The sequence below is a fragment of the Ixodes scapularis genome, unplaced genomic scaffold (assembly GCF_016920785.2).
Source record: "Ixodes scapularis isolate PalLabHiFi unplaced genomic scaffold, ASM1692078v2 PGA_scaffold2__306_contigs__length_199485367, whole genome shotgun sequence".
In the NCBI taxonomy this organism is placed as follows: domain Eukaryota; kingdom Metazoa; phylum Arthropoda; class Arachnida; order Ixodida; family Ixodidae; genus Ixodes; species Ixodes scapularis.
Window position 1 is genome coordinate 88244820 of NW_024609857.1, and position 72089 is coordinate 88316908.

A 72089-nucleotide genomic window follows, 5' to 3' on the forward strand; every position below is an offset into this window, starting at 1 on the left:
AACGCTTCACTTCATCGACCAAGAGGAGCTGTCCCGTTATCGGGAGCTTGAAAGGAAGGGGTGGGAGAAGGTAACCCCATCGAAAGGCATCCAATCTTCTCATGTGTGGAGCAAAGCAATGGGGGAAGGGGGAGGTGATGTGGTCCTAGAAAGAGTTTACCAAACCCCAGAATAGACGGAGCTAAATGGTGAATCCGTGAAAAGGCCGGACCGTTTCAAGAGTGCGTTCGTCCTTGTCCCCCTGTGAGTGCGCGCTGCGTGATCAGACGACGCGCCATAGACTTTGACACTGAACTGACTGCAATTTGGACAAAGCGAAAACTGGCTCAGAATCGCATCAACCTATTGTGTCGAAATATGCTACGTCCAAATATGACTATCCCTATCCCAGGCGTTTATCACTGTTTTTGTGTGAGCAGCGCCGTGTGGTATTGAAAAGGTACTGCGTCGTCTATCCGTAAACCAGACGGAATTTGGCGGTGTTCAATTCGTTTTAAAGTTTATATTTGTATTAACTTTGAGTGTATTTTATGTTAATTAAGAGTATATGAGACATTTGGTCAACACAATTTGATATATTTTATGAAATTAACATGCTTAGGCTACAACATGAAATATTCCCTTCTCTGATTACGTGCCGCATCTTAAGTTTAAAACTCCGAACTTTATATGTAATTGTCATATTTTCTTATGTCAAACAGATCTGCAGTGCTTATACCCAAGCAGCACATTACGACCGGCTCAAGCTTGAGCCAGACTGGGTAGCCAGGGAAGTTTCAGTGGGCATAGATTGTTTTGCACCATGGCGCTAGGCAGCCCCATCCTGGTATGCCAGTCTGGCGACCACCGGCAGTTCCCTGTGTAGCCATGGACTGGCTCACCGCTGGAATTACGGCCTGGGCCAGGCGGGAAGCTCAGTGGCACCCCAAGCTTGGCTCTTTATTGTACATACAGCATGGGCCAGGTTATTGACCGGGTGGTCAGTCAAGCTTGGCTAGACAATAGAAATTCACCATGCAGTTAAACCAGTTTAACTGGTCATATTGACAACACACGTCGGAAATTAATAAAATTCAATTTATTTCCACAAAAAATACATACGGCAGGCTGCAAAAATAAACATAAAAGATATGTACAATGCAAAAAAATTGGCATGATATTATTCATGTGTCCCAGGCGGTTGGCGAGAATCTCCACATCTTCTGGAGTGTGGGGGTTCCGGTGGTGGCTAACATAGTACCGCAAGGCATCCGAAAAAAAAAAATAAACATCAGTAATTAGACCATGGCAGATTTATTTGCACCCGTCTGTTCTAAAACGGTATGTAACTAATGCCACTAATAAAAAATATGCACTATCATAAACAGTATGAGAGGGACTATGGAAGCGTGTGCCAATCGTACATGTGGTGCCAGTCTCGCGGCAATTACGTAGAAACCGCATGTAAGAGATTTGACAAGCCACGAGACAAGCGACGACGATCCGCTTCACTGTCGTTCGGTCACTCGCGCGACGCGGCAAACCGCATGAAAGCGACGGGAGCAAGCGACCAAGGCGATGAGCGACGATTTCTAGAAATCCCAAAACCGAGCGATGCGACAAGCGACCGTGGGAAATCAACGCCGCTCGTCACTGACTCTCGTCGCTCGCTTAATCGCTTACATGTGATTCAGCCTTTAAGTTGCATAGCGGACGACAGACTAGGAAGGCAGGAAGGGCAACAACAGCAGGATCCTCTACCACAGTGGTTAACCACCACGGTAGAGGATCTCTAAAGCTGAATGTATACACTGGCGGTTGTACTACTAGCATGGCTGCACCGAATGGGGTTGCGAAAAGGTTCGGTTTTACATGACCCTGATTATGAAAATGAATCCAAATGGTCGAGCCTGCTTACCTGGTTCGTTGGCGCCGAGACAGAGACAGCCAGCGCTCGCGCTGCAATGAGGACGGAGCGAATTCCGAACACGATGTTCTGGGATGCAGCCATTTCGCCCACGAGCGAGTGGAACTCAGGCGGAGGACGTCATCAGCCACAGGAACCATCGGCAGAGGCAGCACTCAAGGCACCGGCAAACAGGGTTGCCAGGTGTCTGAACTGCAACCCGCCAAACTTCTACGAGACATAGCCCAAAAATAGCCAAATGTCAATCCAGAAAAATAGCCCAAAAATAGCAAAAAAAAATTGTTTATTTGAAACGTTTATTTTGAACACGAAAGACACATAATGCATTTTTATCCTTCAAATAGAAATATTCACACACCACTATTTCGCAGAGCCAATGGCAGAGCATGGGTACATTACTGAAGTATTGAAACGTGTGCGAAAAACCTCTGAGGGAACAAAGTCCTTACAGCACTGCTCTTGGCCCCACAGTCCGAATTTAACATACAAAATATTCTCGAGGGTTTCCTTAGACATCCTGTTTCGCAAGTCCGTCTTTGTGAGGGTGACTTGGCTGAACACACGTTCTACTGCAGCGTTGGACAGTTGCAACGTAAGCAGAAATACAGCCAGTTTCGATAGCAATGGAAACATGCACGATCCAGCACTCTTTGTGGCTTCTTTCACATTCTTCCAGAATTTCGTGACAGAGTCGTCACGAAAGACACGAAGCCTACATTGTAGAAGGATATACTCTGACTCTATAGCGGAAATAATGAACACCGTGTTGTGAGATCTACAATGGTGCCGAAATGCCCAAGAAATGGCGTCCCTTGCACGTTCGGCGAACTTCCTGAAACGCTCGTACAAGCGCATGGCATCATACCTTCCACTGTATTAATGGGACGCTTACTATCGGGGCATGGTGACCAGAATGACGTCACGGGAAAACTACGCAGAATTAAACACAAAGTATAGGTGCACGCCAATAAAAAGACAACCTAAAGAATGCGCAGAACAGGTGGTGTTAAGGCCGCAAGGAATCGCGCCGTCACTTGTTGAGATGGAGGAATAACAGCACACGCTTGCATTCGGACAAGATTCGGAGGTAAACAATTGCACAAGGCGCGAAAAAAGCAGACGAATTTGTTTGCTGTCACATACTTATCAGGGTTAAGAGAAGCGCCAAATGTTTACGCAACTTACTCTAACAAATACATTTGAACCTAAAAACCCAAGTGCTTTCAGGCATTTTAGTTCCAGCACCGGTCAGAAATTGCCCAATGCACAGGTCAGAAATAGCCCAATACACAGGTTAGAAATAGCCCAATGCACAGGTCAGAAATAGCCCAGTACTAGCCAAATAGCCAAGTACCATTTTTTCCCGCCAACTGCAAATAAAACTAGCCCAATTTGGCTATTTATAGCCCAACCTGGCAACCCTGCCGGCAAACTATCTTATTCAAACACAGCAACTTGTAACCTCCCCAAGCAGAACAGCAGCCCGAACAAAGACCAGTTCGCGCCACTAACGCCAAATCCGGTTTTCTTTCCTTTTTTTTTTTTTTTTTTTTGGTTTTCGGAACTGCGCCGCCGCCGTCTCAAAACTGGCGCTTCGAGCGAACGCGAGGGCCGCGCTGATTGGCCCGCGCGCTCCCTGTCCTTGCACGTGAGCAGCTCCCCTCTTTCAAGGCATCCGCGCTGTGCGCGGGGAGACTGCATCATCCCCGGTCCCGGGGCACTGGCGCATTTCAGGCGCGTGATTCATCTGGTGGGTGCGAGATCTTTCGCGCGCTTTTCCAGGCACTCCGCCTCGGACAGTTGCGCTTGAGGCGTCTTCTCCGTGCAGGTAGATAAAGGCCGCGGTAAAAAGCGGAAAAATTATAAAGTTCGAGTGCGACCAATTTCGATAGTTTTATTTCCAATTTGTCCAGTACAATTCCACTACAACCAGTTCATTTCGGGTTTGGCCTGTTCATATCCAAACTGTTTTCAGATAGTTTTTTTTTTTTTTCAATGTGGAAAACGTTATTTTTTTTTTTATGTCTCAAGCTAAAACAGATTTCTTGCACTCAAACTTCACTTTCTAGTGCGAAGGCTCTTGCCACAAAGCACCAAAAATATGTTAAGAGAACGCTCATACGAATTAATAAAAAATGGAAAAAGTTAAATGAACTATAGAGTAGCTGTGGCTTTCAGCGGGCATTCTGGGTCCGATAAAATACGAGCTTGAGCCACGGAACATGGCATAGCGACAGTTCCCTGACATTCTTGGCTCACCCTATCTTCGATCCGGCAACATGCCCGAATATTGGCTGTTGCTTGTGTTGAGCGAACCAGGGAATTCCTGCGAACTACCATGGAACCCCAAAGCTTGGCAGAGGCATTGCTACCCTGGCCATCTCTGACCGAGGAAAATCAATAGAGAGCCAGGGTACATCAAAAACTGGCAGCGGCCTGTTTACACTGGCCATCAATGACCAAGGAAATTGATTGGTCCCAGGCAGTTCCGTGGCTTTCTGGAGCAAGGAAAAACCGTGAAACGCCAGGCTGGCATACAGACGTAAATGGCTGGGCAGTCGTGGCCAAGCTATCACAACTAAGTGCCAACCCTGGCCCCAGCTAAACCAAGCAAGTGTGCTACCTGGGTACAAATGTGCGATTTAGTATCTGACGCTTAGGAAGTACGGTCTATTTTGTGCACATACGGGCTCTTTCGTAAAATAACGAGCACTTCGTGGAGTGTAAGGACGAGCATTTCGTGGCGTGCAAGGCTTCAGATGCGTTAGTCATGTGTTTAGGTTTCATTTCTATTTGCAGTGATTCATGCAAGGTTACTTAGACATTTCCCTCGTGACTTAAGTTTGTCTGTGAGTTTAGATGTTACGTACTTCTCCATCAATAAATAAGGCGAAGCTCACACACCTTTCAAATCACCCTAGTGCCAAGTAAATAAATATTGTAAGGATAAATATTGTTACTTCACTTGCTTTTACGCTCAGATATTGTGGTAAGTAGTAACATTAAATAGAAAACTTTACATTGGCCAAAATTCTGTTCAGCAAAGCGCCTGTGCGAATTCCCGTTCAAAACGCTCATAGCACGAGATTCGAGTCTTAATAGCGGCCATACAAACAATATATTACAATTTCTGTTGGTAGTGAATAAAAAATAAGAAAAAATAAAAAGTGGGTTTTTTTAGAAAATCGACTCCAAACTTGCTAGTTTTTCGAAATATTCGTTTTTCAGGCACATGTAGCGCATTATATACTTGTGGCAAAATATTGAAATTATACTAAAAAAAGAGCATAATTGGTGCTTTACGGTGATATAAAGATCGTAAAAATATGTTGACTAGGTCACACAGCACAGCTTGCTGAACTTCGTCAAATATCATCACAGAGAGGCGGTTTGACAAATAAAAAAAAATCATCAAGAATGTTATGACCTGGACGCTTAATTAGCATGAAAAAGCCTCTGTCTAGAGTGTTCCCAAAAAGTTATATTGATGTGGCGTAAAAAGTAGAGAAAAGGGATGGAGTGAAATATGGCACCTCCGATAGGCTGGAAAAACATCAATTTCCACCTCGACCGCTTCAACGGTCCATAACTTGAGAACAAAAAATCCACCGAAGTAGCCGTTTGCGTCTTCTTTTATTATAGGAATTGCCCCCAAAACATATATTTTTTTCGTCAAAATTGAAAATTCGACCCTAAATCCGTGCCTGAGTTGAGATGAAATCACCCATATCTATATATATATATATATATATATATATATATATATATATATGTATATATATATACAGAGAAGAAAAAACCCTTAGTGAAAAACAGCAACAACGGACAATTTAATCTTCGACGTTTCGGCCGGAGTCCGGCCTTCGTCAGGAAGCTTCCTGACGAAGGCCGGACTCCGGCCGAAACGTCGAAGATTAAATTGTCCGTTGTTGCTGTTTTTCACTAAGGGTTTTTTCTTCTCAGTTTTATACCCACGCCTTCGGCCTCCCGCCACCATGCCCGTTATATATATATACATATATATTTTGCTTTCAATTAGTAAGTTCAGTGTACGTTGATATCATTAATAAACAATTTATGCGCACTACGATGACAACACATGATGGGTATAAGGGCTCGATAACGCTGCACCGTCGTTAATATAAAGAATAAAAAAATAAGAGTCACTTGTTTATTTGTTGAATCCTTACAGTAGAGCGCTAATAGGGCGTCTCTCAGGTAACACGCACCTTACGATAAAGTAATTAAATATCTTTTTCTGGTGTTAAAAGCTGTTTGCAGTGTATATTTTGTCGTTCTCGAAGCGAGCGTCGACGGACATTACACCGTTGCTTACGCACATCGCGAGATGAGTACTACTGTTGCCACCTTGTTACGAGTGTCTTTCACGCCATAAACTTGGCTATTTGACCCAAATTGAGTCTTGAGAGAGATGTTTGGAATATCAGTAGCCATGTTATCAGCGTAGGTCGAGTAACGACGTAGCAATCGCTACGCGAGAGCCTAAGGGCCGACCGCGCTCGCATTGATCAGATGTGAGCGTGTGTCTCTCGATCACCGTTAACTTGCTCATGATGCACACTCTAAAAAAAATGACTACCCTGGGTAGTCAAATGGCGCTTTGGAGGTTTTGACTACCCCAAAAGGCGAGTTACTTTGGGCAAAGTGACGACCACAAACCGCTGTGGAATGATCACATTACTGCATGTGACGACAGGAGGGTGGTCCCTTCCGAATTCGATATTCACGTGCAGGCAGTCGTAATGATAATAGTAACTTAGATAACTACAGAAAAACTATAAATTATATTCTTCCTTAGCTTTCGTGATACTTTAAGATCCGCCAAGATCGCATCTGTTGTGCAATTTGAGTAAATTGGTGGAATAAACATTTTGTCAGCGCGAGCAACAACACTGGTCTCGACAGCCGTGGACCGTGGTAGGGTGTAGCTGTGGCATCAAAACAGCAACAAACGACGTGGGTGTTTGCCGAACTGAGGTGAGGATATCTTTTTGCTGTATTTTATTCCAAAGAATATTAAAAAAAAAGATTAGTTGTATATCTAATAGTGTTGAACCATTGAACACTGAGACCGAGGATCGGCAGGGTAAACATGCTCAGAGGTATGTGACTGTGCCGCCCGTACTGTTTTCATCAATGTCGGACTGGTTCAATTTCTGAACTGCACCCGTTGTGGTTGTGATCTCCTGGCTGTACGTACGAAGTGCGCGAACTTTCCAATTCAGTAGCAGGTTGAAATTCCGTGGCACCGTAGTAATTGGCTTTTACTATCGGGTGATTCAAGGAGCGGCCAGGCGCTTTAAATTGACCTCGAAATTCGGTTCCTTAACCTATCGCGTTCCGATTTTGTACAAAGTTGGCCACAGCTGGTGCCTTTTTTCTATAAAATTCGAAAAAAGCGAGCTTACCTGAAGAAAACGTAAAAAAAGAAAAAAAAAAAAAAGGAAAAGGCTTAACTCCTATGGAAACGCAGCGAAGCCACCGGTCTTCAAACCATACGGCGCCCTGTGGTCTGAAGACCGGCGTCTTCGCTGCGTTTCCCTAGAAGCTAAGCCTTCCTCTTTTTTTTACTTTTTCCTCAGGTAAGCTCGCTTTCTGCGAATTTTATGGAAAAAATGCACCACCTGTGGCCAACGCTATACAAAATCGGAATGCGATAGGTTAAGAAACCGAATTTTGCGGTCGATTTAAAGAGCCTGCCCGCTCCTTGATATCACCCAGCAGATTGTTGCGCCGTCACGGGCGGAATTGGTGCTTTCACAAGCGCCAGCGCGAGCCCGAACTTGCGCCTTTTTCGCCGTTTGCGTTCTTCAGTTTTGATGTTCTGCTTTATGATTTATTAAACCTAAAAGTCAATCACTTCTGCCTCGTCACCCGTCAGGGCACCCCATAGCGCTGCCGCTCTTCCGGCCCTTCCTGGATGTCTCCTGCTGCCAATCAGCAGCCGGATCGTCGAACCACCACCATCGTCGCCTTTGCACCAGAGGATCACTACGTTTTGGTGCGTCAGCTACCTCTATATTTCGGCGCGTCAGCTACCGCTATATTTTGGTGCGTCGGCCGAGCCTGTCGGCCCTTCTTGTTTTTTTCGACTGTTTAACTCTTTTCTGGGCACAAAAAGAACCCCTGCGGTTTTTCACAACGTTCTTGTGGTCGTGCTCGTTCAGTTTTTTTTTAGGGCAGTATATAAGCTTCTGAGGTTCTTTGCAGTGTTCCAACACTTGTGTCCCTTCCGTTTTTTCAGTACAGTGAATAAGCCCCTGATGTTCTTCGCAGTGTTCCAACGTTCGTGATCGTTCAGTTTACCAGTCTGCCCTGCAAGACGTGCCCTTTCAAACCTTCTGATCTTTTCCCTTTGGCCGGTCACTCTGCTGTACCCGGTTTTGGACTTTACAAAATTTCATTGCATTGAGACATGCTGCCCTATACTCCGTTCACCCCTAAGCTGAGACAGAGCCATATATGTGGAAAGTTTGGCCATTCGTTGGGAAGTATATATATATATATATATATATATATATATATATATATATATATATATATATATATATATATATATATGAGACAAATGAGGAGGCGCAATTCGCGGAAAGCGGGCTGGGCGTGTTCCAGGCGTCTTCACAAATTCGAATGTGGCCAATCAGAAGCTGGAAATGATACCCTGGCGTTGATTGTGAGAAACAAACTTAATAAGTGCGTCGGAGTAACTCTCGGTTACTGAAAATGTGGTGCACGTGATGTTTCAATCACGGTCATCCAAAATTATGTTTCAAGAGTGGGACTGGCGGAACGATCGACATAATCCGTGTGCCGAGGGCTAGGAATCTACCGTCCGAGCGGTCACACTCTCCCCGAGCAGAACAGAGTTGAGCAGGCACATTTGTTTCTTACATCTTTCTGCATGATCATGATCGTAACATCACATGCACCCTATTTTCGGTCATGAAGGGTTACTACACTTCACACTTGCGTGCTTATTAAAACGATATGCCAACATATACCTATGATTTAAACAGTTTCTTGCTACTACCGCAAGGGATTCTTTTGGGCTTGTAGTTGGCCAAGGGAGAATGTCAAGCCCACTTTCTGCTTCTGGTGCACGTCCAGGCTCTGCCCGCGCCTCCCATTGACCAAACTCTCTATACACGGCTCTGGGCTGAGACTGCAGTGGGAACTACGTGCACGCCGAACCAATCAGCCGCCTCGCTTTCATCACCTGACCCAGTTCTCGGTGTGTGGGAATGAGCGGGAGCGTGATCACGTGGCGAAAGAGGGATGTATGACTGGTCCATTGAGGACGTAGCTTTCACCGCAGTCTCAGCTTAGGGATGAATGGAATATAGTCAGCGCGCAAGATGGCCACCCAGCTCTGGCTTCCCAAGAAGTTGGTGTTTACAAGACGGCCGCTGTCTTCATTGGCCTCCTTGCTCGAAACCCTATATCGAAGAACCAGCGTGCACGAGCACGCGACACGAAGCTTCATCGACGGCTGCCCGTTCGCGGGGGAGCTAGCATCTCCTCCGTTCAAGACGGGTGCTTTCGGTGAATCGCAGTGCTGTGAAATTAATTGTTTCTCTTTCGGTTTTTCTTCTAAGAAAATATTTTTATCATAAATGCCTGTGAACTCAACCGCAGCCGTTAAACCGACGTTTTCCTCTGACTGCAACTATCTCGAATATGACTAACTTTCCTCTGATATGAAGTTTTTCCAATATCATTTGCCATTGACTACTTGTGTGTATTGGAAGATAGGTGGTGTCGTGTTCTGGGTATTTTTATTATTGTAGTCTCTCTATAGCTATTCATGCGAGAAGGGTCCACTTCGAAGAAAAGGTCGGGGGCATCCTGTTCTGAGTCAGCAAGGCGCGCCTAGCTGGGCTTTGCTTGTGGGCGAAGTCGAGGAAATCACATATTAAGAATGGGAGAGTAGTAGTTTTTCGTTCTTTTTTAATGGGGTACGGAAGAAAATTTTTGCGCCTATTTGTTTGTGTAGACATGGTCTGCTTCATGACAGCAGCTCACAAACAGATGTCTTTTGTCTGTAAATGCAAGAAAAGCAATTTTAAAACAAATAAAACAATTTCCTAATACCACCTGGTAGTTGAGGTCTGAGCTCTCTTGGAATGTCTCACGTCACGGGCCCATCAGGAGCTACGCCACGGTGTGGCGTGTCCGATGGAGGCGTGCAGGAGCTAGCGGCGCTTGGCGCACCTCTCAGGTCTAGTCACTGATCTCTATGTCTATTTGCTGGATCGCGTTTGCCCGCTCCGCGAAAGCGGCCACCGGCGGCCATTGTTTTGGTAGAGTTATATTACCTCTAGCCAATGTACAGCTGTGCAGCCACTACCATCCATCCATGGCGGACAGCGTTGTGGCAAAACATAGTGGTGGTTTATATTTCATTCTTGATTGAAATTGTTTGACGAAACATATTGTTGAAACCCGGCGTGAACGGTAGCTCGATCTTTGAGGACCCGGTGAAACTTTCACCAAATCGCAGCACCGGGGAAAAGCAGCACAGCACGCATCGAAAGTCGGATTGACAGAAGCATCGAGAGCAGACGACGGTACGGCGTTTGCTTTCGATGCGAGCTGCGCTGCTTTCCCTCGGTGCTGCGCTTTCGTAGAACTTTCGCCGGGTCCTCAAAGATGGGGCTACCGTTCACTCCGGGTTTCAAGAATCTGCTTCGTCGAGCAACTTCAATCAAGCACGAAATATCACCCACGGTACAGTGTACTATATCCACGGCTATTTTATGGCAGCCTGCCGCCATAGCGCTGTCCGCCATATTACTATGATGGCTAGAGATAATAAAACTCTAACAAAAAGATGGCCGACCATGGCCGCATTCCCGTCCATAGGCGGAGCTGATCAAACGCGATCGAGCAAATAGACACAGAGATGAGTAGGCCTAGTACACCGTACCTCGGACATTCCCACTTGGCAGAATTGTGACGCGCTGACGAAAAAGCTGGTGCCATCTAGTGACGACGATCGTAATTACTAGACCCTTGGCCTCGTATGGGCCCGTGACGTTGCGAGCGTGACGTTACGGGCAAATATCTCAAGATGCGTCGTGCCGACTCGATGGCTAATTTTGAAGCGCTCGCAAGAATCTGTCGGTTGGAACAAAAAATATAGCCATCTGCTGAAAATACAAGTGTGTGATTATCATTTACGAATATCATGGATCATATTTCACTCATTTTGAAGTGTTCCGGGGATGTTCCAAGTTTTGACTCTGCACCCCCTTAATGTCTTTCTTGGGGATTTGTTTAAAAAAAAAAATATCAGGAAAGGAGAATCTAATAATTGACTTTTACTAGTTCGTTACGTCGTTACAGACACTATTTGTACTATTATGAGTGCAAGTTCGAGCCCGAGCGTGCGCCTCTTTTGCCATTCTTGTTCTTCAGTACTGATGTTTTGCTCTATAATTAATTAAACCTAAACCTAAAAGTCAATCACCTCTGCTTTGTCGCCGGCAGGGTTCGCGCTGACTGTGAACCCCAGCCACTATTCGTCTCCCATCAGGCTACCCCATCGCCTGGCCGTCCTACCAGCCCCTTTTGGATGTTTCCTGCTGCCAAGGAGCAGCCTGATCATTGAACCACCGAACCTCCAATATTGTCGCCTCTCCGTCAAAAAATTACTACAGGCAGCACGGTCCGCTTGCAAGGAAGCTGTGTCCAGAGCTGATACGCCTGCTGTTGGTGCTGTCCTCTTGAAGTGCCTACTGTTGTCATTCAAATACCATCAAGTGACCAGACGATTTCAGGAATCCACCATAGGCCTAAACTGCGCGCCCACATAGTCTGTCTCACACCAAAAGGATGATTGCCTCCCATGTGCGGGGACGAGTCCAAATGCATATAGACAAAAATCAATCTGGGATCTGATGTGGTAGCCAAATAACAGTTAAGAAGAATACTTCCTATCTTGTGCTGAGGGTCTGCAGGAGTTGAACTTTCACAACAGTGGAGAAGTGCTTGCAAGCCAGGTTCCAAGACTGTGAGGTTGAACCTCATAAATGCCCCCATGTCTCCACATATCGCATGCTTGGATAACCCGATGAACTACGGGTGATACAAAGTGGTGGTGGGGTGATGTACATGACCGTTGTAAAAACTATTTGAAAACCGTACTATTAATCTGGGTTCGTTGTCAAACACAAGTGTCCTTGGCTGTCCAAATCAATCAAAGATGTCGCACTGGGCTTCCACAGTGGTCTCGGCCGATGCTTCTATCTGCTTAGTGTCCGAGTGGACCACGATCAGTATTACGTAACTCTCCAGCAGTACTGCATAATATAAGCCATGTTCAGCGTTGCTTGGTATCCAATCAGCTGACCCGAACCTGCACCAGGGGCATTTAACAGGACTGGGCACATGTTTCTCACATTCTCACATGGTCTTAAATCTCTTTGTCAACACCGGGGTACCAGAAGATAGTGCGTGCCAAGCTTTTCACGACTGACCTGTCTGGAAAGGTGTCATGGAGCATAAGTATGATTAAGATTTTAATGGTCATGGAGCATAGCCCCCTGTACACTGATAATGCCTGCTCAGTTGCCAGTTGCGAGCTATCACCACAAGGGTGCGTCGCTTTCCTATACAAGGCAGAAATTGTGAATGAAAATAAGCCTCACTCGGTACGTTCTTGTATTCTAGGTGCTGTTTTTGGCATTTGTCGTGGTAATTGTGAGCAAGAACTTGCCAAGGCTGTCATTTCACGCGACCCCAAGCAACATCCGGGATCATAGAAAGTGACTAAAGCTTATTTTGAGGAAAGACTGCGTCCCAAATTGGACCTCCTGTATACTTAATATTGTGTGGTAGGGACCTTTTTGTGACGTACATAAAGGAAGTCCTCTCTGGTCCGCCTTCGTGCATTCTGCTTAGGCTCCACTCCAAGCCCAGCTTGGCTGAGGCCTCTATATATATAGTGTCAAGGCTGGATGAGCCCATGTACCCTTCGAGGTCCTCTTTTGGTGCTGCTTGATTGGCTCTCACTGTTTACCTACACACACCTTTCTCGCACTGCTCGAGGTATATAGTGACGGGCGCCTGACAACAGGCACAGTGCGTCATTGCGAAACATTAGCCCTGGCACAGCTAACACCTTCCACAGTGCCTACGTGACTTCGTAGCGGTTGTTACCCCAGCGGACCCTGGCCGGTGCAATTCCTCTTCCCCTTCTGAACTTTGAAGCAAGACAAATTATGCAGTGAAACCAAAGCATGCACTACCTTTCAGCACCGCTTCTCGGCATCATTGTCGTTGTTGCAATGCTTTGTTTGTTTGTAGTTGAGATGGTGATATCACAACATCTTCCTTGTCACTCATGGTGCTTGCAGTAACTTCGCAGAACACGAAAAAATTCAAACTGCATACAGCTGACACTGCAGTGGAATTACCAAAATATGCGGTTGCCATCTCTCCTTGCGTCGGCCAGCTCACCACAATGCGACATCGGGACGTGCCATGTCACAGTGTCTTAGGACGCCAGCTACGATTGATGTGGGAACCATCTTGCAATGCCTGTCTTTGTCGTGCACGTGTTTTACATCTACTTTGCCAACTGATGCAATGAAAGGAGTTTCTGTTGAAGGCTTCCGAGTTGGCAGGTTACGACCGCTTGAGGATTCAGCTAATTGGTGATTTCACTTGGCTACTCGTTTCAGTGGAATGTCTAATCTCTATTCTGTTCGTCCATAATCTATTTATTGGCATGTGTGTTCGAAAGTAACCCAGTCGGTTTATCTAAGGAAGCCTCAAGAAAAAGCTTTGCTAAGGCAGCAGTAGCCTTGACAATTTGTTTTCTTGAGACCGAGATAAGGCCACCTAATTTCATTTAGAGCAACCCAGCACACTGCAGAGGAGGAATGACCCAGATTTAGCATGAAGTTATATGTTTTACATGAGCACATTCCATTTGTAGTTGAAAAAGAGGTGTCATTTAATTAGAAAGACAAGTAAAACAAAAACATTATTGGGTATTTCGGTTAAGAAAGCTGTGGATACTTACGCTCAGCTTTCAGTATTTTGGGCACATTTTGCTTTGTAGCTTTGAGTTTATCTATGATAACTATTAGTTTACTTGGAGCATGTAAAATACATTGACTTTGACAGACAACCGCACTTGGGCATCTATCATATGTCTGAGCTGCGTCTTTTTTTTCAGTTGAAGTGTATCTCTCGCTTGGCTTGGTCACTATCTACTTCATGTACTGAATGCCTTTTTACAGGCTTGCGTTGCCACAGGAGACCTGTGCGCTTGTGGGTGTTTGGTGATTGGTGTCACCAGTCACCATGAGCCCCGAGCCCAGCGTGGGTTCAGACCCCCTGCATGCCTGCTGTGCTAGGTGTCCCCGTGTCTGATGAAACTGAGCTCTTGGCAGTTGAGCCAAGCCCGGGCTAGGTTTCCTTCAAAGGCCCCCCAGGTTAGGCAACACACCACAGCAGCCCGCGCTCCGCACAAACAGGTGTCCTGCGTTGGCTCGCCCAGGACGATTCGGTCAGTCGCTTTGCTTCACCTCTCCTTTCTTCTGACGTTCTTCTCCATCCCTGTTTTCAACCTCTCAACTTTCTGATGTAACGAAATTCTTTGAAAGTGAAGAGGAATTATATCGCCCATGGTTGCTGAAAACCACCAGGGTGTGACATGACGACACCAAATACTTTACTATGAAAATATCTCGCCCCATGAGAATCCAATGGCCTTGGCACGAACAGGCTTTGCGTAGTTGGAACGACTGGATGTGCAGTAGCCTCAGGGTTTTTGCCTTTGAATAGACCAATCTCACCAGCCAGTTTCGTCAAGCCACCGCTGCCACAATGCATCAAAGGAACTTTAGTCTTTCTGCATGTGGGAGAACCCCGTTGGAGCTTTCCACGTGACGAGACGACACGAACCGTCTCGTGCACTGCCTTCTGCCTCTTGTGAACCGAATTTATGGCGGGATCACGCATGCGTTGAACGCTTAGTGAGATCTGTCTATTGGGACAATTGATGGCAACAATAGACGACTGTTGCCATCTATGGTTACGGACACCTGGAGCACTAGTTCAGACAGCTGCTTCTACTGCCTCGGCAAACCCGGTATCTGGGTGTGCCCATGGCAGCCCTCTGCCTTGGTGCGGCATGACTGCTGTACAGTGTGGAGGGTGTGATCCTCATGCATTCCCTCAGATGTGCGGTGTCTACACCGCTAGGAGAGCAACATTTGGCACTGTGGGTGTGCTGGCGTAAATTAATGGCGACAAATGTATTTCCTTGGTAAAGTATTTGGTGACACTGTCAACTGGCATGCTTGCAGCCAGGGTACCAAATGTCACAAGACGTCTGTAGCACATTTCCATGACTGCGTTGGATGTGCTCGCAAGAATGGGACATTTACAATACAAATATAGCAAATAATTCAAGACTGATATTAAACATATTTTCTTCATGAATCTGTATATGCTTGTAGTTTAATTTCATTATCACTGCAGGGTCAGAAGGTTAATTGACAACAAAATTTGATTGGTGTATTTTTTCTGGTTTTGTAATTTATGGTTTCAGGTGCATCAGCAAAAGACATAAGCACAGTTGCATGTTATCACTCTAAAAGTTGGGGTCTATACAGCATGAACTAAATGTATTTTTGTATGGTAATCATAAAAGAAATAGCATGTTGCTATTTCAGCGGTCGCTGCTCGTGAACTCAATAGACTGGAATTGCAGCTATTGCGACTTAAAGATGTAACGAGATTTCAGCTGCTCGTCAGACCATGGCCAGGCGGTGGAATAGATCCTCAATCCTTTGGGGGTGCGTGCTTGTTGGTTTAGATTGTGAAACTTTCAAAGTTCTGTTTGCCTTGCGACGTCAGAATGTTGAAAAAGATTTTTCGTGTGAAGCCAGCCTAAAACATCTCTGTTTGCCAAATTGTTACAGGTATGTCACCCTGTTTTTGTTTTTTCATAGTGATTTAGGACTGCTGTGGGCAACACCGGAGCTCACTGCCAAGCACAGCACCTCTTGTGGCAAGCACCAGCAAAAAGATGCGAAAGAGGGTTAGCAGACAAGGCCCATAATGTAATCGAGGCCACCAGCCCGACAACCCACAAGACCACGTATTGTATGCAATAAATCAGTTGTCGTCTTTAACCTGTCTCGACCACGACATGCCGGCAGCGGTGGGATTTAGTGTTTCCCACCAGAAGAACAAAGGCTATATAAAAATGATAGGAGACGAGTGAACATTGCAGTTTGCGCTTCTGCTATTTGCATTGCAGCCACCAGCAGCTTGTCAGATACCCTTGAATAGACCCTTTTCAAAACCGTGCACCATCTATATTATGTTCACCCTGCCGGACCAATCAGCCGCCTCCCTCTTATCGCCCAGTGATGTGATTGCTGTGCCATTTTTGCCAAACTGCGCCGAAGTGCTTATTCTGCTACACTTACTACATTTGACCAAAATCTGAGGAATTTGCGCCAACATTGCACCAGAACTTAAGTTCAATTAATAATACTGAAAATATAACAGCTGCAGGCCTTGCTACCGGGGTGATTCGTTAGTGTAGGCTCATGGCGAGTTTTCGGGACTTTCGATAATCGCCTCAAATAACGTACTATTCGATTTGATTTCGCACCAAGCACTGACAGTACTCAGAAGTTTCGCAACAAGTCTCGTGTTCGTGGTCTGTTCTGGTGGGTTAGTTAGCTTTGTTGAGTGCGCTTCTCACCGCATAGTGATGCAATGCGGTGAAGCAACAGTTGCGAACTAGGCGTCGCGATGTCGCGTGTCTTGCTTCGCCGCAGCGTACCCGCGTACTAAGGGAAAGGTACTCCGGAGTGAGTTGGCGTGCAAGAAGGTATATATGGACTCTTGTAGGTTTATTCTTTATACTTTCTTTTTTTTTTTTTGTCTGAATTAAGAATTGCAGTTTTGTGATAACCCCCCTAAAACTTGAAGGACACATAAATGATTGTATTTTAACATTTCTTTACTGGGATTTCGTACCTAAAATAATCATTCCTGGCAGTTTGCGCTGTTCCTCATCAGTTGTCTTCTTGTTACCGTGTATGGTGCTTCCACAAGCAACTGAGCTGTCAGTGCTTGTTCTTCTATTATTTGCCGTCTCTCCTCACATTTGCAGTGATATAAATAAAAATAAAGTGTGCGTTTATGCTCCAAAAACTCTTTTTGCTTCTCCAAAATGAACTCTTGGCTGGTCCGAGAGCTGCTCCAAAATGGCTATGACCAATCACATCACTGCTCTCATCACCTGACCCAACGCTTTGGACGTGGGTATGGTTGGGAGCAGGGTGTAAGATAGACAGGTGGGGAAACGGTCCATAGAAGCCTACCGCAGCGCCGTGACCGGATTGTGTACCCGTTTGCTTGCGGGTACCCCTGATTTGCGACAGTAGCGCTGCGGCGAGAGGAAAAATATTGGAATCGGATTTGCATGGAACTCTATGGGAGAATGCGCAAAATAAACCGAGAGCACGACAGTCCTTCATTGAAAATCTACGAGAAATCATCTCCGTCAGTTTAGCCGATCGCCACCGGTAGCACCACCCGAAGTGAGAGTTCGCGGTGCTCCACATAGATGGCGCCACAGAAAAAGAGAAAACCTAGGGGGACACAATCCGGTCGCTCATTTGGCTCTCGTTTCCCCACCTGTCTATCTTTCACCCTGGTTGGGAGCGTGACGAGTGGCAAAAGAGAGGAAAAAGACTGGTTTAACAAGGACGTAGCTTCCACGACAGTCTCAGCTTAGAGGTGAACGCAGTATGGTGGCCGCAGCACCAATTATCGAAGTCTGCCATTGTTTGGGCACAGATTGTGGCCGATGTTGCTTGATGTTACAAAGAAAATCGCCTCATCTCATTTAACCTTATCCGAAATTGCTTGGTAGTCTGACAACACTGAGAGAGTCACTATTTTAATGTTAGCAAGCGTTGTCGGTACTGAAGCACAGTGGAGGGCAGTGTGCGATGGCGCGGCAGCTGTGTTTTCCGTCTTCTGGCCATGGAATGTAGACGGAACAGTTTTAACAACCTACAGAAACTCTCTGACGAAACTTTCGGAGGCCTGTGCACACGCTGGCGACAACCCGCAGTGTGTAAGCTTCCACAGCAAAGGCGTAGGACTTGCTCATCTGCTTCGACGAGGTTGTTGCCATCGTGCACAGGCCTCCTAGAGCTTCATGAGACAGTTGCGGTAGGTTGTTTAAACTGTTTGTCCACATTTCATGGTCAGAAGGCAGAAAACAGCTGCTGTGCTATCGTACACTGCCCATACGGCTCTCTGTGATGCCTCCACCGTGCTTTGGTACCGACGACGCTTGCCAACATTAAAATGGCGACGCTCTCAGTGTTGTCAGATCACCAAACAATTTTTCATAAGGTCTATTGAGTCTGTTTGACTGCTCGCCATCCTTTTTTTTTAAACGTGGCATATATAGAAATTTTTTGGTGCAGTGATTCGTTCCAGGTTGGATGCAAAAGTGACCGGAATGAATTTCTGAAAGGCGGGCTGTTTGTAGTACCAGCTTCTGCCGCTAGCAGCGCTTTGCAGCACCCCTTCCGAGCGAGTTTGCCGACTGGCATTGTCTGCTATAAATATTTTTTTCCAAGCACTTAAATCGTTTTTTTGCAATGTCTGATATGAAGGAACAACACGCGGCTGTGAAATATTGATTTAGGTAAAACTGTGCCGGAAACTCTTGTAATGCTTTAGAGAGCTTACAAAGAAGATGCTAATAAGAAATGTCAACTCTATGAGTAGTGTTCTCGCTTTCAGGCTGGTAAATTATTGACCGATGACCAACCTCGTTCTTGGCGACCTTCAACTGAGGAAAACACAGAAAACTTGGGGCATTGTTCGCTCCGAGTTTGTTCCTCTTGGTGAATATGTTAATCAGGTGTTTTACCTGGGAATTGCACGACAGTTGCGAAACTCAGTAAGGCAGAAATGCCCCGATATGAGAGAAAGGGGGAATGATAGTTCCATCACAACAATGCCCCAGCAGACACTGTCCTCTCAGTGGAACATTTTTGTTTTATCACAAATGGCCATGACACCGCTTCTCCATCTCCCGTATTCTCAGGACCTCGCCCCGTGTGACTTTTTTCTGTTCATCTATATGAAAAGTCTTGAAAGGAAATCATTTTATGAACGTGGAACGTCCTTCAAGTCAGACATTGCAAAAAATTAGGAATGTTTTTGAAGCGCTTGGGGAAAAAATCCACAACATGCCGCTACATCCTTAGCAGACGATGCCGGTCGGCAAACTGAGTTAGGAAGGGTGCCGCATAGCGCTGCAAGAGGTGGATCCTCGTACTACGAATGCCTGGAGTCCTGAAATTCATTCCGGTTATTTTGGGGTACCCCCTCATACTTTTTTTTTATTGTTGCAACTTTGGTTCTGTGCCCCAATATCTTGCTTGGTGTAAATCATATTCCTTTCTGTGTTATACACATTTGCAGGTAATTTTTTAGAATGGTAAAATGACTGTGATGTAGCATATATTGATTATTTAATATTTTTCTAATGCATACATAACATCGTTTTTTGGTTAAATGTTCCCTGTTTTCATGTAAGTGTTCTGGTTTGTTTTATATTCAAAGGTGCCAATAAGAAGGCTGCAAGGTTTTTTCTCGCTTCAGAAAGTATCATTACTATAATTATTATAATATGATAGTCCAGTGCTGGAAAAGAGTCCTCTTCAGATTTCCATTTACACAGTGTTTCAAAAGTACCTACAAGGTTGTTTTAAAAGTTTTATTTACTTTTTAGAGGAATATATTTTGAATATAAAATTGTATTATCAGATTTGGAAAATAAAATAATGCAAACAATTGCCACCTGAACACTTTGTCTTCATTATAGCGACTTTTTACATATATATACAGTATAGTTTTGGTTGTAATGCCCCAATGTTTTGAGCTTAATACACTGTTTATATTAAGTGTCCCCACTTGGAAAGTGCTAACCTTTTGTTGTCAACAGAAAACTGTGAGTTAAAATAATTTGATATGGGTGTATATGTTCTCCGGATGCAGCACAAAAACAAAAAAGAAACCTCGGCTATCCCAGTTGTTTTTGTTTCTTTTACAGGTACTCCACTTTTTTCACAATTATAATTTAGGGGATTTTAAAGTGGATCAAGTAGAGCGGCTCATCGGTCACTTCATCAACACGGGAAAGCATGCCGCCAGCGTTTGCCCGCTACAATTATCACCTATTCTCAAGCACTAAATTTAAGTGAAAAAATGAACAAATTAAACAACACAAGACTAAGAATTATGTTACCTTTAGCCGATTACTGACTAGGAATGCAGATATTATTGTAATTTTTGCTGCTATTACACGCGCGAAACGAGCATGGGGCAACATGGCTTTAGTAAGCTTATCATTCCGTGAATCTGAAACCGAAACTGATCGCGAGCATGCCGTGCGGTGTTATTTTAGTCGATTACCTTCAGATCATGTTGCCCCTCGAAGCCCTTGATTAAGAGAGGTGTCTAGCCTGCCAAATTAAATACACAGAGCACCTGTATACTAATAATACTTGCAGACTCTCTTTGTATTCATCTAGTAAACAGCGGGAGTCACTTGCCTAATCCTTGTCAGAGGATGGTAGGGCATATATACGATTTGGGTCGGCAGGGTAGTTAAAGTAGAGAGTCGCGGAAGTGTTGTGTTGCAGTTCCTTGTGCCGTGTTGTACTGTTGATCTGTATGTGCCTGTAAGAGTGCTCGGTGTCGTGGTTGTTGTGTTGTTGGCCACGAGTTGGTGTGCGTGCAGTACGTAGTTCAGCAGTAGAAGTCGGTAAATTAGCTTTTTTTTTTTTTTTTAGTGCCATCTAGCGGTTGCTACCACACTTCCCAGGTGGCGCAAGCTGCCGCCTGATTCAATAAGCTAAGTTTTGTGCAGTCCTGTAGCTACTGATTACAAACAGCTGGCATGCGGTCCATTGGGCTGCACACCAGCGTCCGGCCTACGTGCCTCTCAGCTTGATAACACTCGTAATAATAGTGCCACTCAGCCACCTAAATGATTGTTCTGTGTCGAAGAGCTGCGAAGTGCAGGCAGCAATGGATAACCACGTCGGTTGAGGTAGGCACAAACAAGAATAGATAGGGAAAAATAAGAAAGATAGCGGGGCTTTGGTGCGAGTTGAACGCCTCCCGTCGGTGTCAACGAAGGTGCCCAGCGACTCATCGCCGCATACGACAAGCATGCGTTGTCTCCAATAAAGTCAGCACGCCCATTCGTCGCGTTACGATTTCTTTTTTGAGCGTTCAACGCCGGCGGTAAAAATACAGTCAATTTAGCGAGATGCCGTCGGGTGCAATCGCGGCGATTCCGGCAAACACGCTGCCGTCCTTCCGGCTAATAGGTACGTACCGGTGTCGAGGGACGGATGTTTAGAGTATCTGATGGCGCTTGGAAGGCGCCAAAAAGGGGTATGCGCCCTATTCTCTCACTCGGCCAAAAAGCCGTGCTGTTCGCTAGTTCTTACCGGGAAATCCGAGCCTCGCTAACCGGCCACCATGTTGCTTTTGGGGGTAGTCAAATTTGACTACCTGCTTTTTGACTACATGTGGAGTCGTCATTTTTACCCTAAGGGTCATTATATTTGGAACAACTTTTTACCACCCCAAAGGTAGTCAGTCGCCTGTGACTACCTTTTTTCTTAGAGTGCAGGACTCTGCTTTGTAGTTGAATCTGAATAGTGTATATAATGTAGACTTGACGACATAGGTTATTTTGCAGGTAACGATAGCGTGTTTTGTGGTTTCTTATTGCTGATTATAGAGAGCCTTGTACTGCTATAACTCAACATAAAATGATTCATAAACGGCCGTAGAAAATTTTTTGTAAAAGATTGCGGACTTTCCAGGTGATTTAGCTCGATGACGTGGTTACATGAAAATGCACTTTATTTACAGAGCTCCTGTTTTTCAGTTCCACTCGCAGTGGTCGACAAATACAGGATGACAGAACCAGTGGCAGACTCTACAAGCCACCCAGACCGTTTCCGCGTTCTTGGCTCTCTGCTGCAGGGGCAGATCCAAAAGGGTAGGTGCCTCCCTTCCAAACAAAGTCAACCCACCACTCTCCCCCCTCTCAGAGGGTAATTCGACATGAGTGGACCTCCCGGTGCACAAGGAAGAATAGGAGAATAGGATCCTTACAAATTACCCCCCCCCCCCCCCCAAGAAAAAAAAAAAACAAAAAAAAACGGAGTTCTGGATTCGCCCTTGCTCAGCTGTTTTATTTGCACGCAGAAAGCACCAGGAATGCTTCGCTACTAGAAACCTACAGAATGTCACGTGTTGGTCGTGACTTTGCTCTGGCAAGTTTCACCAATCAGGCCTGGGACAGAAGATGGCTGCAGAGTTGGGCACGAAATGGGTTTCCTTGCGGCACACTAGGTGTTCAGCCCCGTTCAGACACTTTCGGTGATCACGCGTGATATTTTAAGACTTGCGTTTCACTACCTTATTTTAAGCTCGAGACACATGCGCGAAAATCCATCCGATCCGACGTCCGATCCGGCAATACGACTGCCTGATCCGAAAAGTTTGGTTGCTTCAGACGTCGGATCGGCGATCCGGCGTGCGTCCGACGTGCCAGATAGTTTCGCACGGCGGACGGACGGCGGACGGAAGCGTCCAGCCAATGACAGCACAGCTAGCGGGAACGTCATGATGACGTACTGGGTTTGGCAGGACGAGCCGAAAAACCGGACTGACCTTGGCGACGAGAAGCTGGACGCGTGAATCCCGCTGACCCATTCGAGAAAGATGACCCCCGCAAAGAATGCATGCACTAGCGAAAACGAGCTCCTAATTTCGCTGGTGCGAGCTGAACCGTCAACCTGGGACCAAGGTTCTGTATAGGAACGCGGACCTAGCTGGAGTGCTTGGATCTCTTGGGCGGAGCCGGACGGGTCGTCATGTCGCATGCAAGGTCGGAAGCCTATGCCTCAAACTGTCTCGTGCGGCAATTCGGAGCGGCGTTCGGACTGTCGGATCGGACGTCGGATCGGACAGTTTTGACGCGCATGCGTCTCGTGCTATACAATTCCAAAACCAGTCTAGCCTTTCCGAAATATCTTATATCTATAAGCAATCGTTTGGTCCAATAAACGCATATAATCAAATAAGTTCATATAAAGGGCACACAAGACATTTATAATAGCATTAAAGAACAATGTAAGATTGTATAAGAAGCTATAAGGAACTCATAAAAAGTTTCTTATAACTTCTTATATGAATTTCTTATATTCATCTTTTCTGTTCGTATAAGGATTTTGTGTGATCCTATATGATCTTATTTGATCATATGCTTTCATTCAACCAATAAATTTCTTATACATATCAGTTTTTTCACCACAAAATCCACAATCCAAACCCCAAAATTTAGCTATTACACTACTGAAGTTACTTCTATAGGATGTTCTCACTTATCACAAATTCAAACAGCAAAAAAAAAAAAAAAAAAAAAAAGATATGGACTTGTTAAACCCGTTTGCGATTCCCTTGACTTCGCACACAAGCAAAGCCCAGCTATACTTCGTTTCACGATAACTGGGCGAACTGTGGAGATTCCGGCCCCGGCGACCTAATAAGGGTGTCAGAACAAGGCACGTGACGACCATCCATGTTCGAGGCCACAGAGGACCTCGTTACCACCACAGCAACAGCGCCGTCCGCGGCAAAAAGCACTGCTCGGCTTCTGTTTTTTTTTTTTTTTTTTTTTAACTGCAATTGAATTTGCGTGATTGCATCTTTATTGATATGCTGTACGACACGAAGAAAGGCGAAGACATGTGGCTCTTCAACGATATTTACTTCGGATCAACCATTTTCTGAGTACAATGGGGCTTTTGAACGATGTTTCAACCATCGCAGCCTGTAATAAACCACTTCCGCTCAAGACTATGCACTCGCCACAGATACGTGAACTAATTGCGGTTACTGGATGTCTCATAAACTGCTCCCAAAAAGAGCCCGCTTCTCTAGCGTACGGCCATGTTGCGGCGTTTTAAAAACAAAATGGTTTATTTTTAAGAAATAATAAAAATATCGTTAATAACGCGGGCTCAAAGTATAGAAAAATCTAATTTCTAAAAAAAAGCTAAAAATTTGTTTATGTTATTTCATAAAAATTATTTAAAGTGATACACACTCAAGAGTACATTTGAAGGCCTAACGGTATTTAATATTTAGTAAGCAAAAAGTATAATAAATTCTAAGGTGCAAGGCTCCAAATGTCACCGAAACCTCAAAAACGCGATATTTGCATTTTTTTTTAATTCGGGCATAGAAAAGTGTTAAAGGAGTTTAATATAAACAACAATATATAAGCAATGTGTCGTGAACTTACAATAAAAAGTGCTGCAAATGTTTTTGTTTTTTCTTTTATTTATAACAACCGACAGAAGCTGGTACAAACACCAAGCAGCTAAAACGCAGCATTTAAGCTTGCTACACTTACAAATATTCTTGGAGGCAAATAATTCTTCTACTAACTTTTAAAATGTGGTTATATTTATTGCAGAAATGGGTCTTTAATATGTAATTTATTCATTTCATTTTAAATGAATTATTCAGGGCAAATCAGGATACATATTCCGGCACACGTGTTCAATTTTGAAGTGACACCACCCACATCTATTACGGTTTGATATTTGGGTGGCGAAAAAACGAGCTTCAGTAAATAAACTACCTAGACAGTAAATACCACAATCAATATTTGTCTCAAAATGATACGAGTCACTCCAGTATGAGGACCGACTGCATGTTGGAGATGGACACATATTCTTGTATTTTTTATTATTTCTCTCATTCTCAGAGGTTATACTGGATAATTGGTTATCGTGTTTCTTTAAATAATCATTTTACAGTTTCCTAATCGGTTTGTCGTTTTTTTTTCAATACGCATCACGCAAAAAAAGTTTTATAGAAGGAGTAACCAGGCGGCATGCAGAACCAGCCACAACAAAAACGATACTGCACATTCTCTGGCAATATAGAAAGACAATATCTAAGCAGCTGCCCCGGCTCAACAAGACGAATAATAAAGTAACATATATTTATGCTCATGAAGTCATACAGGCTTTTTACCTTCTTCCGCACAAAACCTAAGAGCCAATAGCAGTTGCTTCAGCAGTCGGCTGGGAACGGCATTGCCTCGTTTTGTGAAATGGAAGAGCAGTACACCTTTAACAATCAAAATGGCAATAGGAGAGGAGTCACAAGTCTCGCATAGGGACGCTATCGTGTAACATTATCAAGGTTAGAGGTAAAGGTGAATAATTCAAAAGAATTGAGGGAAAACATTACTAAAGATTCCGGCGGCATTAAAAACATGAACGCTGGAGAGGCGAGTGAAAGCATACCAAAATGTCAATCAAACGGACTACGAGTATACCATACTCACAGTGAACAAGCTATTTTATAAACCAACTAAACCAATGTTGTCAAAATATCCAGCGACACTTCAGTTATCCGCGTCATTCTGATGTCAAGCACCGCTCCTCGTAGATGTCGTATTTTTCAGACGACCCGCCAAGCATAGTATACAGGAAATCACAACAGGTGGCTTTTGGACCATTCTTCTCGATATAAGCCTTACTAACGAAGACCATCATTGCTTCATCTGGAAAAAAAAAGATTGAACTGAATTCATTGCTCCTTATGTACTCATCTAATAATAAAATATAATGCATTTTGTGCAACATATCAATATATTCTGTTGTAGATTATGAATAGCAATTTAACAGATCGAACGCTAGGGAGGAGGCGAGCAGAATAAAGCAAACAATCGATTATGGAGAGTAGAAGCTTTGTGGGAGCGGCTTCTCATCGGTTTCTTACATTGCAAGAGACTATGATTTAAATTGCAAATTTCATGTTTGTTGCGATCTGTGTAAATCCCTTTTTTGACGATTAGTTCAAGGACAGTTATAACGAATTTGTGTATACTTTGAGGAATTCAGACACGCTGACAGCCTCTTATTTCGGTCAGGCAATAAGATGTCCAAGTGACGAGATTTGTATATCGTTTAAAATCAACTAAAACAAATTACGCCCCACCGTTTTGCTTTATTGTTACTTTATTTGAGACACCAAATGGTTCTTACCATTAATGTAGGGGTTCCTACTGATTGCGCATACGTCAAGCTCGCCGTAAATGACGTGGTACTCCGTTGCCTCACCCCCTGGGGGAATATGTAAACAAACATAGTTAGACCTTCCCATAATCAAAGGCGAAATGCATGCATTTTTATTTCTACCTATAGGAATGGTTGATCTCATCCATAGAAAATGAGTTCAGAAGATGGCATGTCATGCTGTTAATAAATGAGGTGCGACAAACTTAATAAATCTTTATCATAAAAGGAAGGCAGCATGACTTCCACGTAAAAGAAAATCCGCCTTTCGTCTGCGTTTTACAAGGAGGCAGCTAGATCTTGTGCTAATGTGAGATTAACTTCTTAAAAAACGACTTACGGATGTCCTAGAAACGTCACGGGGAAAATAGAGACATTATGAGTATTTTAACTGATGTTTTCATTCTTGATAAGATACTTGTGGGGATAATGACGAGAGTTATAATTTGTGACGATAATCATTGTGATGTAATGTAATTGGAGTGATAGATACATTATCTACATTGGCGTCTATGTTGAATGAATGAAGACCTTGATTTTGTTTGAAATGATCAACAAAATATTGATTAGTCAGTGCTTTACCGTATTGTGTGCGTACCCTTGAATAAAGGCGAACGCTCGTCGCCGTTATGAATTGCCGACTATTGGAAGCGTTCGAGAAGACAGTGGCGCCACGAGGTGGCTCGTAGCAGAAACATTTCCCATAGACATCGCGTGCAGCAGTCGACGTTAGTTTCTAAATAATATCAGCTTGCCTGAGCGGAGCGCTATACGGAGCGTTCGGGACCACAGTTGGCGATAACATGTTTTACACAATATCCGGAAATTGAGAACGTATGCTCTCCATTCGCTGGTAAAAAGAGCTATGATCCTCACAATTCCAGTACATCTACTCGATCCCCGCCAGGATCGAAAAGCAATTTGATAATATCATGATCGAAAATGCTTATGTAGATCTTATCACTTACTGGCACTGGTAAATGTCGTTCCGCATTGCGGGCCGTGAAACACACAAACGCAGATATATTCCAGCACCGATAAACAGAACACGTGACGAGGTGTTGCAGCCGTCACCGCTTACAATTGCAGGGAACTTGATTGAATTCCGAGCTCCGGGAAACTCCCGCGGGTAGAATGACGTGAGAGGATATGTACACGACAGTGTCAGGCAAGGATATGTCCTCGAATGTCAAGGTGTCAAACCCCTACTTCAATCAGATCAAGAAACGCGGCCGCTGAAGGGCACATGAACGGCCAAGAAGCTGCAGGTGCATTTCGATCCGTCTGAGCGGGCCTAGCTTCACTATGCGATGTAACGCGGAAGCTGTCGTTTTCATAGCTGCCAAAGCGGATCGTCGCGCCTTCACATGTCGTACGCTTCAAATAATGAGCGATGGGTACGTCCTGATAACCTCCTGAACGTCCATGTGGCATGCTCAATGGTGCGGAGACGTTTTGACTAATTGGGGATGTCCGGTGTTTGTGCGTTTTCGGTTTTCTTCTTAGCTTCTCAACTGTTTAGACCACTCTAACGTGCCATAGGGGACTTTTTTATTTCAACGAAAAAACAGAAAAAAACAGAGCACATCTTGAATTAGTGCATGTTTGATGCGAGTGCAGTAGACAAGCACATCGAAAAAATATTTTAGCTATTTTCTGCTCACACATTGTACAGTTGTAGCAAAATGTGATCATATTGTGAAGGAGTGTTTGCACCGCGATGCCTTTGGCATTGGAGATTCTGCGTGCTTTACTCAAATATTATAAGGTGAGGTTTCACACTAAAGATATGAAGGTTCAGAATTGGAAAATCAATAGAGAGCTGGGGGTAGCACATTTTTTTCCTCGCGTCCTCCACTCAATTGACTACAAGAAGCGGTACTTTGTGCGTTTGTAGAATGAGCTTCATCCAGGCCATTCCCGTCAAAACATAGCTGTCGGCGAGAGACCATATAGATCGGCACTAATCCGGGCTGGTAGGCGCCAAAGCCGCATCCACCCTTCATGAAGGAAACCCTTCAGCTAATAAATTTGCTATAGTTGTCCGTTTGCCAATCGAAGGAATATGGATACAAAATGTTGAAACTGCTGAAACAGTTCCGGCAGATTTTCGGCGGCAACGCTACTGTGTTATGTCCTTTTTTTCTTTTTTTCTAGAACGGGACATAGTTGAGCTAAAGAACATACAATAATTGTGAGTAGCTTCCAGGATATAAATGTTTGTTTCACGTTCCAATAGAAAAGGTGCGGGCCAAAGCGTAATGTGATTGATTTACGCCAGTGCCGCCGTCCTACTTGATGGTGGCAGCGTGTTTTTGTGAATTAAATAATTTGCGATTTCTAGTAAATATCCTAGAAGGTAGTCATATTTGTTATCAAATTTCCAATTCGCAGTGACGTATAAAAGATTATATAGCGATTTACACTAATACAACGTAATTATTATATGCATTTACCAATGAACGTCATCCCCTGAACTTTCTCTAGGCTTTAAACATTGGATGTTGATACTGTGTTGGAGGGGCCCACTGGCGTATGCGAACGCACCGATTGGCAAGGAAGATGAAGCCGAAGAGAAACTTTAGATTTCTTTTAACGGGCATGGTGCGATATAGTAAGGACCAGAGGAACGAACTCGAAGCTTTAACATGAGGATCGTCAATGACTAATTGACAAATAATTGCTTACCGCCTTCAGGAACAACCTTTATCCGGTTGTTGACGGTGTAACCATCCGAAGGGCTAGTTGTCAGCAGGAGAGTTCTAAAAGCGTAATACAGTGATAAGCTTTTGCTCTGAATCCTTCAATTTAAGAATACGCAACATATTTGCAACTATATTAGTGTGCTATCAAACCCCGTTGCTTGGCGAATTTTAGAGATACAAATCAAGTAAAGGTATAGAGGAGTTTTTATTTATAGTTCTGAATATTTGTGTTTTCGATTGACTTTAGATACTTGGAAACAATAAATTCAGAGTTATAACAGCACATGTTTGTCCAACGGTGTCTACAATCTTTCGCCTCGCTCGTCCTGCTTTCATAACTTCCAGAATTTAAAATTTAATCATTTATTGTTAAGTTACTTCTCGCTTTAGCTCGGAGTAGTAGCACCACGCGGGAGGCTTACATTTACGAGAGGCCCTCATTAAACAATTCGATCCCAGATGCCACTAGTCTGGCGCTACTACACTTACTATTAGAGCCGTGTTACTACTGCGGCTTCGTAACTTGCTTAGTTTTAAGAGAAAGCGAAAAATATTGAAAACGCCAGTGTAATACAGAAAATAATCGTCATGCACATGTCAATGATTGGATGAGATTAAAGCTAATGTGTTTCTTAAATACTAACCAAAAGAAACACAATCAACATATACAAAAATAAATGCCTTCATTAGCAAAAGTCTCAGAGTGACCTCTCATTTGTGATGTTCTGGAGTTAGAACGAAAATAAAAATTACAGAATTTAATATACAGCGAGAGCTGAACTTGTCATGCAAAAAAAAAAAAAATAAATCTAATGCCGTAAATACGCTCCGGAAGGATTTTATTTTGACAATCTAGCTGCAGTTCCACACCATGAAGCATCGGGCACAAGATACATAGAGCTTGACTGCATCGAGCCTACACAATGCTTTGGAGAGGAACAAAATATCAAGCAGGACTGGCAGTAAACATTGCATAAAGCGTCTCGCTGCCTATTTTTTTACACGAGCACTCAGTTAGACCATACATAAAGAAATCCTATGGTCTTGACGGTTCGTTGAAAAAGCGCAGTCATGTTCACGCACATTACAAAACATTTAACACGTAAAAAAGACAGATTTGAAAATATTATTTAAAGAATGCAGAATTTCGATAAATACTAGACGATGTAGTGATTTACAGGTGATTCAAAACCCCCGAGACTGCAGGTAACGATACACACACTCAAACGTCATTTCAACGAGAGAGGTCAATTGAATGACTGAAAAGAAAAAATAATGTATGTATTAATATCAATAAATTATCGATATTCGTCAAGAGTACTGAGATGTAATGTGAATGGCATACACAATTAACTTGAGGCATATGCTTAAGTTGTGCTTACATCGGCTCGTCTAGACCGTCGTAGTTCACGATGATCGGGTAGCCACTCTCAGTTTCTGGGGAATCTTGTTTAGTTCTCAAGCATTTAGCTGCACCAAATACTGGGTCTTCTTCATAGTTTCTGTACGTCACGTACCAGGTATCTGTAAGCGGGAACACCTGGAAGTAAAGTGAATAAAGGTGCTCGTTACAGTAAACATGTGATGTGCATTTGTTCACCCCTTTGAATGGGCCCATTCACAAAGATTCTGGGAGTTTAGGATAAGTATAATTTCACTAAGATTTCAAGTAGTTCTAACTGAATGAAACTAAATTGGTGGATCTATTAGCAACCCTTCTGAAATAAAAAGAAAATACTAAATCATTCCACTTTAGATTGAGTTGAAGTTCATGGCTCATTTTTTTTTTTGAGTCCTAAGAATGCTTCTAGGTTTGACGCACCCGCGGGGTTTTTCCTTTTCTTGTATTCAACATTTCCGCTCCGCCAGCGATATCCCTGCTGTAATATTATAAAAATATTTAGGGGCCTAATTATCCTAAATCTGTTGTGCCGAACTGAAGTTGCAGCCCCAGTAGCTAATACACACCAGTCACTATTATGTGCATAGAGGGTGTGCGGAGGCAAACAAAAACCAATAATGGCGGAACTTCCAGTTGATAATATGTTACTCTTCGTTGGCTTTTGTGTTTGCAGGTGTTTTTGAGGACCCGTAGCAAGTAGCGAGCATTTGAAAAGTCTCGCCGTCGAGTATTAGCTGCGGTACTTCTTAAATCTACTTATACAGGACCGACAAGTGCTCTTGTTCGTCGAAGAAATGGCGAATCTGCCGAAGCTACTGTGGGCGCATCTTCAGAAATATATATTCGAATAGCTTGGTTCATATACTTGAGAACGACTTAAAACCAATACATCCTAAAAGCCTTCAACTAGTTTGTGAACGGTAATGCATCGACGGTGTGGACCTAACCTGCCCCAGGTGCCGAAAATACGCGCGGAGTTTCCTCGCAGGGGCTGATGATGATGATGATGATGATTAGGAGTTTATTGGCGCAGCAGCAACGAGGGCCATAATGCGCCAAACTTAACGTGTTTAGAGCATATTATAACAAAACTTTACTTTGAGGCTACATATTTACAAATGGTATAAATATCCAGTTTGTTTTAAAAAGTCTAAGACACGGCTGAATGGAACTAAAGGTTTATCACCAAGCAAAAAAGAGGGATGAAATGGGAGATGATCCCTAAAAAGTTCGAGAAAACATGATTGACGGAGTGGTTGATGGGACGAACAATGCCACAAAATGTGCAACACGGTCAGAAGCTCTCCACAATGTTCACATAGTGCAACATCCTCACCACGAAGCAGATACTGATGTGTCACACGGGAGTAACCTATTCTTAGACGGCATAGAAGAACCTGCACATGACGTTCCCTGTTGTAAGAGCTCTCCCAAACGCCCAGAACGGGCTTGATAATGTGAAGTTTGTTGTTGCTCTCTGTATCCCATTCTGCTGCCATTTGAGAAAAATAGATTTTCTTCAGAAGTGGTTTCAAGTCTTGGTAAGATAAGCAATTGAATGTTATAGACGAGCCTTGGACAGACACGGCCAATTTATCCGCCTCTTCATTGCCCAAAATCCCAACGTGGCTTGGCACCCCGCAGAACTTAATGTCCCGACCGCGTCGCAGGGCGCTATTGATCTTACCATGTAGATGTTGTGCAAGGCGGTTCTTTGTGGTCATCAGGGAGGACACAGTCAATAAGGCACTTTGTGAGTCGACAAAAATTACAGCTTTCATAATACTATTGTCGAGTATATGTTCGACCGCTAGTAAAATAGCATAAAGCTCTGCAGTGAAAATGCTTGCCCAAGAGTCAACTTGTGTGGCTTTGCTGTAGGAGGCGGAATAGAAAGCAGACCCTACAAAAGACGACGATTTGGACCCATCTGAATAAAGCTCCTCGCAGGGGCGGTTTCCTCATTTCGCGGACGCGGCCACGGGTGTGAGCAAGAGAGATTTTTATGTCACGTCAAGAGCTGCATGGGGACATGGAAGTACCTAGCGTAACTGCTTAATGGCAGAAAAATCCCTGTCGCTTCGAGTACACAAGTCTAACTTCGCTCACTGAAACTGACCGCAGAGGCTTCCAACTGGAGTCCGATAAACCGCCCCTTAGTAGTAAAGAAGCGGCAGATAAAGTTCCGGCGAGAGAAGATAAATATTAGCCAAAATAAAAGAAACATCACGTGAGATAAAAGCGGTCCAAGTGTATTTAAATATCCGCGCCACCGACCCGACTCATGCCGTCTTCTGTTGTTGAGTCGAGGCCAAGTTATGAATCGTTTAATTTTTCTTCGGGATGTCAGTGACCCGTTTCTACGAACAGTCTGCCACGTGAGACTGTGTAGTCCTCAGCCTGAGTTTATTGTTCCTTCACAATGCATACCAGGCGGCACCCTCGGATATCTCAAGGAAGTTGCCGCGTCATGTAAACGTTTTGGCAACCAGGTTGTTTTATGAATATTTCAGCGAAGTGTCCAGCGAAAAGTTCTATAGGTATCGTAGTGACGTAGTCTTTCCCGTACCTTTGTATAGAACCTTGTAATATGCAAGCGCAGGACAGGACATCTTAACGCGTGTAAAGAGAATTCTCATTCCGCCTTGTGTTAAGTCATCCTTTTTTTTAAATTAGGCACTGGCACCTTAATCGCAAAGACATGGATGAAGAAAAAGGGACTGTTCGCCCTCGGGGCGAACCCTGTTTTTTGTGTCAAAAGCCCGGGACGATTGAGCATGTATTACTGGAGTGCTGCGATGGCATCTTTTTCTGGGACGTCCTCCAATGCACACGGAAAAAATATTTCTGTTATACATGCACGGAATTAAATCCTTTAGATTGAAAATATGGACAGCGTGCCATTTGATTTGATTATGTTAATGGACCTGCACAGTATTTGGAGTTCTCGGATGACTATGCCGATATATGCGCGCGAGAGGCGCGGGAATATTTCCCCGAGAGTATTGCCTTCACTGTTGAAGCACGGAAGAGCTGCGTGCCAGAGCGGATTCAACATGTGGAAACTGTTATGAATTTGAAACGATTTTAACTTATACAACTAGTCCAAAGACCGACTGGTTGCTTTTAACACTGCCATTTCTGCAGTTTAACTCTTTTTTTTTTTATCTCCAACATGTATATATTAAATTGCAAAAAAAAAGCCGGCAATAACAAACAAAACCGTTAGCCGTAGTTGAGAGGCAAGGGAGCCGAGACTTGTCGTCCAGGCGCGAAAGTTCCGTGTTCAAGTCACGAGTAAAGTCAAATTTGAGGGTTTTACGTGCCAAACCTACGAAGGGGCATCTGGCACGCCCCAGCGGAGGACTGAGGATTAATTTGGACCACCTGGGGATCTTTTGACGTGCAACCGAAAGCTCGGTTACACGGCGCCTTCTCCGCAATAAGCCTCCGTCATATTGCGAGCACTTCGGTCGGGATTCGAACCCGCCACCTGGGGATCCGTAGGCCGGCGCTCTCGCCTTGGAGCCACCGAGGCGGCCCAAGTCACGAGTAGAGGTGGTCGCATTTTTGCGCGCCCTACAGACGGCGTTTTCTTTAAAGAATTTGTTGAACGTCCGGATACGTACTAATCATATAGTCTTTCCAACATGGGCGGTGTGGTATATCCCCCACGGCGAGTCATTGCCCGCGGGTCTTGCTCTTCCCCGGGGCAGGGGCCCTCCAGGCACACAAATCTACGTGGCCGCTCGGAGCACAGTAGTGCTGCTATCAACGGCTGGCGCGCCATGTTGTAAACTGGGCCGTGTCTGGATCACGAGCAACTTCGTCGAAAACCTCGGGTCAAGTTCCAGTGGTTCGTGGCGGTGGCTGGAGACGCACCGGGCGCATTCGCTGTGTACGCGCCGGCTTGGACACAGAATCGAGGGATTCTACGCGAAACGGCTTCACTGGACGCCCAAATGTGTGTGACGCGCCATTCGATTACTTTGAGGCTCCTGCCCGCGCTCTGCGGTGATGGAACGTTTGCTGGTGAGGCACGTTTAGACGGTTCTCTCCAAAACCGAGAATGAGTATATCTTCCCTAGAATATAACTATATCGGAGGTTCAGACTCTCAATCCCAGGGCCCGATCTTAATGCACCCCTTGATAACAGCAATGACCTATGGTTCGATTGTTGAGAGTGCGTCGCGGTCTGTACCCAATAGAATTCTAACTAGAACCTGATTGGATGGGGCAGCTCTCGGAGCACCGTCATAAACAACGAACGGACGGAAAAGAACGGGCCCATATGGCTAAGGCGTTTTCTCCTGCGGCTCGCCGCTTTACTTCTATCGTGCGCGACAGCCCTTGCTCTGCGGCTCAGCAGTCATCCTCACCGTGCGCGAGAGGAGACTTGACGCCGAGGCGTCCGTTTTCGTAACTGCTTAACTACGTAAGCCCTTCGCGGCAGTTAGTTGCAGCTTGTCATTTCCTTTTGTGTAACTTTCTTTTTTTTTTTGTTGAAATAAAGTATTTTTATCAGTTCTATTGCTTACAACTTCGCCTTTAAGTCCATTGACGTTCCGCCGTCGGCCACAGCAAGAAGAAGCATGAAGTCTTCAACTCCAACCAGCATCCGGACGATATCTTCCACGATCTCCCCTCCCGGTTCATGGCGGTAACTCAAGGTGCTCCATCGAATTCCGGGACCAAAAACAACCTGATCTCTATTTTGAGTCACAATTTCAGAGCGCAGCTCTTATGCGCCCGTTTCCGGCTGGAGCGGCGTCGCCGTCCCCGTCGCCTTCGGCGTAACCAAGCGTTGCATTATGGGACGTTTCCTATGATGACGTCACACGTGACGTCACTTATGATGTCACAAGGTTCACGAGTGACGTCATGAGGGTGAATAGGGTCACGAGTGACCTCACTCATAACCGCGCGTTGAATTATGGGACGCTTCTCATAATGACGTCACACGTGACGCCACGTGGGTGGTCACGAGGGTCACTACGGTCACGCGTGACGTCATGAGGGGGAGGAAGGGAGGGGAGGAGGGATGGAGGAGGGGAAGAGGGAGGAGAAGGAGAGGAGGACGAGAGGCTATGGGAGCAGTAGGGGCATACCCTCTTCTCCGAACCCTCCCTTTCTCCTCCTCAAAAGCTGCGCTCTAATTCGGCCTTACATAAAGTTGTAAACGTCTTTTATTTTGTTTTTTTTCAGTTTATATTTTTGCGTGTGTGTGTTACTTTTGAACTCCGATCCCTTTTGCGAATCCTCCAAATCATCCACTTGCACAACTGCGCCTTACACGTTTTTTATTAGTTGTCCCACCCGTTGAATTGATACATCGAAAAAAAAAAGATGAACCCAACTTAACGTGCTAATACAATTGTTTCATAATGTTCATTAAAAGGAAATCAAGATGACAGCATCGCTATGACTTACAAACAAACGGGGCCGAAACAAGCATCCTTTCCTTAGCAACTACACATTTGTTTTTAGAGCGCAGCTCTTAGGTGCCCGTTTCCGGCTGGAGAGGCGTCGCTGTCGCCGTCGGAGTAACCGTAACGCGTCGGCGTGACGCGTTGGCGTCGCCGTCGCCGTAACCGCGGCGCATTATGGGAAACGTCCCATAATGCGCCGCGATGACGCGCGCGTTTTATTATGGGACGTCTCGCGTAATGCACCGCGCGGGAGGGAGGAGGTGGAGAGAAGGAGGGGGAGGGGAAGACGAGAGGAGGAGGATGGAGGAGGAGAGAGAGGAGGAAAAGGGAGGAAGGGGAAGGGAGGAAGAGGAGGGGGAGGAGGAGTATAGGGAAAGGAGGCGAAGAGCACGGGAGGAGTAGATGAGGAGGAAAGAGGAGAGGGTACGGATGAGGAGCATGGGCATACCACCCCTCCGTACCCTCCCCTCCTCCTCGTCAAGAGCTGCGCTCTAAATCGGCATCACAGGGAGTTATAAACGTCTTTCATTTTTTTTAATATACAACGCGCTTGGTACAACTCTTTTCAGTAGTAAAAGGCGCCTTTTAGTACTAATACACTGCAGTTGTGTCCATTAAAAAAATAAAATCTTCCAAAAAATAAGCATACAAAACACATAAATTTATAAATTCCCTGGCCGCAACATTACCTGCCACTTCTAAAGAATAAAGAGGCGGTTAATCGGACTCCAGTTGATATCCTCTGCGGTCAGTTTCTGCGAGCGAAATAATTTTTTTTTCTCGAAGCGGCACGGATTTCTTTGCCATCAGGCGGGGACGCTACGTACTTTCATGCCCCCATAGAGCTCGTAACGTGATATAAAAATCCCTCATGGCCGCACCCGCGGCCGCGGCCGCGAGATGAACAAACCGCCCCAGCGTTCGCCGAACTGAGTCTGGGTTTTTTGTAGTCTATCTTAGGAAACTTTTTCTTTTATTATGCTTCCCTTGGCGTGATGCGAGTCTCCGTAGTGCACAATTTTCTAGGGTTTTGGTTTGCTTGCTTTGGCATTAAAGTTTTTTTTCCCAGATCACTGTGCACATTCCATTTCCACGTGCCGCAAAGGCCCATCGTTGTACGGAAATGGGTCAGTCTAAGCGCCCCGTTTTCGCGCTTGTCGCGTCGCACCAAATGTCGTCGACACATCAAAGTAGCTATACTCGGCGACAACTTTTCTTGGCAATGCAGAGAAAGTTGAAGATAGCCCACGCACAGCCTTATCCAGCGCTCAAAATTGGATAGAAAACACGTGCCTGTACCCTCCACTGCCTCGCCAAGAAAAGTTGCCGCCGAGTATAGCACTGTCTGCCAATGCCATCGTCCTGCGATCACCCAGGCTCGGCGGCGTCAGGGGCGTTTTAGAGCGCAGTACTTACGCCCGTTTCCGGCTTGAGCGGCGTCGACGTCGGTGTCGGCGTCGCTGTTGCCGTCGCCGTCGGCGTAAACGTGCGGTGCGTTATGGGAAATGTCTCATAATGCAACGCGCGGGACTCGTGACGTCACACGTGACGTCACAAGGGTTCCGCTCGGTGCATTATGGGACATTTCCTATGATGCAACGCGCGGGGAGGAGGCGGAGGGATGACGAGGGAGAGGGGAGGGGGAGGGGAGGCAGAGGAAGGGAGGGGAGGGTGGAAAAGGAGGAGGAGGAGGAGGGGGAGGGCAAGGAGAAAAAGGGGGAGGAAGAGGGGGAGGGGAGGGGCAGGAGGGGGAGAAGGAAATAAGGGAGGAGGAGGGGGAGGGGAGGAAGGAGAAGGGAGCGGAAAAAGAGTAGCAGGGAGGGTGAGGTGAAGAGCAGGAAGGAGTGATATACCCTCCCCTCTGTACCCTTCCCTCCTCCTTCTCAAGAACTGCGCTCTAATTCGGCATTACAGGGTGTTGTAAACGTCTTTCATTTTTTTCGTCTCGAGATAATCGAAAGAACTTCACTCGTAACATTTTGTTCATGCCGGTGATCATCGGCAACTTCAAAGCACGACACTGGGGCAATTCGAGGACGTAACCATCACGGTAGTGCTTGAACCAACAGTCGTCCCGCACCCACCCAAATACAATGTAACCCTAGGAAAGCCGGAAGTGTTTTCATCCCCCGGTCATGGCGGCCGGGAGTGGCCAGCACACCCTGCATAGCGTAGTTTTCCGAGCCGATTGCAGCTCCTAAGTACCTAGGTTCACCAAAGTGAGGCGCCACATGCAAAATGGCATTATCTACTCGCTCTTTGTCGCGTTTGTTAAAATGTGGTGGCGCAAGTGTGGAAATAACCCCCAACCACCTCCGGTTTTGAACTAGATGTAGATTTCGCAATATCTCCGAAATCAAATATAGACGTATCTTCTGTAAATGGCCGTTTGTAACACTTTCAGACTTAGTTCGTTCTTATGATAAGATAATTAAATAAAGAATTCGAAAATATACATGTACGGGGGCGTGCCGGGGCTGCCCAATAAATGACCCCACTGAATTTCTTCCGAAACAAGAAAGAAAAGGAGAATTATACACGCATTGCTGCGTTACACCCTGTACCTGGTCCAAGACCTGACTGATACATTTTATCGCGCTGCCGTAATAGACCACCTCCTTCACCATATGGTCGACGTTCACCTTGTGCCTGGGTCAATCGAAAGGTCCCTCACCCGACGTAATTGCGGAACCCGCGGCGCCAGCGCTTGAGTTTCGATCCGTGGATGCAGCTTGCCGCAACAATGTTATCCCTAATAGGGAGTTTCAGAGAGTCGTTTTTGGAGCGCACAGTTCCGAAACCCTGAACGGCGTAGCTGGTCCGTTTTGTAAAACCATACGTGAAATTAACGTATTTTAGCGAATCGTAAAACAGTCGTAACCATGTAAACGATGATGATGATTGCGTTTGTCCGGCAGCGCAATCTTCTAGTAAGCACGTGAACCATTCTGCAGCGTGCAGATACGTGGCGGCTCGTTTTTCCGGTGTAGGACTGAAATAAACAAGACAGCCGACGTAACATTTACCGGTTGGAATTTAAAGACCCGGAAAGCTACATAAGTAAAAAGTGTCTGATTTATCGCAGAGGTAGCTGGTGTGTCTCCGGCGTCTTGAACTTCACAACGATCGCTCATATTGTGTGCTGTCGAACCAAATTGTCTCGTCTGCTCGCGGTCGCCACGGCAGCTACTCAGCCCGCGAAAAATTTTACTAGCATGCGGAGTTTACAGAATTCACAATCGCTTACCATTGTGAGCAGTCCTCATAATGATTTGGTTCAACCTCTCAAATAAAGCAGAGTAACAGGATGGCAAATTGCCTCCAGCTGTGCGAAGCCTAACGCTCGGCTGGGTGGGTCGCCAACCAAACCGCCATCTTTTATTACCCGAATCGTGAACGCTGCTGGCTGCGTTTGGATGGCGATTCCAGCGTAGGGAGTGGGAAAAACGAATGAGAAGAAACTTAAAAAAAAAAACCCAAAGGCTCGCGCGCGTATGCGTAGTGACGTCAGCGAAGCGTTAGAGAACGAAACTTTCGTGTTGATACGACTCGCTAACACTCCGTATTCTCGCTGGCGCTGCGCGTTTGGCTCTAATCCGCTGAAAGAGCCGGCGCGAAGATGGCGATGCTGACAGATCAGTACGGGGGAATCTTTTTCGCCGTCCGTGTTTTCTACGAGGTTGCCAGATTGCTAGGGGTATGTAAGGTTCAACCAACCTTTTGGTTTTTACTCCAAGCACACACCTTTAGGGATGCGGCAATCGGAAAGTTGCGGAAGACTGTCGCCCTGCATTTCCATTACTGCAGGTGAGTTCTCGCTGCCATCTGTGGCAGTTACCTCTATGTAAATACACTTAGTTTGAACTCAGAGAAAGAGGCACAAATAAAGTTGCCCACGAAAATTCATAGCTTCAAACTACTAGACTTCTTTGTTATAAAGACTGTATTCGATGACTTTTGTGTGTTTACCTCCCCGAAGAATTCGCAACTTAGCATAGCTAAACGTGAAAGTGTGTTAAACGTGTCAAAGCAACCGCATATGCAACGTAGTCTTTGTTTCTTGCACATATTTGCAGAATGATGCAACGCATATGCAACATAGCCTGTTTCTTCTACATATCTGCAGAATGATATAACGCATATACAAGATAGCCTTTGTTTCTTTTACATAGGTGCAGAATGTTGCAATTATCTACTTATCGAAAGAACTTCATCTCTCCAACGCACGGCAGACTTTATCAAGGTACATGTCCTCAATCCAGCCGTGGACGTCTCATGAACAAGCGCCTGAAAAATGTGGTAATTGGCCGATGTCGGCGAATTACCTGTTTTTTTCATTTGGAAATAAAAATAAAAATTTGGCTGATACTTATGTTGTTTGATATAATGCCGTGAAATTGTCTGCCGGGTTCTGCGTTTTTCTAAGATAGCTGCTTAGCACACAGGCTGTATTCAAATGTGCCGAGCTGAAATAAGCGATCTTTAAAAATCGAAATTGAAGCAGCGGAGTCAGAGTAACGAATGGCCATAATATCGATTACGCGGGATAAAGGGAAGGTGGAAAGAGGGAAAGAGGGCGGGGAGTGATGCAGCATCCGCGGCTTGCGATCGGCGCCGGCATTGCCATCTGGCAACTCTGTGTAGGTTTTACTTTCGAGCCCGACCTAGTTCTCTAATCTGTCGCAACGCCTTGTGTCGCTAACTTTTCGCTACCACGGTAGAGAGCCTGAATTACGGAGGGTGACCAACTTCTCGATCCTTTGCACGTGGTTAATGGGCCGCGTTTGCAATACAGACTGCAAGGAAATGACGGAAGCGTTGATCGTCTGCGAGCGTCCGTACCTTTTCACCTGCTTTTCTTCTCGCCACGTAAAAACGCAGCACATACGCACTTGCGACCAACCGGGGTGCGAGGCCTCCGCCATTAAATTGCAAAAGCTCTCCAAAGTTTCAGAAATCCCTCTCTACTACCTAGGTTCTCTATGCCACGGTGGAGGAGCCCAGTTTGATTCCTTAATTAAATCTGGAGATACTGATGTTTTTGAAGGCCCGCCTTTATTTCCCGTTTAGATTAAGATTTGTGAAACTAGCTGTGCTGAATATAATATTTAATCAAATACTTAATTCTAACAATGACTGAACTGGACCCATAGCGCCGTCACGTAGAAATTAAAGGAAATATAATGTCCGCTTAAAAGTCTGCTTTTCAAATTTATATGTCAGCCAAAGAAAAGAAGTAGAATGTAGAATTATGCTTGCTTATCAACCCCAGGTTCTCGTTAGGAATATGGCTGTCAACCTACCTAGACAAATACTGGGAATATTAGAAGCAGTCGGATGAATGAAATATATTTAGAATTAGGATTCGCTAACACTTTCAAGCAAGAGATGCAGAGACTGGCGAGTATGAATATATAGTGAAATACTGAATTCGAGGTTTTATTCGTCTGAAAAAAAAATATATTAAAAAATACCTCGTTTTACCTGAAGCCAAAAACTGCAAAACTGATTAACATACCATATTTAGATCTTGCCACGGGCCGAGCATCGGATTCACTTCTGGAAACTCCTTACTTGCGCTGATGCATCTTACGTTTAAAATTGTAGGGATGGTAAGAAGAAGAAGGCGCATCTTTGCAGCGGTTGATAGGCAAATTGTCTTTCTCCTGTTGAGAACGGAATCTCTTTGGTTTGCACCGCTATTTAAATGGCGTGAAAAAGTCTGATGTCATCTTGTTTTCCACAGTGTGAGAGCATGTGGCACTGCGATAAATCCATTCAGCTTTCGGAATGGAGGCAGGCGATTAGAGCAACTTTTTGTCTTCACGCGAAACATAAAAGACGTTAATTGAGCACAACATTCATACCGTTAATAAGGGACACTTTATCATTAGAAAAGAAAAAAAAACGTTATGCACTAAACTGTTTTTTAGCGAGTAAAAGTGCCGTTGTTGGAAGAACACATAAATTAGTCACACATGATGTGACCATTGTTTAGAGCTAGGGTTCAGGGTTCTCAGATAAATCAGAAAAAATCTACAAAAATATTATCATGTAATATTTATGTCAGCCCTAGTTTATATGAAAAACACAAACTTATCTAATCACGACGGCAAACTAAAAATAAAAAAAAAAATATAAAAATGGGTAGGGTCTGTTAACGACACGACAGCAAGGTTTAAGCGCCACAGCGTCTATGTGCCGCACGAGTCTAGTGAAATAACACGCAAACATCGAATGTAGCATATTTATTTTTGTGATTCAGTGAAATGCAAGTCAAATAGGAAAATGAATCCATTCATTTGTTAGACACAAAATCATTTGAAAAACTAGCACACATATGTTTAAGGATGGCGTTAACCTATACTTTTGAACAATACAAAAGAAACGAAACAAAGCGAATGTCAGGACAACAAAAGCGTATTGAATCATCGCACCGGCAATCGAAAAAAATGCAGATCCAATCGCGAGCTATACTTGATCTTACAGGGTAAAAGCGCTCAAAATAGGCACAAGAGACATTTGAAAGGCAGTTACACGGCCTTGACTTTCAAGTGAAGGTTTTCTAAACCTAACATTTTTCTCTCCCTCCTTCGTGTATTTTCTAGTTCCCTAGAATAAACCTTCAGTTGAAAGTTTGCGTTGTGTTTGTACCTTCCTTGTTTCTTGTGTCTCGTTTTTTTTTTTTTTACGCTGTTTCACAGTGTAAAATTATCAACCAACTCACCCTACCTTCTGCCTTGTTGCCTTGGATATTCGGAAACGAAACCTATCGATGGGCCCACGCGATTGATTATTGGACGATGGTAGTAGAAATTCAAACTATAATATTGTTCAATGGCGTCATTATGGTAAGCGGCAACCGGGTCTGTGAGTTAGGCGAATGCCGTCTTCACCACGTATTTATAAAGCTCGGCAGACATTAAATAAGGCACTATCGTCATGCTAAGTTTAAATAACTAACTAGAATATGTCGTTTACCTTTTTAATTGTTGGTATTATCGGTCGTGATGAATTCAATATTCGCGACATTTACTATACAAGGATGGACTAAATTCAAGCGTTTTTGAAAGTGTAATGTATTTTTTTTTTTAGATCGCAATCGACACATTGCGCATTTCGTTCTCCCCAATTATAGAAAAGCCATAAAAAAGAGCGTTGCAAGCGCTGCACCAATGACGCTTGGAAGGGTAAGTTGGTAGTTTCAGTCAACTCGTCACTCCTTTGAAGATAAAGTAAGAAAGCAGGCGAGCTGGTTGATGTTACACATTTTTGAAAACCGTAGACGACGGACGAAGAAGGGGACAACACAGAAAACATCTGAAACGCAGCTACTAAACTTTATTTGAACAGTCGTTTATATAGCATCTCTCCCACACGTCTTCCGGAAGTGCCGACGTTATTGGAACTTGTAGGCAGGGTATATCTCGTCTTGACTTTTTTTTCTCCTTTTTTTTCTCTAACCACCGCACTTAGTTCGTACAAAGCATTGCAATACAAAGCCCCATTGTCACACCCCTAAAATCGGACCCAACGGACCACACCTTCACACTCGAGATAGCCTAACTGGCATCTGGTACACAGGGCCCACACTGAAACTAAAGAAAGGGATAACAGCATCAAAGACTTTTCGGTCGCTTCGTCTAGTCTGATAACAGTTCACACTTTCGAACTCTCTTCATTGCCACAACCCCCAAGGGGTTGTGGCAATGAAGAGGTTGTGGCAATGAAGGTGTTGTGGCAACGCACAACACCTTCACACAAGCTCCAAGGCCTAACTCGCATCTCGTATCATGTACAAGAACTCCACATTAAAACAGATAAAGCCGACAAAAAAAATTACAGCAGCAAAAATATTCGGGTCGCTTCGTCTAATGCGATTGACGGCTGACTGATACAGTTTCCTGCAGTCGTGATTCTAATTGTCTCTTTCCAAACCCTTTTTGCACAATATTTTTCTTTGCTCAATACAACAGTAGACCCCCAATCCGGCAGACAATTATTGCTTTCCTGTACAGGAGTGCAATTATATTGTACTCTTGCAATATTGCACTCCTGTACAGGAACGCATTCATATAATTCCCCCCCCCCCCCCCTTTATTTAATGTTTGGTGCATCTAAAAAAAAAACACCCTGTATATGATATATTTATTTTAGCTAAGGACAGCCTTGGCGCCGCAGAAAGGCAAGTCGTCCATACATTGAACTTGTAGGCCTGCGGCGCCCCATATCTGAAGACACGGACAGAAATCTGGACCCACAGAATGCTGTGTCTGTCTTTTTTTCATCCGGCCTCTCGTTTTAAGCTGCTTTAATTATCTAGTATATGCGTACCAACTCACCCAAGCTTCAACTTGAGATATAATAGATTTCGCTAGCCAGTCGCGCTGTCCGAGCTTGGGAGCTAAAGGTTCTTGATGAAGTTTACGCTTACAAGTACCGCCAACCATTGCTGTGGAAACGCACAATACGAGCCGGGTGCTTCGCCGCCATTCACTTGCAAGGGCCGCTCGAGACACGAGCCTCATGCATTGGCGCATCGAGGGGCTTTATTTGGAGGTGAACTCGCGTGATACAATTCACGCTTTCAAGTATCACCAACCATTTTGGTGGAAACGAGCAAGATACGTGCCAGAAGCGGGTGCTACGCCGCCATTCGCTTCCAAGGGCCGCTCATTTCAATGCTACGCCGTCACTTGCTTCCAAGGGCTGTTTGAGACACGGGCCTTGTGCACAAGCGTACTTGAGGATACTTGCAAGACAAACGCAAATACATGAAGGGGCTTTATTGAGAGCAGAAGTCTCGTGATAAAATTCACGTTTTCATGTTTCGATCGCCAACCATTGTGTAGGAAACGCGAAAGAAACTTGCCAGAGCGGGTGCTACGCCGCCGTTCGCTCCACAAGGCCCGCTTATTTCAGTGCTACCCATTCGAAAAATATCTATGGACATCTATGGAAAATCCTTTGGTGAGTTATCACCTTATTTGGCTTTTTATGGTCGGCCATAAGAAATCACAAAACACGCCAAGCCAACTACAGAATAATCTATGTCTTCAAAGCTATAAAATCTTGATTTTTCAGATTTCTATAGCTGGCTATAGAATAATATTTGCATATGAAGCTATGGACACGGGACTATTCAATTTCCTTTAGTGAGCTATAAAAAATATTTTGTGCTTAATGCTATAGATCCGAGTCTATTCAGTGTGCTTTAGACGGCTATAGAGTGGTGTTTGTCCCTAAATCTATAGACTCGCGACCATTGAATTGTTTTATCCGTATAAATAGTGCTTTACGCCACCAAAGCTAGCTTTGGTGGCATAAAGCATAAAACTAGGAGCCTATATATAGGCTCTTACATTTCAATGTGCTTTAGCCGGCTATTCGCAACTCCAACGCCCTATAGTTGGCGGGGCGGTAGTTTCAAGATGGCGGAGGAGACGGGGATAGATTCTCCACGACTTCCCGTGCGACTGATTGCTGAAGCTTGTCAGTGCCCAAAAAATAATTTATGTATCTACAAATTCCAAGCGGTCAAAGCAGGAACATATTACAGGTGACGGAGACATTAATATGCGTTAGGAAAACGAACATGTTGATATTTAAAATTTGCGGAAACTTCAACTTGCGAAGCCTTGTTGAGAGCGAGCGCGTTTTGGGCACAGGCCACGTCACTGTTGGCGGCAAAATATTTTTGAGGGTGAAGAAGAAGATCAGGTGTTTGCGCTGTGCCTGGCTATTAGAGCTCTAAAAAGTGAGCCACGCACGGTGACCGTCAAGCTTCGAAAGAGCAGCGTTAACAGTATTGATGTCTTCTTGTCACAGGCTCACAACTTTCTGCTCACCATCGCGGTTTTAGTGTATTCCCACACGCTATCAAACTGCGCTATGGTTATTGATTTACAATTTTAGAACCACGTGATTGCAGGCTACCCTACGTGCAGCATTGAAACCGGAAATTCACGCTGCGCCTTTGAAGCATAATTTTGAGAGCGCGCTAGGAGCGTTGCAGTGCTCACGGTAGCCTGCTGTAACGCTATGCTAAAACTGACTATTAACGTGATCTGCATGTCTACGGGATTTACTCATTTCTCTATCGATAAGAAATATTTTAATATACCGTCCAATCGTGTACCGTATTATATGCAACGTTGCGACCCGCCTCTCCAAAACTACTTATTCTACGCTCGTCACGAACGGCTGGCTAACACAAGCCTTCTTGAGATGCTTCGAACATTTATTTATTTGCTTTTGTAATTACCTGAAAGCAAGTAGGCGTAATCTGTCTTTTAAAAGGACTTAGAGCAAATGGCCGTGTTCCTTTTAACGACCTGATAACGCGAACCCATTCCCAATGTCTATTGCTCGACATACCTTTGTGCGACCAGTTTTCACGTACTTAGGGCAAAGTACAAGCTTTTCGTAGACCGTTCGCTAAATGTCTACAATACTAACAGGATCGTTTGCAGTCACGTTGAGCACAGATTGAGCTGAAAACCACAAGATCAAGTCGGACCTGTCGACTTCCCCAGTCTAAGTCCACTACGACCTTAACGCACCGCTGCAGCTGGTATGCGACGTGTCGGCTTACGGTCTCGGCGCAGTTCAGTCACATGTCACGTCCCACGGCACGGTGAGACAAACTGCGCACGCTTCTCGTACCCTTATTCAGGCTGAAGAAAAGTAAGCCAAATTGAGAAAGAAGCCTTGTCTCTGGTGTTTGGTGTGAAGAAGTTTTACTTCTATGTCTACGGCCGCAGCTTCACTTTGGTCACCAACCACCCGCCCCTGCAGCGTATGCTTGGTCAGAAAACGGGCATACCTGCCATTGCTGCTGCAGGGCTATAGCGTTGGGCAATCACCCTTTCCGCTTACAGGTACAACCTGCGTTAAAGACGTCTGCGAAAAACATCGGCGCCGATGGTTTTTCACGTCTTCCGGTCTTTTCCACGGCGGAGGAACAAACAGATGAGGACGTTTTCTACACACTGAAGCTGGATTCCATGTCAGTGACAAGTCAAGAGATTGCAAGGCACAGCACCCGTGATTCCCCTCTCCGTCTGGTACTCGACTTCACCCGGAAAGGTTGGCCGCCCTACATCGACGACGCCGATCTCAAGCCATTCTTCCACCGACGGCATGAACTAACGGTTCATCAGGGATGCCTGATGTATGGCATGCGTGCTGTGGTGCCGCCCAAGCTGCGTCATCTGGTCATTGAGGAGCTGCACGAGGGTCACCCGGGCATCCTCCGTAGCAAGGAGCTAACCTGCGGCTATGTCTGGTGGCCATCGGTAGACAAAGGCCTCGTTACTCAAGTAAAGCTCTGCCGGGCGTGCCAGCAGCAACGTGCATCACCCGCAAAAGCCCCTTTGCATCCCTGGGCGTGGTCGTCGAGACCTTGGCAACGAGTACACTTAGACTTCGCAGGTCATTTTCGCAACTGGATGTTCCTTGTAGCCGTCGATGCCCATTCCAAATCGCCTGAAATCTGCCTGATGTAGTCTATGACCGCTGTAAGCACTGCTGCCCAACTACACGAACTTTTCAGTCGACGTGGACTTCCAGAAACCATTGCCAGCGACAATGGTCCGCAATTTACTTCCTAAGAGTTGCGTTCTTTTCTCAAGCTGCATGGCCTGCGCCAAGTTCTGACCGCGCCATACCATCCAAGCAGCAACGGACTCGCAGAGCGTTTCGTGCAGTCTCTGAACAATGCCCTTCGAAAGGCTCCGCCGTTAGAGTCTGTTGCCGAGAGTCTGAACAGGTTTGTGCTGGCCTACCGCACCACCCCTCCTGCAACTACTCAGGAGACTCCGGCCTTATTGTTGGTGAGAAGAGCCCTTCGGACGCTCCTGGATGCTATGAAACCATCACTCGAAGCCTTGGTGTCTGGATGCCAGTTCCAACAATCGTCTCATCGAGGAGGTGTGGACACGCCGTTTTCAGAGAATGACTGTGTCCTGGTGCAAAACTTCAGATGGGGACCCAAGTGGTTGAATACAACGGTGCTAAAAAGAACTGGGCCCGTTTCTTACACGGTACAAGTTACCACGTCGCATGGAGTGCGCACCTGGAGGAGGCACCGCGATCACTTATTGCCAGCGCCACCCTCCACAAGCAAGGCTGCGTTTGAGTTGGACGACGAGCTGTCACCAGTATTGCTGCCACCTGTCAAGGACAAGCCATCTCTCGCAGTGCCAACAGCAACATCAGCCACAACGACAGCAGTGACAGCAGCACAAATAAGGGGACAAGTAACTTCCGCGGAGCTGTCGCTACCACGCTACCCACCGTGGATCCGGAAGCCACTCGACCGCTTCAGTCCCGGTTAACTATTATTGAATAATAGGGGGAAGTGTCGTGTTTCCTTTTCGGGTCTCTACTATCAGCGCCCCTGCCACGCCGCGAAGAAGCTTTTCGCTAGTCCCAAAATAAAGAACGCTCCCGACAGATGAAAACTTGTCTTCTTCCGGGCACCCTCCTGCACACAACATATGCACCGCAAGGAGAACAGCATTTGGCAGAGTGGGTGCGCTGGCGTAAATGAATGAAGAAGACTTGTGTTTTTTTCTGCTAAAATATTTGGTGACACCGTCAACTGGCATGCTTGCAGCCAAGCCAGCAATGGCCGTGATTAGGTGAATCGCATCCCAAATATCCCAAGATGCCTGTGTCAGATTTCGATTACTGCGTTTGGTGCACTTGCAAAAATTATACATTTTTTTAGAATAAAAAATATAGCAATTCATTCAAGCTAGATATTAAACCTATTTTAATGAATCCGTATATGCTAGTAGTTTAATTTTATTATCCCCGCAAAGTCAAAACAGTAACAACTAAATTCGATTTTTTTTTCTTTTCTTGTAATTTATTCTTTCAGGGGCATCAGCAAAATACATACACATGGCTGCATATCATCACACAAAAAGTTCGGGTTTATGCAGAGTAAACTAATTGTATGTTTGATAATTATCATAGCAAAAAGTTATCATGTTGCCATTTTAGCGGTTGCTGCTTATTAACTCGGGAGACTGGGATCGCACCTATTGCGACTTCATGATGTAATAATATTTCATTTGCTCTTCAGACAACGCCCAGATGGTGGAAGTTAGTCCTCAATGCTTGGGGAATGCTAGTTGGATTAGAGCGTGAAACATCCACAATTTTATTTGCCTTGCGGTGTCGAGATGATGAACAATATCTTTCGTGTCAAGCGAGCCTAAAATATCTGTCTCTCTCTCTGCTACATTGTTACAGACATGTAACCCTGTATTTTTTCATTTGATTTAAAACTGTTGTGGGTAACACCGGAGCCCACCGCCGATCGGAGCACCCCATTCGGCAGGCACCAGCAAAAAGACACGAAAGAGGGTTAGCAGACAAGGTTGATCCTGTAATCGACACCGCCAGTCCGGCAGCCCAAAAGTCCCGGTATAGTTCGCAATAAACCAGTTGTCATCGTTAATATGTCTTTACCACAGCGTGGTGGCAGCGGTTCGATAAAATGCTGCGCACGAAAAGAACAAAACCTATTATAAATATGAAAGGGGAGAAGTAAACATTGCAGTAAGCGCTCTCGCTTTTTGTATTGCAGCCAACGACAGCTTGTCGGCAAGCCTTGTATAGACCCTTTTAAAAGTGTGCGCCATCTATACTGACTCGTCTATCCGCGTGTGGCTATGGCCGGAAGCGTATTGAGGCAACGAAAGACAGGCGTATGACTGGTCTAACAAGGACGTAGGTTCCACTGCAGTTTCAGCTAAGGATGAACGGATTTATTTATTTATTTATTGTACATACCCTCAAGCGCCGAAGCATTGTAGAGGGGAGGGGCAAAGCAAAATAAAACAAACTGACAAAACAATAAAAAACAAACAACAAGAAATTGAAATATCAAAAACACACAGCCATTGGCAAAAGTGGCAAGCAATATATTTTACGGAAAAAAATAAACAAAATAAAATGGCTCATGTTGGCTCACCAAACAGAAATGTAGACAAAGATTGGCGAAAAAGAGAATAATCAGGTAGAGTTGCGATATCTGCTGGAAGGTGGTTCCAGTCGTTTGATGTATGCGGGATAAATGAATAAAAAAAAGTGTTTGTTTGGCAACGTGTTAATCCAACTTTATTCCGATGGTCCAGACGGGAAGAGTAATAGTTAGGCAGTGTAAAGAAATGGTCTCGCAGCGACTGATGATGATACACTTTATGAAACAGGCAAAGTCGAAAAAACTTTCTGCACAATGACAAAGAGGGTAACAATAAACTGGATTTCATTGATGATATGCTAGCTGTTCGATTATAATTAGACAGAATGAAACGAACGGCGTTATTTTGAACTAGTTCGAGAGCTTTATGCAGAAACGTGTGGTTAGGATCCCAAATAGAGGCTGCGTATTCCAATTTTGACCGTACAAGAGTGTTATAAAGAAGAAGTTTTAAGTTAACTGGGGCCGTTCTGAAGTTTCGTCCTAAGTATCCTAACATGCGGTTAGCGTTGGCGATTATTATATCAATATGAGGCTTCCAGGTTAATGTCGACGATATAGTAACACCCAGATAACGGTATGAGTTTACAGATTCAAGTTGAATGTCGGTTAGTGTATATTTTGAAGGGCGTGCGCCTTGCCGGGAAACGCGCATTAGTTTGCATTTGTAGCTGCAGCACCAATTATCGATGTCTGCCCTTTTTTAGGGCACACACTGTGAGCATGTATTAGAAACGAGGGCTGTTCAAGAATTTGGCATGAACTCTGCTTGGCTTGTATAAAGAACGAATGCTGCGTCATTGTTCGGCAAGCACTCGGATAGAACTACAGGCTTCATGCTCAAGAAATGGTGACCACCAAAGTTGCTTTATGAGATAATGAAAGGGTTTATTACTGAAAAAATGCCTTATCACAGTTGAGCCTAATTGACTGGTTGTAATCTTTTTTGAACGCGGCAAGTGAATAACATGCACTTTCATATGTCGAAAGCTTTTGGCACATTGACTTATAAGAGAGTGAACCCAAAAGTAACCGGAAGGAATTTCTTACGTGCGGGCAGTTCGTAGTGCCTGCTTTCGAGGCGTTGTCTGCTAAAGTTCAGGCGGCATGTTTTGCGTGTTTGTTTTTCCAAACGATTCAAAAACATTCCTCGCTTTTTTGTTGCAATATTTGATTCGAAAAAATAGCCTGAGGTCGTAAACTTTTTTTTAACGGCACTGTAAACGTTTGTATGATTCAGAGAGATTTCAAGGAAGATGCTAATAAGAAATCGCAGGAATACTAGTGGTTTTCTTTCGTTCAGGGTGACCCTCATTATCCTCAACATATAAAAGCATCAATACATCTGGGCATTGTTTTCTCCGTGCTTGTTCATTCTCCTAAATTTGTCAATTATGTGGTTTACATGAGAATTTTGCGACGCTTGCGAAACTTAGTAAAGCAAAAACGCCCAGTGTGAGGGAAAATGGGACTAGTAGTTTAATCACGAGAATGCCGTAGCACACACTGACCTTTCTGTGCAAGAATGTTCGAGCAAGATGACATGATACCGCCTTTCCACTTCCAGTATTTACCGTACCTAGGCAATGTGAAAAAAAAAAAAAAACTTTTTTTTTTGTTTGCCCGTGTGAAAGAATACTTGAAAAAAAAGTGTCTTGCGAATATGGAAGGCCCTTCAAATCAGAGATTGCATAAAACGAAGAATAATTTTGAAGCGCTCCAGGAAACAATTCACAACATGCCGCTAGATCCTTATCAGCCGACAGAGGTCGGCAAACTGACTCGGAAAGGGTACCGCTAAGCGCTGCTAGAGGCGGAAGCTGGTACTACGAACACCCTGCCCTCATGAAATCAATTCCGGTTGCTTTTGGATCCCGAACATACATTTGTTATTGTTGAATCTTTGGTTCTATGGCCCAGTATCTTGTCTGGTGTAAATAATATCCCGTTTTGTGTACAAATAATATCATAATATTTTTCCTACTGCTGAAATGACTGCATGGTTGCAAGTTTTGATACATTATGTTTCAAATAATTGCATAACATTGTTTTTTGGTTAAACGTTTTTTTTGCACGCTTATTGCCTTCGTTCATATTCTACTGTGCCAATAAGATGACGGCAAGAATGTTTTTAGCTTCACAGAGTATCATTACTATATTATTAGATTTTGATGATTCAGCGCTGGAAAAAGACTCTGTATCAGATTTTCATATCCACAATGCTTCAAAAGTACCTACAATGTCGATTTGAAAGGTTTTATTATCTTTAAAGGAAATATTTTCAATATAGATGAGTGCATAAGGTTTTGAAAATAATAAAATACAAAGTATTGCCACCCTTACACATTGCTTTAATTAGAGTCATTTTATATATATATATATAGTTTAGTTTTGGCTGTAATGCCCTAATATTTAGAGATTGCTACACTACTTATATGAAATGTCCCCATGCTTGGAGATTGCCAACAGTTTGTTATCAACGAAAAATTGAAAGCTTCCAAATAATGTGATAGGTATGTATATGAGTTCCAAATGTAGTACATAAAAAAATATCGGCAATGCTAGCTTTGTTTAAAGTCTGGTTATACCCCAAAAGCTTTTCTTGCATAAGTACTTGATGTTTAATTCATTGGTTTTTAAAGTGGAGAGAGTAGACCGACTCGGTCACTTGACCAACACGAAACGCGTGCCGCCAATGTTTGCCCGCTAGGATTAACTTGCAATACATGGTGAGGCTTATAGGTAATGTAGTCAGAAAAAGAAAACAAAGTTCAGAAGTCAGATGTAGTGCAGGCCCTCTCTGACAAGTCTAATTGCACGTGCACCCACCTCAGCCAATTAGTTTAAAGTACTCAATTTAAGGAAAAAATAACTGTTTAAAAGATTTCTAGTAATAATGAATTTGTTTTCGCTTTGGGATGTTTATAATTTAAAGCAAAATAATACTTGCAAATATGTCCGCACTTGTATCCGACAAGTCATCTCCATCTATAGAGAGTAGGTAGAAAACGCGTGTTATATCGAGACTTTTGAGAGAAAGTAGCACAGAGTTTTTGCGCTTCTCTGGCATGAATTATGCTGGACGTTGCCCAATTATGTCTGAAATTGTCGGATGAGGAATAAGGACACCTTTTCATATGGCAATCTTACTAAGACATTTCTGAATTAATGACCAGCTTTTTTTCTCTCAAATTGATTTATTCAGCGTCACTCTCTCGCACAGTGAGAAACTATTTTAAGTGTTTAATACCGATCAATCCTCGCATTCTATTTGTATAGTTGACACCACCATTTCCACACCATACATTACTGAATGAATTAGTTCAATGGACTACACATTTGGGAACGGAATCAACCAAACATTTTTCTAGGCTCACTAAATATCTTTCTTATTATTATTTCGCAACACTACTTTTCTTAATTGTTAGGAAATAAATAGTCGCTGACAGGTTAAGAATAAAGTGTGAGCTCCTCTCACCTCTCTCCTTTATCAAAGTAAATGCCAGAGAGGAGGCGACCTCTTTTCCAGTGTTGATTCTGCTAAACTCATAAAATGTGGGTTCTACTTTACTGTTAAAGAACGACTGAAAAAAGTTTTTTTTAACCGTATATTTAGAACATGTGTATCAAAAATTTAAGTTTACGCAAGAAAAACTATTACATCAATATTGACGGCCCGAGACGGGATTTAGTCGGTAGTCACCTCCTTTCCACTGTTTCCTGTCTCTGCATTTCGGCAAAACGTGAATCGGCTTCGCCTCATGTTGAGATGTGGATCGGCTTCGCCTTTATGTTGAGGTGGAAAGAGCGAATTACCATCTCGCTGCGCGAATGACCATTCGCTCAGCGTGATGGTAACTCGTTCTACTATTTCACAGTTTGATTTAGTATAACGGTCTCGAGTTATACTACCATATTCGGGTTTGGTTCAAAGGAGTGCATTGTGAGCCAAAAATGTCACAATTGAAGTGGTGTATTTTAGCTTGTGCCTTCAAAAATTGAGCCTTTTGAAGACCGCCGAGGATTATTTTTTTTTTTAAATGAGTCGCTCAATTTAGGTTTGAATCTATGGTCACTTCGAGGTACTTGTAATCATCAACTTTAGGAATGTGAATGTCATTTGTCATTTATTAAAAATTGAATGGTTGTTTCTTGTTTGTTATCTGTATATCAACTGTTTTCATTTTCAAGGTTTAGCCTCATGCCCCATGTCTAGCACGAACTTTGAATTTCGTAGAGGCTCTTGCTCATTAATCGCTGATTTTCAGCAATATGTTTCTCTAAACAAGACACAATCATCTGCAAATACACATATATCCACAGCCGAGTGGGTAGTGGAAACATTGTCATTAATATGTAGTCGCGAAGGAACTTCAGTATAGGTAAAGTAAAACAAGATAACTGTTTTAACAAGGACTACATAGGTTTAATAATCAAAGCTAACAGCGGACCAGTAGACGTGTTTTCTTCTCGAGCCCCAGACGAAGACTCCCTCTTGCCGAGCTGTCTTTACGTAGGCGAGGGAGGACCCATTAAGCCGTCTGGCTCTTGAGCTGACGGTCCCCGGACGCTCCGCCACCAAGCTCTCCCCCTCCGGAATGCGCGGTGCCGGGTTTCACCCCTACGGCCGCCGTCTGCTTGCGCGGTCTTCGTCGCAGGACCGTCCGCTGTCTGGAGCATGTCTAGACGGGCCACGGGCCTCCACAGCACTCCCTCCCCGGTGAGCAGGCGAACGTTGTGTTTCGTTGAGAACGAGCCGATCAGGCCAGCGAACTCTGCGGCCGTAACGTGTCGTTTGTCCGGGATGGGGATTCTGTGCAGCCGCCGGAAAGCCCTGCTTGGCCCGGGGGTCCGGAGCAGCTGCCTTTCTGGGAGCGAGGAGCGGGGAAGGCGAGGGTGTTTTGCTGTGATTGTCTCCTTCGACGTCTGTGGCGGGTTCCGTCGTCGTGGGCCTGAGAGGTGATGTCTCGATGTGGGCGGGCTTGAGACGGTCCAAACAAATCACCTCCTCTCGGCCTCTAATTTGGAGTGTGAAGTGTTTTGGTTCGCGTTTTAACACGCGGAAAGGACCGTCGTAGGGGGCTTGGAGAGGGCGCTTTATGGCACCGTGCCTGACAAAAACGTGCGTACAATGTGTCAGGTTCTCGCTGACGTGAGGGCGGTTGCTCTTTGATGTCCTGGTGGCCGTTGGCCGAAGGCTGTCCATCACTGCACGCAGTCGGTCGACGTAGTTTGTTGGATCTGGCAGTCGGTCTTGCACGTGCTCGAAAAACAGCCCAGGTAGCCTGAGAGATGTTCCGTACACCCGTTCCGCGCTAGTGCACCCGAGGTCGGACTTATATGCTGAGCGGATGCCGAGGAGAACTAGGGGTAGGGTCTCTGTCCAGTGGATGCTGTCACCGTGGGCCGTGAGGGCGGACTTCAAGTGGCGATGGAGTCGCTCGACGAGACCGTTGGCTGAAGGGTGGTAGGCCGTGGTGTGCAGGTGCGTCGTGCCAAGGAGTTGCGTCAGTTCCCGGAACAGATTTGACTCAAACTGGCGACCCCGGTCAGTTGTTACCCGGGACGGCACTCCGAAGCGGGAGATCCATGTAGAGATGAAACAGTGAGCGACGGTTGGCGCTGTGGCGTCTGTGATTGGGACGGCTTCTGGCCAGCGTGTAAATCGATCTACCATAGTGAGGAGCTATGGGTAACCTTCGGATGGTGGAAGAGGTCCTACGATATCTAGGTGCACATGCTCGAATCAGTTCTCCGGCAGTAGGAAGTTTGCTAGGGGCGTGAGTGTGCCGGTGAACCTTGGAGCGTTGGCACTGAAGGCAGGCCTTTGTCCACTGCCGGACATCCCGGTTGATGGAGGGCCAGACGAATTTTGTGGTCAGCAGGCGCTGAGTTGCCTTGATTCCCGGATGGGAGAGCTCGTGAAGGGTGTCGAACACCTTGCGTGGATAAGGTTCGGGTACGTAAGGTCGAGGCGTTCCGGTGGAGATGTCGCACAGGAGCTCCGTGTCGCACATCGGTAGTGCGACCATTCGGAACTCGAGTCCACCTGGTGTGTTACACAGGTTCTGCAGTTCGCTGTCCGTCTGCTGAGCGCTCGCCATTTCCTTTGAAGTCGACCACTGCGGAGGATTCTAGATGGCAAATGTTTGTCCTGGAGAGCGCGTCAGCAACGACGTTGTCGCGACTTTGGATGTGGCGGATGTCGGATGTAAACTCCGCAACGCAGGACATCTGACGCAGCTCCCGTTGGGAATGGGTTCCACCATCTGGCCGGCGAGGGAGGACCCATTAAGCCGTCTGGCTCTTGAGCTGACGGTCCCCGGACGCTCCGCCACCAAGCTCTCTCCCTCCGGAATGCGCGGTGCCGGGTTTCACCCCTACGGCCGCCGTCTGCTTGCGCGGTCTTTGTCGCAGGACCGTCCGCTGTCTGGAGCATGTCTAGACCGGCCACGGGCCGCCAGAAATATAATATAGTAACAGCAGAGCACTAAGGACGCTCCCCTATGGTACCCCTTATGTCTAGTCTAATATTTCGGAGCAGCTACCGCGACCCTCCACAAATAGTTTACGACGTTTTAAGTACTAACATACCTATCTAACAATATGCGAATTATACGTTCTAGATTGCTAACTTTCCGTGGGGAACCAAGTCAGTGGCCTTACTAAAGCCGAGTAAAATAACATTGACTTAGTCTGCAATACATAGTATAAATTGTTTGTTTGAGAGTAGCTTTCCGTAGATGGGTCATGCTGGTACATTTTGTTAATCACTCTTCAGCACAACTGAACCCAGAGCACGCTGAAGCCGATCGCTCGACGGTTACTGCCGTCGCCAAGAAATGAGTCTGCTCAACCGGTTACCGAAACGGAGGACCTGCAAACCGGTGACCACATCAGAACAAGTAGGGGAAGTATTTACTAAACGAAAAAAATACGCACAAGCAATTATCCAAACAGGCGCTTCGTCAATTCAGTTCTCTGTGCGCTCTCGAATAACTGTCAGTTGCTATGATTCACAGCTGTTCCGACTACAATAGAACAGCATTACTGAGACCAAAACTTAATTACCTCACTGTGACTACGGTAAAACAGCCCGACTGGTCACCGAATATGGGCCTGGCGGTGTCTGTAATTGACCGGCCTGACCTCACTTAATTCTGAACGCCCATACTTCCACCACAATGAAACGGCCTTTCTTGGCCAGTACTGAACGGCATCACTGCGGTCTAAGTCAAGCTGCCGTACTCTGGCAAAATCTGAACCAAATCCATCCAGTCTAACGAGACCATTCAACGGACGGGCAGCAACTGGCTGTTCACCAGCCCGAGTAAGGCTGATCGTTGGACACTACACGTCCGTCCATAAGCTGGTTGTAGGTCCACTGAACGGCGGTACTTGTACAAGGACCATTTTGGGGTATTCCCCGATAATTGGTTACCGATGACCGATCGCAGTAAAGCAGACCTTGCCACGGTCCAAGTTAAGCAGCTCGACTCGGGCAACTGTTGAACAAAATGCATCTGGCCGAAATAGACCCTACAGTAGCCGTCCAGCAGCCGGCTGTCTATCAGCCCGAGTAAGGCTGACCATCGGACACTACGCGGCCATCTATAAGCCGAATGCAGGCCCACTGAACGGCGATACTCATTCAAGGATAATTTTGGAGCACTGCCCGTTTATCGGATATCGATGATTGGCCACACAAAAACCGACGGCTACCTAATGATGGTCATATTGGCTGGTCACCCATAGGTCGGCTAGGTTAATTCTTTCAAATATTCTTTAAATTGGTCTGGCCCCTAATGTTAATGCCGTCAATACTGCGATTCTCACATGACCCCAAGCGGTAAATTTAAAGCCTCGTCAAGATATTTAAGTTAACTAGTCAACTTACTGGGGCAATTATATCCTCACATCTAATATCCGCCGAGCCTGATATATACATGGCGAAGACAGAACTAGTCACATTCTCACCCCCTATTTTCATTATGTTCAGATTAAGAGCATACACCTCGTATATGAAGGGCCAAATGAACCTTATCTTAAAATATTTTTTCAAAGGTTGTTGCGCATGCTCCACAAATTTGATGTAGTAAGTGGTAACTGCGATGTGGTACATTATTTTAAAGGTCAGAAAGAAAACTTGCATTTATTCGAAGTTCCATCAAAAAGCATTATTGTGCTATGAACTAAGAGAAAGTTAAGGCTTCTTTTGTGCCAATATGAAAAAAAACATGTCTTTGAACATTTTTGTTAATGTATATAAGAAAAAAAAATACATCAAAATAAGAAAATTCATTTCAGCTTTACTCTCGTTCTCTGTTCTTATAATAAAACAGCTTCAATGACTACAGGAACACGTTTTCTTCAAATATTAGAAGTCTTAACTAGGTACTTAGTCACAGGCAATGTTTTTTTTTGTTTTTTTTATTAACAACATTGTTGTCGTCGTGATGGGTATATTTCCACTGTCTGTGACGTTGTTTTCTTAGGATGCTCAAAATTTTAATGTATGGGTTGTTTACTTTTCGATTTGAGCATCCCTGGAAAACATTATTATTGAACCTGGTTTAATAAAATGAAAATAAAATTATATAATATTGTAACCGCAAAAAACGAAGCTCAGTTATTAGTGGAAAAAAATGTATGTTCATGTGAAACGCGGAAACTACCTCATGCGCAATTTTATAACATTCTAACAAAAACATCGTAATTTTAGGAAATATACAGGTGATGCGGAAAAGGCTCATAAAGCATACAAGGGTAGAACTGCTCTTTCCCAACAAACAAAACAGCAAAGTTAGGATTCATTTTCGTGCTAAATAATGGCAGCTACTTGCACATGACAGATGAGTAGAGAGTTAGGAAATTCCCGCCAGGATAAAAACACATTTTAGCAGGAATTATTTGGCCCTCGCCAGTATGATCTCCGTACTTAATGAGTCATAAGTGTTGTCTAATTTCGCATGAGCCACGGAAGGGCACAAAACCAATGATAAATGGCAAATAACAGTCACAACACATTTTCGCCTACATGTTAAGGACCAACATGTCGAAAACTAATAAGGACAATAATCCGACTTAAGGTTACTATTCTTGTTATTTACTCTTGGCACAAAAACCTCGTGTAGAATTTTTTGTTTTATCGATACATCTGAAACGAACCAAAATTGCTTTGTTTATTCATAAAAGTATCCACAATTCCACAAAACCTTTTAACTACAAAGCACGTCTTTGTTACCCCAAGGAAGAAATATTTTTGAACTAAAACAAGTGGATCGACTTTAGACACAAAACCAAACAAATTTATTAAACGTTTAAACTCCCACATGTGAGGCATCATCAGTATGTACAGACCAAACATATAGCAATTTTGTTTTCTGTGTTAGATAAAATCAGAATACTTCTTTATTTAGGACGTCTGCCAGCTTCTGCAGCCTTCTTGTAATAATTGTTTTGCAAAAATACAAACTTTCCTGCCCCTTATGTGTTTTAATATTTAGAATATGCTTTCTAGTGTAAAATATAGATCACGAGAAGTCGAAGTAAAAGGGTTTGAATGGCGAGTTAACCAAGTTAAAAGACGTTTCAATTTTTAAATTGATGCACTTTCTATACAAAAGCAAAAGGGGGAGGGGAACACGAAAGAATTTTAAAAAGTAGTCAGCTGCTTGGTCACGCTTTAGAGTTCACAAGTACACAATCTATAACAGGTCAATATAAAATTAAACCCCTTTAGTAATCTAGATTGAGGCGTTGGCCTTGTTCTAAAGGGGAATACTGGCAGATTGTGTTAACAAAAAGCCGTGTAGCTGTTTCACACTAACACATAAACATGTCGGCCGATACCAAGGCATCCGTTTGAGTTGGTGCCGACATCAACAATAACTGTAGTAGTTCATGAATGCTCCACGCAAAGGGTTCTGGCAATGAAACTATTTTCATAAATAGCGTTGACTCGATATCAATGAGCTCACGGGGGAAATAGACCAGCGAACAATTTTACGTATTTAAATAGTTTCTATCTTGTTACCAATGGCCAGAACTTGGAGATTAATGGATTGCAAGAATATCAATATTTTAGAAAACGTAATTTTTAATTCTGTGAATTGTATTGTGTACAGACGCTTCTGCAGCACTTGTGCATGGGAGTCGCCATAACCGACCTTCAGTTTTCGTTTAATGTTATTACGTTCACTTCGCTTCATCACTTCCATAGGAGGCTCGTCCATGCCCGTTTCGATGGCTCGGTATCTCGGGACGACAAGAGAAGGCTGTCGATTATGGCTGAAATCTAGCGCGTGTTTAAACGTCTATAATGTTTTATCTGTTCTCCAAGACTCTTGACATATAATTTCTCTGGAGTGCAATATGCATGCGTACGTTTTATGTGCGGGTATGTTACACATATCATTGTAATTAATTATAAAGCCTTCAGGTTAGCGAAGGTTACCTGAAGTAACCCCTGGCTAGTTCCTTGGCACATACGACACCTGGGTGCACTTCGTGGACCTCTTCCAGCAGCGAACTCTATAACTTTTCCAGCACCACAACTCTCAGTCCCAGCACAAAGGCAGCCTTGGTGTGCCGACAGCTCAGTGTTATGCTGGAATAACATGCTTCAGCGATTGGCAAACCTTCAGGACGTATTCCAACGCGGGACTGAGCAGGGGGTCCCGTGTCGTCTCTTTTGAAATGTCTCGACTGCTTAGTGATGAGGAGATCAAGGGCTGTGAGCAGAAAGACATCCCCTACCTCGGTTTCTCTTCAAATGTGTTCACAGACACTCTGAAAAAACAATCCGTTTCCGCAATTTTTTCTTGAGTTCTTGAACACCAAGGAGTAGTTGTGCAGTAGTTGTGCAGTAGTTGTGCAGCGGTAGTGTTACTGCCCACTGCTGCAGTCTACTTGCTGCCAGTGCTGATATCCCCGCCTTCAGTTCAAAAATGGTTTGAAGCCGATACAGAGCTTCCAAAAAAAGAAGTAAGCATGAAACTTCGTAACTCCAAGAGCAAAGCCAAGGACTCCTTCCATAGTGGACTGTATTTTTTTTTCTGGTGAAGTGAGGGTGTCAGATGTGTATGCTACCGGTTCAGCTGTTCTTTTTTCTACAAAGCCGTAGGACGATGCATCACATGGCAGCTGCAATGGTTCCTTTAAATCATATTGTGCAAGCACCCTCAAAAATGTAAAAAGCTCCTCGACTTTCTTGAATGCCTCTTCACATTTCTGGTTCTGAGACCACTGAACATATTGGTGCAGTAGCCTGCGTAAGGGCGCCACTATTGTTGCAAGTTGTGGCACGAACTTTCCGCAGTATTTCACTGCTCCCAGAAGTGATTAGAGTTTTTCCCCGTTTGCAGCCGCTGGTACGTTCACGATGTCAGCCACTTATTCGTCAGACCTGTGGATCCTTTCAGGGATTATCACATGCCTCAGGTACTGGAGCTAGTATTGAAACAAGACACATTTTTTACGCTTGATGCACTCACCCCACTCAGATAACCTCTTGAGCACCTCCTTCAAGCTTCGAAAGTTCTAGTCTTGAGCATTGTCAACGACTAAGACATTGTCCAGATCAGTGTTGCGGAATGGGCCCCTCCATTCCATTCCAATTCCATTCCGGGGAATTACAGCTTTCGATAATTCCATTCCTTTCAACTCCCAGGAATGAGGACACTGAACCCATTCCCACTCCTGGAATGGTTCAATCGTTCCATTCCATTCCTCTAAGTCCTAAACGTAAAAAAATGCACTTGACAGCTACATTGTGTTGCAGGGTTGGGCAGACATACTAAAAAATGTATTTGGAAATACAAATACTGGGACAGATGAAAATAGTAGATAAAATACTGATACTTAAACATACCTGTAAAAATGCGTCGCGATACGTATCGGAAATACATTTTAAAAGAGGCAAGACGTCTTTGGAAATACAAATACATGAATACATTTTAGGGAGGGCAGAAATACAAATACTGATAATGCAATACAATTTTCAAATTTCTTTGAGACGCCAACGGAGATGAGGCTTTATTAAGTATGAAGTGGAAGTTTTTTATCCCAAAATTACTATCCCGCAGGCTTGGCACTTCGCCTTGAAGGTAGGCGTTCCGAACGGAGGGCAGTCTTCAATGGGTTCAAAAAAACGTTCCCAAGGATTGACCGCGGTCCTTTCCCTGGCATCCTGTCTTTCTGACGAATGATGCGAAAAGATTACGACCTCTAAATACACTCCATCATAACGTAACCACTCAACTGTCCAATAACGGCACCCCTGTCAACACTGATCACATGACGTCACGGTGGAATGAACTAGTATTCTTGTATCTGTAGGTGTTGCCTTGAACATGAAACTTTTCCCACGCTGCTGTATGAAAGAACAATACGTACTTTCGTTGTAGGTGATCTCGTTGAGGATCATGTAGGTAGTTTCATTTGGAATTTTTGAGAATAGTGGACCGCCTGAAGTATCCTGGAGCACATGTCTCATCTTTTGTTATGGTTGAAAAGTCGATACGGTGGCATCCCTGTTGTGACGGTCCTTCCTGCCGACCCTCCGCCTCCAACGCACGAATGGCAGTCCTCAAGTTTCGCCTAGCATCATCCAAACATAGACCTCGTGGATTGCGACCTGAGATGACCGGCACAGGTGCGAGCTTTCCGAGAAACAGCGCGCTCGAGGCGAGTCGCAGGTGTACGAAGTCTGAGTCGGCACAGCGGGGCCAAGTCTGGCCTCTTTCCTGGTTATTGAATCACCAGAGCAGCGGGTCACGTTCAGGTCGACTGATGACGACACCCTTGAGCAGTGCAATATTACAGGCGCAGACGCATTCGGATATGTGTTGAATTTCACTGCTTAGTCATCCTACTATTTCAAGTCAACCACCGCCAGACTTGTGTTGCAGCGGACTGTGACTTGGCTACTCGGCCACAGGCCAAGCAGCACTTCCTTTGATTTCCTATTTTTCAAGACTCTAACTAACTAGAAGCGGGCACTGAAGGCCTAGTCAACAATGGCTCATGAAATCCCTACCTAGGAGTCTGGGGTAGAAGATGCTCCGACCCAACTCCTGGTACGCTACCTGTTTCGAGTCCCGACTACGCAACATTTCTCAGAATAGAAAAATGATTTGTAAAATCGGAACGAACCTTGCTCAGCATAGTAACATCGCACCAATATCTCCTTGACCCTAATGCCCTCAAAGATAAAAAAAGCAGAAAAAAAAGCGTTAGGACTTGCATTTTGTTTTTCGGGGAGAAGGGGGGGTGGTATTTCTCAAGAAATGTAACGAAATATATTTCATCTTGATATTATCGCGATAAAAAGAAACATTCTACATGTATTTGATAAAGGAATAGAGATACTGGTGAACAAATGTATTGCGCGATACAGAAATACATATACGAAATGTATTGCTGAAATACGATGGTGCCCAACCTTGTAGCAGTTGAACGCTGACATTATCAAACGCATAAACATTTGCAAAAAAAAAAAAAAAAAAAAAAAAGCTAAATGCCTTAAAAAAAAAAGCACTGATCTTACTAAGCTCACGGTGCTGGATTGCCTGGGGTGACTCGTAGCGTCCGCAGCGATCCATCGCAAGGTGAAACAAAGTATGCAGAGACAAAGGAAATGAACGGGAATCCGCTAGCTTGCTTGGAACTCTAACCCACCTGAATGTAAAATATATAACACAGAAAACAAGCATCGGAACTAAGACCAAGTAAAAGGCGGACTTACACGTATAAATGCAGTATAAAATACAAGAGTCGGAGCAAAGCGCAAGAGGAGAAGAGAGAAGTGAATCTCGCTTCGTTTTAATGCCGAAGAAAACCCAGATTTCTCACATCAAAGGAGTGCGCGCGAATGAACGCGAAAGGCAGCAGGGTTGGCCGCCGCGTGCTAAACAACGCTCCTCGAACTAGAAGAAAACAATAACTGATCATCTTTCGGTGGCGCGGGAGTCAACGAGTTATAAGAGCTGCGCAAGTTGTGAGTCGCCCCCCACTCCCAGATCTCAGTCCTTGCGCGCGCGTGCTTTCTCCATGCCGTCGCGAAAAAAAAAAAAAGAAAAGCAAGACAAGATGGACGATGAGGAGCCGTGCATGGCGGTTTCTTTCTATGCCGCACCCTTCGTTTCTTTTGCTTGGGGCTTGGTTTCTTGTTTCGCTTTCGTGTAACACAAGTGAAGCCCGTCGCCAGCGCGTCCGTGAGAGGCGCCACCGTCGACCCGACCCCCCCCCCCCCCTTTCCATTCCTCCCCCCCGCCGCTCTGCTCTTTGCTTTGACGCTTATTTTTTGTATTCATTTTATCTGTTAACAACTGTCTCGCCGGCTGGCTCGGTATAGCTGAACGTAACCCCCCCCCCCCCCCCCAAAAAAAAAAAAAAATATATATATATATATATATATAAATATATATAAATAAATAAATAAATAAATAAATACAAAGATCCGGGCCCATTCCATTCCATTTCCATTCCGGGCAAAAGGCATGTAATTCCATTCCCATTCCATTCCCCTCAACGTTGCCGCCCTTCCATTCCCATTCCATTCCGGGGCTGCCAAAATGCGGAATGATTTCAGAATCATTCCAACTCCGGAGTGGCAACTCCGCAACACTGGTCAAAATAGCAAGTCACTTCACGGATTCCTTTCAACGAGTTGTCCATGGCACGTTGAAAAATTACAGGTGCCGATGCAATTCCGAACGGCAGATATTTCATAAGGTACAAATGTCGTCATTATCGACGACTTTCGGGAATCTTCGTTCATGACAACATGCTGGCAACCTCTGTTAAGATCAATCTTGAAAGAAACATTGACCATGAGCCAGCACTATGAAGTTCACCCCCTTGGTAAACGTAGTGTTCGACGTCCAAGGCTGAGTTCAGTATGGCTTTATGATCCCTTCAGAAACTTATGAAGCCATCCTTCTTGGGAACTGGAACACGTTGAGGTGCGAACTCGGTGCCGGTTTTAGGTGTGACGACGGCCAAGACCTCTAGCTTTGTGAGTTATTTTAACATTGCTGTCGTTAACAGAAAGGAAACACTTCTAGCTATAAGCAACTGTGGCTAACTTTCTTCTTTCAGAAATAGACTTGCCGACGTCTGGCAAACGGTTCACTTTGACAAACTACGTCAAGTGTATCAACGTACGCAGACCAGGGACCCAAGGAGGAGTCAACATGCTCCACACACCAATTGGTCATGTTTTCTTCATAGTTGGCTGTATTGTTCAGCTCCACATTGGCTTCAGCTGTCGCCGTCAAAGAACTCGGCGCCTCGATAAACTTTCCGGGACTCTCGTACAGCAGTTCGTCGATGGACACCAAACCAACACTCCTGGCCACTTTGTTTTAGTCCGATATGAACGAGTCACGTAGTATTCGGTTTATAATAGACAAACGGCGATCAACTTGCTAAAGACAACCCTTTTCATGACATTCTAGAATGTTCCAGCACTACCCCCACAGTTGCCAGAGTCAGGGCCATTCGACAACAATGTACTTAAACCATTCATTACATCATGAAACCCTGCTTAGAATTTAAAACAAATAAAATTTGACATTGCAGACAGTTGTAAATCGCAATTCCCATCAGTATGGCTTGTGTTAAGCAAAAACTAAGAAAGAAATAAGGAAAATCACGGTAGGCTTGTATGAGGTTTATGGTGAAGAGACAAGTCAGGTTTTAGCCGCAAGATATCCTGCCAGAGTCAGGCTTGGGTCTACATTAGAAAAAATATACTGAAATTTCTGCCGCGTCTATACTGATTCTCAACGAAACGTGTTAGCGTTTAGCGCATGGGTTCTGACCAGGCGCTGGGGATATGACTCGGTCTGTATACTGTTGTCTTCGGAGAGCCAGTATGTTCTCCCAGGCATTAGCGGCTTCAGATTCTTTTACAACAACCTCTTCCCTTACTCCCGCAGCACGTTATTGGATGCAGAACAGACGATTCCCTCCATTTTGTAAAACGGAAAGTGGACGTGACGAGCGAAAGAAAGTTCACGACGGGAACCGTGTACCGCGATATGTCTTTATGAAACCAGTCCAAATAAAACCACGACCGTCCAAACAAACGACAACATCATGCACCAGGGAAATAAATGTTACCGCATTTAAAAGTACTGATGTGCTTGGGCCTGGCGTCAAATCTCCTGCTTGCTCAGATGTCTCTGTCTTTATACCCACCACATCTTTTTCCTGTTCATCGAGGTATCTCTACTCATGAATCTATATTCCCAATTGGGATGCCTACAGGAGCAGCATCTTATGTCAAATGCAACTAGCATTAAACTTCGCTGGCAAATGCTGGAGTATAAAAGACAAATATTTTTTTTCTTGCTTTCTGCACAGAATACTATATCAGAACTCTATTTCAACAAGCTTCATGAAGCACATTTTCATTTATGGGTCGTTTAAAAAAAGGTGTTGTAGAACATTGTAGTGAACTACTTCATTCTTTTAATTGCAATGAATAAAGCGGAGTAAATGTTCTGGTGGAAGCATTGAAATGCCAGTTTGTTTATAACAATCCATTGGTATTTGGTTTTTAAAAAAAATATGATCTTTATTGGACACATTCTGGAGGTTCCTTGCTTATTTTCTATATATACTAGTAAGTGTTTTTATTGACTCAAACTTGTATCTTTCGGGGTGTCTTTATTTGTTCAGATCCTGCAAAGCATTTTGTCAACCAAAATAACATTTAAAGTGTTTGGGAGGATATATCTTGCTTTCCCTTCATTCTGTAGGCGTAGGTGACTTGTTTTGTAGCAAGAAATGGGCTTGCCATTTAGGAGTTTCTTGATGCCTCCATAGGGATGTTGAAATGACTTGCCCTTCATGTACATTTTTTTGTTGTTGTTGCCTTTGCTGCTTAGTGTTGTTTTGCTAGTTGTGCAACAGGAGATTAAGAGTTATGATTACTATTGTCACTTTGTTTATCTTTTGCCCGGTAAAGATAATGACGGTGATGCTGTCAATAAAGAGTTAGAAGCCCCCAATTCAATTCCATTGAAGCTTCACTTTTCCAGGCATACACCGGAGGTACCTCCAGACAAAAAAATGGCTACATAAGCAGCTTGACCGAGTCTGGGGTCCCGTAACAACAACAGGAGCAGCCTCACGAAAGAATCATACTGCGGTTTGTAAGGTCTGCTATAACAAATTATTACATTTTTCACGCTACACAGTTTACCACAACGACAAGCCAACATGTGAATTAAAAAAAAATTGGCTTTAAGCAAAATCTGCGCGAAGTTTATTTTTAGGAAGGGCGAAAACATTGCTACTATGAAGATGTCATTTATTTAAGAATGTTGGCATGTTGTGGTGAACTCATTGAAGAGTATAGTTTGTGCGATTTGGAGGGACCAACCATGTATCTGGAAGACGTGCATTCATAGCGCTTTCATGTTCAGTTAGTTCGGAAGTGCGAAATAAAAAAAAAAATTCACAAACGTAGAAGATGAGAAGTTGATTGAATGAAGTAAGCAGAACTCATAGAAGTGTTCTACGCGGATCACTTTATATTTATGAAATATGGATTTTTTTATAGTTATGCGGAGCATCCGCTATATAACGAAATACCTTTTCTCAAAGTAATATAATGCTATTTAAGTGTGCTTTTGTAGTTGTGCCCTATACCAATCGACAGTAATTCAAATGGGAATATAATAAGGCGCAGTATATTTTACGCTTCGTGTTTACCGGCAAAACACGTCGGCACCTAGCAACTGCCCTCTCTACCTGGGAAGTTTTTTCGTTAAATATTCAATGTGGTAATTCCATATAATATTAACCATGTTGAAATAACCTGAGACTGGGGTAGAGAAGAAGCATCAAAGCGTGGAAGGGACAGAAGATAGACAGGACGACGTCTCAAACTCAGCTAACTTCATTTATTTTGTCCCCCTCCTTATGTAGTCCCAAACTCAAAGTCATCTCCACCAACACAAAAGGATGAAGTCTAAAAAGTTCAAGCGCTTCATCCTTTTGTATTGGTGGAGATGACCTTGAGTTTGGGACTATATAAGGAGGTGGACAAAATAAATGAAGTTAGCTGAGTTTGAGACATCGTCTATTTTCTGTCCCTTCTACGCTTTGATGCTTCTCGACCCCAGTCTCAGGTTATTTCAGCATGGTTAATATTCACCAGCTCGCCTGCACCCTTACGATTTTTTCCATATAATATGTTTAGAGAAGTATATGCCAAGAGTTTTATTTTGATGTACTATTTCGATTGACGCGATTCCAATCACTAGGGGATTTTTATTATTTAGTAATTTAGTAACGCGTCTATATAGAATTGCTTATGACTTTAATCTGTTAATTTGTAATCCATTGACATCCGACCAAAAGAAAAATGTTTCTAAAACGAAATTTGCCCTCCTTTTAAGTTCATCAACATGATTACAGAAAAAAGAAGACTCGTGTCATCTGCATAAATTATAAATTGAGCTTGAGCAGTCATGTGTACTACATCATTTACATAAGCATTATATAATAAAGGTCTCAGGGTACTGCCTTGTCGGACGCCATAAACAATGTTCGAGAACGGTGAGCGCTCGCCGTCAATAGTCACACTTTGCTGGCGTTTGTTTAGGTATGACTCAAGCAATTCGAATGATATGCCGCTAACCCCATATTTATAGCGCTTTGAGAGTAGCGTTGTGTTATTGAGGCAAGCAAAGACTTACTATAGTCGAAAAAGCAGCAAGTGTGAGCATTCGTTTTTCAATACTTTCAAGTATAATATTTTTCTGTAGTAACAATGCTGATTCAGTAGATTTGCCTTGTTGAAAGCCAAATTGAACCTCTGTTGGTATAGAATATTTTACGAAAAATGTTTTCGATACGTTAAAATATATATTTTTTTAACCCCTTGGAGAAAATAGGAAGGATTGAAATTTGTCTATAATTACTGAACATGTTTTTATACCCTGTTTTGAAAATAACTAATATTTTCGCTAGTTTCATATTTTGGGGAAACTTACGAGAAGTTAACGACAATTAATATATATATTTTAAGCACGGTGAGATTATATCTATGAGAGATTTAGTAGGTTTTATTTGTAAATCATCGATATCACAGCTCTTACTATGAAGAGATGATATCGCTGCAATGGAGGCAATAATATGATTACTGTTTCAAGCTGCGCCAAAATGCTTACCCTGCTTCATCTTTCTACGTTTTTTCAAACATTTTAGGAACTTGCGCGAGCATAGCGCCAAAAGGAAATGTCACTATTACTACTGAAAACATAATAACTGAGACCTCGCTACAAGCTAGATTCTTATAGTAGGCTCCTTTAAATTTTCTAAGCTTTTGTTTATGATATCAACTACTGTACTTTTTTATTTCTTTTTTATTAAACAGTGACATTACTTGAGCGTTCGCCAATATTCTCGTGTACGTGATCTGTTCCGACATGTTAGCTAACTTTATTGAGTGTGCTTCTCACTGAGCACCAATGTGCTCTACCGAAGCGATACCCACAAAAACAAAATTGCGGTGGCTTAGCTCGGCTATGCCAGGATATACGTAGCGTGAGCTTATGCGCACAAGGTGAGAGGCGCTATCAGGCGGCTCCGGTGCAGCGTCAGACTTGAATACTGCGCAGCGGAGGCGCACAGCTGGGCACGCGGCGGCACCAGTGCGTCTGCCGCGGCTATGACATCACTCCTCTGGAATGCGCAGACCGGCGAGGCGCGTGCAGTAATGGCGGAGCGCGCGGCCGCGGCGGCTCCGGCGCGCCAGCTGTGCGCCGTGTGACGTCACTGCTCCTCGCACTTGCGCAGCACGGCTCTTTGACGTCCACGCGAAACTGCTCAACCTCAGCCAGTGTAGCTCACGCTACAAAAATAGACATTGCGATTTTAAATATTTTGTTTAGCCGCAGTGCACAGGCGTGCTAAGTGGAGAGCAATCGTCTAGTGCAGGACGTGGCAGGATTTTTAAATAAACTGTGGCTATATACATATGATGCGCAAAATTCCAAAGATATGATATTAAAATTCGAGATTTACCAAGGTGATTTGAGTATTGCTATAATATTTGTGTGGCCAACTCTATAGGTTTGTTTTAATTTGACCACTCGTTCTGTTATTGCCTTTCAATGGCTTCATATGTTTTAGATGGCACAATGAATACAGAAAATTAAAACTAAAATAAATAAAAGTTTAGGAAGAACCCTAACAAGTTTGTAAGAATTATTTTTAGGATGACACACTCAAATTATGGGCATCTTATCCCGAACATTACATTGAAAGATTCTTGCAGATAAAACAGATCGACAAATGTAAATTTGAAATAAAAGTTTAATCAGCGTACTTGTGCAAGATACAAGAAAGGATGAGCGTCAAGAGAAGCACAAGCGAACTTCAGAGTGTCGGCGCAACACCTGGCTAGTGAGAGTGTGCGCCGCCATTGGGAGATTGCGTCCGCAAGGCAAGGTGTGGGGCAACGCCTCGTGCTCTACGTCAACGTACTTTGAGATGATGCCGGCTATAGTCATCTTAAGCCTATCCGCTATCCCGCTGGTCTGTGGGTGGCAAGCAATGGTTCGATGATGGCTGGTGTGGCTAAGCCGAAATACCTCTTGGGTCAGCTGCACCCAACAAGTAATTTCCTTGCCTGCAACTGATTTACGGCGCTCTCTGTTGGAGAACGATAGGCTCCACAAAAAACTAGGCGAGTTGCACCGCAGGCTCAAACGGAAGGGCTTTCGTTTGGGCGTAGCGCGTAAGATGATCTGTGGCGACGATTATCCTTCGCTTCCCTGTTGTCGATATTGGGAAGGGATCAGGCAGATCCATTCCAATTTGCTGGAATGGAGAGGTCGGAGAACCAATCGACTGAAGAATTCCGGTCGGTTTCATGAGCTGTTTCTTGAATCGCTGGCACTCACGACACGATCGTGTGTACAGATGGACGGACTTCGGAACCTTGGTTCAGTGGTACATCTCACAAACCTTGGAGAGTGTTCCGCTATAGCTGAGGTATCCGGCCGTCGGGCCATTGTGGCAGGCTTGGAAGATCTTCCAAAGGCCGACTGGGATTACCAGCAGCGACGCTAAGTTGTTGTCCCCGAAGTTCTTTTTCTGCAGTACACCTTGTCGACGGACGAAGTTTCGCAGGGCTCGTGAAAAGACAAGCGGAACTGTGCTCCCTCGTCCTTCCAGGTGCTCAATGAGTGAACCTAGCTCAGGATCGTCTTGCTAAAGAGCCGCAGTTTCGTTGAGGATAACATCGCCGAGAAAACACTCATAGTCACTTTCGTCGGCGCTGGCAGGAGCGGAATTGAAGGGGGCCCTTGATAGACAGTCGGCGTCGATGTGCTTGCAGCCATACTTGTAGACCACGGTTGCACCGAATTCTTGCAGCAGTAATCTACACTGAGTGAAACGGCCTGATAGGACCTTCATGTTGGCCAACCAGCAGAGTAAGGGGTGGTCTGTGACCCTTCAAAACGGGTTTTCGTAAAAGCATGGACAGAATTGGTGATTGCCCAGACGACAAGAAGACACTCCTTGGTCGTTGAGCACCTGCTCTTTGCCCTTGGAAGTGTCCAACTCGGGTAGGCGATTACATATTCTGTATCAGGGTTGGGCAGTATCGCGATACAAATGTATCGCGATAGTATTTCAGAAATACATTTCGTATCTGTATTTCTGTATCGTGATTCATTTTTTTCACCAGTATCTGCATTCCTGTATCGAAATACATTTTGAATGTTCCTTTGTATCGAGAAACAATCAGGGTGAAATGTATTTCGTTACATTTCTTGAGAAATACTTCCCCCCCCCCCCCCCCCCGAAAAAACCAAAACAAATACGAACGAATGTTGTTTTTTTTTTTTTTTTACTTCTGAGGGCACCAGGGTCAGGGAGATGCTGGGGATTTGTTACTATGCTGACCAAGGTTCCTTCCGATTCTCCAAACTATTTTTCTATGCGTCCTCTTCTCTCTTCTGAGAAGTGTTGCGTAGTCGGGGACTCGAACCAGGTGGCGTGCCAGGAGTGCAGTCAGAGCATTTTGTGCCGCAGGTTTTTAGGTAGGTTTTTTTTAGTCATTGTTTGCTGGCATCCGAAGCCCGCTGCTAACCGTCTATCTTACCTTAGCGCACACAGTACACCCAGCCGGCAAAGCTGAGTCACAGTCCGTTGCAGCACGAGCCTGGCGGTGGTTGGCTTGAAATAGTAGGATGACTCATGCAGTGAAGTTCAACACATATTCGAATGCGTCTGCGGCTGCGCCCGTAATAGTGCACGGTTCAAGGGTACGTCATCTGCCGGCGTGAAAGTGACCTGCTGTTCTAGTGATCCGAACCCAGGAAGGAGGTCAGACGTGGCCTCTCTGTGCGGACCCAGACTTCGTACACCTGTGACTCGTCTCGAGCGCGCTGTTTCTCAGAGAGCTCGCACT

The 72089-nt window shown here is 44.5% G+C and overlaps 1 protein-coding gene across 1 annotated transcript; it reads right to left on the reverse strand.

The window, feature by feature from the left end:
* Nucleotides 1-25110: 25110 nt before the first annotated feature.
* LOC115308461 lies at nucleotides 25111-41281 on the reverse strand. The gene is made up of 5 exons (XM_029966396.4): nucleotides 41168-41281; nucleotides 30200-30357; nucleotides 28801-28874; nucleotides 26083-26160; nucleotides 25111-25598 (listed from the first exon to the last, which is right to left on the reverse strand). The coding sequence occupies exons 1-5, from the start codon at nucleotides 41279-41281 to the stop codon at nucleotides 25453-25455; spliced, it is 570 nt and encodes a 189-aa protein (XP_029822256.2). The 3' UTR covers nucleotides 25111-25452.
* Between the last annotated feature and the right edge of the window lie 30808 nt (nucleotides 41282-72089).

Excerpts from the sequence above, each read along its gene's own strand:
- LOC115308461 (XM_029966396.4), bottom strand. The coding sequence starts at position 41,281 with ATGCGCCTTCTTCTTCTTACCATCCCTACAATTTTAAACGTAAGATGC. Across the intron at positions 30,358-41,167 it reads CGTGGCAAGATCTAAATATG|GTGTTCCCGCTTACAGATAC; the intron begins GTATGTTAATCA and ends CTTTACTTCCAG. Across the intron at positions 25,599-26,082 it reads TAGGAACCCCTACATTAATG|ATGAAGCAATGATGGTCTTC; the intron begins GTAAGAACCATT and ends TTTTTTTTCCAG.